General features: G+C 37.6%; 3 protein-coding genes across 3 annotated transcripts; all 3 read right to left on the reverse strand.

Moving 5' to 3' along the window:
* Positions 1–23261: 23261 nt before the first annotated feature.
* Positions 23262–25429, reverse strand: LOC141637712 (uncharacterized). The gene is made up of 3 exons (XM_074447159.1): positions 25188–25429; positions 23980–25104; positions 23262–23742 (listed from the first exon to the last, which is right to left on the reverse strand). Exons 1-3 carry the CDS (start codon positions 25427–25429, stop codon positions 23262–23264), a joined length of 1848 nt encoding a protein of 615 aa, XP_074303260.1.
* Positions 25430–58062: 32633 nt separating this feature from the next.
* LOC141637713 (uncharacterized) lies at positions 58063–62445 on the reverse strand. The gene is made up of 4 exons (XM_074447160.1): positions 60672–62445; positions 59027–60593; positions 58324–58666; positions 58063–58266 (listed from the first exon to the last, which is right to left on the reverse strand). Exons 1-4 carry the CDS (start codon positions 62443–62445, stop codon positions 58063–58065), a joined length of 3888 nt encoding a protein of 1295 aa, XP_074303261.1.
* Positions 62446–67727: 5282 nt separating this feature from the next.
* LOC141637714 (uncharacterized) lies at positions 67728–71139 on the reverse strand. The gene is made up of 6 exons (XM_074447161.1): positions 70592–71139; positions 69847–70012; positions 69339–69618; positions 68888–69137; positions 68311–68599; positions 67728–67757 (listed from the first exon to the last, which is right to left on the reverse strand). The coding sequence occupies exons 1-6, from the start codon at positions 71137–71139 to the stop codon at positions 67728–67730; spliced, it is 1563 nt and encodes a 520-aa protein (XP_074303262.1).
* Positions 71140–72089: the final 950 nt, after the last annotated feature.

Below are 72089 nucleotides of genomic sequence, written 5' to 3' on the forward strand. Positions count from 1 at the left end.
CAGCCAATCATTACCGATATATGTTGACCAGTTGACAGTAACAATATTACTTCCCAATTGTATTCTTTATAATGAGATTTAAACATGTGATCATCATGATCAACAGTCGTGATCGCATTATTGTCGGAGGACACATATTCCAACAGGATTATTGAACAAGTACAAATGATTCACACAACGAGTCACAATGACTATTGAACTAGAACAAATTATTCCACAACGACTCACAATTACTAATAAACAGGGACAAATGGTTAACACAACGAGTCACAAGGACAAATGGTTAACACAACGATTCAAGGACTAATTAACGAGGACAAATGATTCACACAATGTGTCAAAAGGACTAATTGACAAGGACAAATGATTCACACAACGAGTCACAAAGACTAATGAACTAGGACAAATGATTCACACGAGTCACAATCAGTAATGAACTAGAACAAATGAATCACATAACGAGTCATAGACTAATGAACAAAAAGAAATGGTTTATATAATGAGTCACAAGGATTAATGAACAAGGATAAATGATTCACATTACGAGTCACAAGGACTAATTAACAAGGACAAATGATTCATACAACGAGTCACAAGGACAAATTTACATGGACAAATGGTTCACACAATGAGTCAAAAGGACAAATGAACTAGGACAAATAGTTCACACAACGAATCACAATGACAAATGAACAAGGACAAATGGTTCAGAAAACGAGTCACAAGGACTAATTAGCAAGGACAAATGATTCACACAACGAGTCACAATGACTAATGAACAAGAAAAAATGGTTCACACAACGAGTCACAATGACTATTTTACAAGGACAAATGATTCACATAACGAGTCACAATGACTAATGAACTTGAACAAGTGATTCACACAACGAGTCACAATTACTAATGAACAAAGACAAATGTTTCCCACAACGAGTCACAAGGACTAATTAACAAGGACCAATGGTTCACACAACGAGTCACAATGACTAATTAAGAAGGACAAATGGTTAACACAACGAGTCACAAGTACTAATTAACAAGGACAAATGATTCACACAACGAGTCACAAGGACTAATGAACAAGGACAAATAATTAACACAACGACTCACAATGACTAATGAAAAAGGACAAATGGTTCACACAACGAGTCTCAAGGACTAATTAACAAGGACAAATGATTCACACAACGAGTCACAAGGACTAATGAACAAGGACAAATAATTCACACAACGACTCACAATGACTAATGAACAAGGACAAATGGTTCACACAACGAGCCACAAGGACTAATTTACAAGCACAAATGATTAACATAACGATTAACAATGACTAATGAACTAGAACAAGTGATTCACACAACGAGTCACAATTACTAATGAACAAGGACAAATGTTTCACACAACGAGTCACAAGGATTATTGAACAAGTACAAATGATTAACACAACGAGTCACAATGACTAATGAACTAGAACAAATTATTCCACAACGAGTCACAATGACTAATAAACAGGGACAAATGGTTAACACAACGAGTCACAAGGACAAATGGTTAACACAACGATTCAAAGACTAATTAACAAGGACAAATGATTCACACAATGTGTCAAAAGGACTAATTGACAAGGACAAATGATTCACACAACGAGTCACAAAGACTAATGAACTAGGACAAATAATTCACACAACGAATCACAATGACAAATGAACAAGGACAAATGGTTCACAAAACGAGTCACAAGGACTAATTAGCAAGGACAAATGATTCACACAACGAGTCACAATGACTAATGAACAAGAAAAAATGGTTCACACAACGAGTCACAAGGACTAATTTACAAGGACAAATGATTCACATAACGAGACACAATGACTAATGAACTTGAACAAGTGATTCACACAACGAGTCACAATTACTAATGAAAAAGACAAATGTTTCCCACAACGAGTCACAAGGACTAATTAACAAGGACCAAAGGTTCACACAACGAGTCACAATGACTAATTAAGAAGGACAAATGGTTAACACAACGAGTCACAAGGACTAATTAACAAGGACAAATGATTCACACAACGTGTCAAAGGGACTAATTAACAAGGACAAATGATTCACACAACGAGTCAAAGGGATTTAATAACAAGGACAAATGATTCACACAACGAGACACAAGGACTAATGAAATAGGACAAATGATTCACACAACGAGTCACAAGGACTAATGAACAAGGACAAATAATTCACACAACGACGCACAATGACTAATGAACAAGGACAAATGGTTCACACAACGAGTCAAAGGGACTTATTAATAAGGACAAATGAACTAGGACAAATAATTCACACAACGAATCACAATGACAAATGAACAAGGACAAATGATTCACACAACGAGTCACAATCAGTAATGAACTAGAACAAATGATTCACATAACGAGTCATAGACTAATGGACAAAAACAAATGGTTTATATAATGAGTCACAAGGATTAATGAACAAGGACAAATGATTCACATTACGAGTCACAAGGACTAATTAACAAGGACAAATGATTCACACAACGAGTCACAAGGACAAATTTACAAGGACAAATGGTTCACACAACGAGTCACAAGGACAAATGAACTAGGACAAATAATTCACACAACGAATCACAATGACAAATGAACAAGGACAAATGGTTTACAAAACGGGTCACAAGGACTAAATAGCAAGGACAAATGATTCACACAACGAGTCACAAGGACTAATGAACAAGGACAAATAATTCACACAACGACTCACAATGACTAATGAACAAGGACAAATGGTTCACACAACGTGCCACAAGGACTAATTTACAAGGACAAATGATTCACATAATGAGTTACAATGACTAATGAACTAGAACAAGTTATTCACACAACGAGTCACAATTACTAATGAACAAGGACAAATATTCACACAACGAGTCACAAGGATTATTGAACAAGTACAAATGATTCACACAACGAGTCACAATGACTATTGAACTAGAACAAATTATTCCACAACGAGTCACAATTACTAATAAACAGGGACAAATGGTTAATACAACGAGTCACAAGGACAAATGGTTAACACAACGATTCAAGGACTAATTAACGAGGACAAATGATTCACACAATGTGTCAAAAGGACTAATTGACATGGACAAATGATTCACACAACGAGTCACAAAGACTAATGAACTAGGAAAAATGATTCACACGAGTCACAATCAGTAATGAACTAGAACAAATGAATCACATAACGAGTCATAGACTAATGAACAAAAAGAAATGGTTTATATAATGAGTCACAAGGATTAATGAACAAGGATAAATGATTCACATTACGAGTCACAAGGACTAATTAACAAGGACAAATGATTCATACAACGAGTCACAAGGACAAATTTACAAGGACAAATGGTTCACAAAATGAGTCAAAAGGACAAATGAACTAGGACAAATAATTCACACAACGAATCACAATGACAAATGAACAAGGACAAATGGTTCACAAAACGAGTCACAATGACTAATTAGCAAGGACAAATGATTCACACAACGAGTCACATTGACTAATGAACAAGAAAAAATGGTTCACACAACGAGTCACAATGACTATTTTACAAGGACAAATGATTCACATAACGAGTCACAATGACTAATGAACTTGAACAAGTGATTCACACAACGAGTCACAATTACTAATGAACAAAGACAAATGTTTCCCACAACGAGTCACAAGGACTAATTAACAAGGACCAATGGTTCACACAACGAGTCACAATGACTAATTAAGAAGGAGAAATGGTTAACACAACGAGTCACAAGATCTAATTAACAAGATTCACACAACGAGTCACAAGGACTAATGAACAAGGACAAATAATTCACACAACGACTCACAATGACTAATGAACAAGGACAAATGGTTCACACAACGAGTCTCAAGGACTAATTAACAAGGACAAATGATTCACACAACGAGTCACAAGGACTAATGAACAAGGACAAATAATTCACACAACGACTCACAATGACTAATGAACAAGGACAAATGGTTCACACAACGAGCCACAAGGACTAATTTACAAGGACAACTGATTCACATAACGAGTAACAATGACTAATGAACTAGAACAAGTGATTCACACAACGAGTCACAATTACTAATGAACAAGGACAAATGTTTCACACAACGAGTCACAAGGATTGTTGAACAAGTACAAATGATTCACACAACGAGTCACAATGACTAATGAACTAGAACAAATTATTCCACAATGAGTCACAATGACTAATAAACAGGGACAAATGGTTAACACAACGAGTCACAAGGACAAATGGTTAACACAACGATTCAAAGACTAATTAACAAGGACAAATGATTCACACAATGTGTCAAAAGGACTAATTGACAAGGACAAATGATTCACACAACGAGTCACAAAGACTAATGAACTAGGACAAATGATTCACACAACGACTCACAATGACTAATGAACAAGGACAAATGGTTTACACAACGAGTCAATGGGACTTATTAACAAGGACAAATGAACTAGGACAAATAATTCACACAACGAATCACAATGACAAATGAACAAGGACAAATGGTTCACAAAACGAGTCACAAGGACTAATTAGCAAGGACAAATGATTCACACAACGAGTCACAAGGACTAATAAACAAGGACAAATAATTCACACAACGACTCACAATGACTAATGAAAAAGGATAAATAGTTCACACAACGAGCCACAAGGACTAATTTACAAGGACAAATGATTCACATAACGAGTAACAATGACTAATGAACTAGAACAAGTGATTCACACAACGAGTCACAATTACTAATGAACAAGGACGAATGTTTCACACAACGAGTCACAAGGATTATTGAACAAGTACAAATGATTCACACAACGAGTCACAATGACTAATGAACTAGAACATATTATTCCACAACGAGTCACAATGACTAATAAACAGGGACAAATGGTTAACACAACGAGTCACAAGGACAAATGGTTAACACAACGATTCAAGGAGTAATTAACAAGGACAAATGATTCACACAATGTGTCCAAAGGACTAATTGACAAGGACAAATGATTCACACAACGAGTCACAAAGACTAATGAACTAGGACAAATGATTCATACAACGAGTCACAATCAGTAATGAACTAGAACAAATGATTCACATAACGAGTCATAGACTAATGAACAAAAACAAATGGTTTATATAATGAGTCACAAGGATTAATGAACAAGGATAAATGATTCCCATTACGAGTCACAAGGACTAATTAACAAGGACAAATGATTCACACAACGAGTCACAAGGACAAATTTACAAGGACAAATGGTTCACACAACGAGTCACAAGGACAAATGAACTAGGACAAATAATTCACACAACGAATCACAATGACAAATGAACAAGGACAAATGGTTCACAAAACGAGTCACAAGAACTAATTAGCAAAGACAAATGATTCACACAACGAGTCACAAGGACTAATGAACAAGGACAAATAATTCACACAACGACTCGCAATGACTAATGAACAAGGACAAATGGTTCACACAACGAGCCACAAGGACTAATTTACAAGGACAAATGATTCACATAACGAGTAACAATGACTAATGAACTAGAACAAGTGATTCACACAACGAGTCACAATTACTAATGAACAAGGACAAATATTCACACAACGAGTCACAAGGATTATTGAACAAGTACAAATGATTCACACAACGAGTCACAATGACTATTGAACTAGAACAAATTATTCCACAACGAGTCACAATTACTAATAAACAGGGACAAATGGTTAACACAACGAGTCACAAGGACAAATGGTTAACACAACGATTCAAGGACTAATTAACGAGGACAAATGATTCACACAATGTGTCAAAAGGACTAATTGACAAGGACAAATGATTCACACAACGAGTCACAAACACTAATTGACGCGGATATGGACCCCATGGAGGATTCACGCAATCAACCTCGCAAGGAAGATCTAAAGATTAAGCTCGCAAACCTAATCAGAATAATGCTCACAAATGTAAACAATTTTATTGCTGGAAATTCGATGGTGTTTCTCTGATCATACACGGCCTAATATACTCCTAAACGAGGTCATAATTCGACCCAAACCCTAGCTTGGAAATTAAGCTATCGTTCCCTTTCCTAAACTAACTAGGAAAATTATTCCCCTATCCTAAACTAACTAGGAAAGTAATTAAAATACTAAAAACTAGAATACAATCAGATTTAGGGTATTCTAATTTGACTAGGATTAGGAAAATCTAGCTTTCCTAACTTTATTAGAAATAGTAATTAACTAACTTATTATTCCTACACGATTTAGGAAACCGTGTATCCTAATCATCCTAGGAGCCGTGATATGCAGCCCCCGAGCAGCCGTGTTATGCGGCTCCCATGCCTTCCCATTTTAGCATCAACACATTACTCGATCCAAGCTCAAATCCTTTTACTAGTTGAGTTACATTTCGACTAATAAGGATCTCATTTGCTTGTTCCGAACATGCTCCTGCATCAAATTCCTTTTCAAGAAGGAGGAGATGACGCGGATATGGACCCCATGGAGGAAGTTGTGCTCGACATAGAGCACCAATCAAAACCAGGCCCAAATAATACATTTTTTATGCATGAAAATTGGATGGGTTTGCGTAAAAGAGAGGTATTATGTGCGGTTGAAGCTCGAGACCCGCACACCCCTTGATGCCGTGTGGGAACAAAAGAAAAATCATATGGGAACAAGGGGAGAGGGCCGAATGTGGCGGCACCAAGGGAGAAGAACCCAATTTTATTTTTTTGCATTTTTCAACATAGTTTGAATAAGATTTGACAAAAGAGTCTAAGTTGTAAGTTCTATGCATCTAATCATCCTAGAACTTACAAACTAGCATTTAATGTTTACTTGGAGGCCAAGGCTTTTGTCCTATATAAGGACCTAGCCTCCCTCATTTGTAATCATCCAAGTTGAAGTAAAAACCTTTTAGAGAGAGAAACTTGTTTGTTTCAATCTTTTTCAAAGAGTCGATGATTTCGAGTCTTGCCTTGAACTAAGGACGTGCTCATGATTTGAGTTGAATTGCTTGACGCGTTTCGAGTAATTCCCCATTGTTATCACTATAGGTCTAGTGATACCAAATATCCCATTGTTTTCGATCTCTTCTCAAGGAATCGAAACAAATATCCTTTATCTTTTGCACAACAAAAACCCAAAAACAAAACAATTAAGTCTTCCGCTTCGTATACGCATCAAATGGTATCAGAGATTCGGCTCTTGATCACCCCAAAAAAATCAAGACGGTCCTAAGGAGGTCCCAATCAGTTGATAGTTGAATATCCAACGCGCTTGGTATTCAAAGATTAAACTCGGCGAGGTAGTTGATGTTTAATCGATTGGATCTTGAAGGCACGAATTGAACAAAAAAGGAAAAAAAAAAAACACAAAAATCACTGGTCACGGTACTGTTCACCTTCAAAAAAAAAACAAAGAAAGAGATTCGAATTTTCAAAAAAAAAAGGAAACATCAAAATGAATTTCGACGATCCCAATTTTCTCAAGAATCTTCAAAAGGCTTTGAGGAACCTACAAGAAAACGATCCCAAGTGGGTACCGAGACGAGAACGAGCCATTGAGGAATTCAAGTTCAGTGAACTACCCGAGTTCACGGGGGGCACGGATCCCGAGGTCTATCTTGAGTGGGAAAGACAAATGGATCGGATGTTTGAATTTAAGGATCTCGATGATGAACAATGTTGCAGATATGTTGTTTTAAAGTTAAGGAATGGGGCTTCATTGTGGTACGACAGTTTTAAGACCAGGAGAGTTCGAGCCGGCAAAACAAAGATAACATCATGGCACGTGCTTAAACTAAAATTACGGAAGAGATATGTCCCCGCAACGCATAGGCTCACGACCTATCGTAAGATCACCGATCTTACCCAAGGAAGGCTAAGTGTCCTAGATTACATCAACGAATTTGAAAATATAGCCTTAATGGGAGACTTGGTGGAAGATGAGGACATAAGGATGGCGCGATTCCTACGAGGTTTAAACCGGAACATCGCTCATGTTGTCGAGTTACAGAATTACTCAGATTTTGATACCTTGTGTAGTATGTGTCTCAAAGTGGAGGCACAAGGAAAGACGAAGGTGGCAACCACCTATGGTGAAAATAGCCGGACTTGGAAGAATGAGAAAACCTCGAGGACAAGCACAACGGGAAATACCACCGATCCCAAGACGACTCCTACCCCCAGTGCTGCTATCAAACCACCCGCCTCAAAGGAGAATAGCTACACGCAGATTCGGTGTTTCAAATGTCAAGGGTTTGGACACTTCAAAAATGCGTGCCCGAATCAACGAACTATCACACTAAGAGAGGTCGTGGAATGTCGTGATGAGCTGTTCGAAGAAGAGGAAAGAACCGAGGGCATTTTTAATCTAGAAGGAGAAGAAGAAGAGGCACACGCCGAGAACACCGAGGATTACGTCGCTCCTAGTTATGACTGTGCTTTGGTTCTCCGAACCCTGCAAGCCCAACCGTCGCCCATTGAAACGGAGCAACGTAGTCAAATATTCCACACCAAATGCCAAGTGAAAGACAAATGGTGTAGCCTAATCATTGACGGAGGCAGTTGCACCAACGTCGCCTCAAAGGAGATGGTGGAGAAATTAAAACTACCCACGACACCTCACCCAAAACCTTACGCCCTGCATTGGCTGGATGACGGGAATAAAGTGAAAATCACTAAGCAAGTAAAGGTGGCACTAACCATGGGATCTTACAACGACGACATCCTCTGCGATGTTGTACCAATGGATGCCTGTCATGTCCTATTAGGACGATCTTGGCAGTATGATCGGGATGTGGTGCATCGCGGTAGAAGCAACGAATACGAGTTGGTAAGTAAGGGAAAAAGAATTACCTTAAAACCAATGGCACCGGGAGAAGTGCGTTCCATGAGTGCCAAGCGTGGAAAAACCACTAGCATGGCCATGCTTGCTAGTGAGAAAGAAGTGGACGAGGCCATTGTCAATGGCAACCAGGTTTACCTAATGGTGGTCAATGAGACTTCTAGTAATGGAAGGGAGGATGGACGATTAACTTCGCTCTTGGAGGAGTTCAAGGATGTTTTCCCCGAGGAACTACCCGCTGGGTTACCACCTATTCGAGGAATCGAACACCAAATCGACCTCCTACCCGGAGCTCCTTTGCCAAACAAAGCCGCGTATCGGTGCAATCCGATGGAGACTAAGGAGTTACAACGGCAAATCGAAGAACTAATGAAACGAGGATATGTGCGCGAAAGCATGAGCCCATGTGCCGTCCCTACGCTACTTGTTCCAAAGAAGGATGGAACGTGGCGAATGTGCATCGATAGTCGAGCCGTGAACAACATCACTATCAAGTATCGGTTTCCAATTCCGAGGCTTGATGACATGCTCGATGAATTACATGGGGCCGAGATCTTCTCTAAAGTTGACTTGAGGAGTGGTTATCATCAAATTCGGATGAGAGAAGGGGACGAATGGAAAACGGCATTCAAAACTAAGCATGGATTATACGAGTGGACGGTTATGCCATTCGGCTTGACAAACGCTCCAAGCACCTTTATGCGACTCATGAACGAAATCCTCAAGCCTTTCCTAGGCAGATTCGTAGTCGTTTACTTGGACGACATCTTGATCTACAGTCGGAGCAAGGATGATCACTTCCAACATCTTCGTAAGGTGTTCCACGTACTTCGAGAGCAACAACTCTATGGCAAGAAGGAGAAGTGCTCGTTCTTAGTCGAGAGCGTTATCTTTCTTGGATACAAGGTTTCTAAGGAAGGGGTTGAAGGAAATGTAGATTCATATACACTTTAACATACTCATATATGTCTAAAATAATTTGTCATAAAATTAAAACGGATTTTATGCATGCAAACAATAATGTAAAGAAGAGAAATAATGTCCTTACATTCAATATTTCGGCTATATTGGGCACAAGAGAGATCACCTTTCTCTTCTTGTTCTTGAGCTATTCCAATGGAAGAACAAAGATCTAAGTGTAAGATCTCTCCCTATGCTTTATACCCAAGGCTTTCACTTAATCTAATTAATATTATGAATACTAGTATAATATTAATCTTATGAAAATTGAACCAAAATAGTTGGTATTTTAGCTCCTAAAACCGGGTAGGAGAGGAGAGATTATGGAGGATTTTTCTCTTTCTAAAACTCTTATTTTAGATGATTAAGAATAATCATTCACTAGTATTTCTCTAAGTGAATAATAGGTAAAATAAGAAGAAAAATCACTAGGATTTTTCTCTTCCCAAAACCGGTGGGAGTGGAGGAGAAGGAGAGCCAATGCATGCCCATATTTGTCTTCACAAGATGAATAGGGTTGCATGGCTATTGTAGCTTTTTCATCATTATGTTTTCCATTTTAAATATAAACATAATTTTAGCCTAATGCTCCTCCATTATTTCGGCATTTTGACATAATATGGATTCCATATTATTTTGTCAATTGTCAATATGTCACATGTCATGTGTGACATAAATTTGTTATGTATTTTTAACAAATTAAAAAACAACGTATTAATAAAAATACGTCACATACAAAAATGACTTAGTAATTTCATAATTACTTGTGCCAAAATATTTTACCATTTATAAATCACAACAGATTGTATTTATATCAATTCATTCAAATTTAATTGTTACATTAAACAATTTATTTCATCCGAGTAATTATACAATTTAATTACTCAGACCGTATCTCATTTAATCACATTTCAAATTGATACGTAAATTTTACTTCCAAAATCGTCCGTCAATTTTTCAAGTAATTTAATTAACTCGCAACATTATACGATTAATTAAATAATCAATTAAGAGTATGCCCTTTAGGTATGACCTAGGGGGTCAACTGATCACCACCGTCACACGACAGTAATGTCAAACTCTAGTCAGCCAATCATTACCGATATATGTTGACCAGTTGACAGTAACAATATTACTTCCCAATTGTATTCTTAAAATGAGATTTAATAATGATATTTAAATCACGTGATCGCACTATTGTTGAGGACACATTTCCCAACAATCTCCCACTTGTCCTCGACAAGTGTGCGTCACCAATTCTCTTGTCCTATTACTATCTCCCACTCAATGCAAGGTGTCTTTCAGGTCGTACTTGCAAGTGATCATATCGAGAGTGGTTTCCTCGATCTGGAGAATAACTGATTGACCGGATTTATCCACTCTGGATACCTTCCGAGCGTGGCCACGCATTTCCAGTTCATTACTCCTCGAGTGGCCCCGAGATATTGTTATAACCCCGACTAGGGGTGGACAATTCCTATCGCACTCATTCCTTCGACTAGCCACAGCCATCATAACCCAAAATATGCCCATTTGACCCCATTTACGAAGGTCGTAGTAACACAAATCAAAGTTAATCTGAAATCGTGCCATCTTAGGTGAATAGTCTTTAGTCAAAAGAATCGACTCATTAGAACACTATAGTAGCTCTCGCCACGACCAGGCTATATAAATTTGCCAGAACTCTATAAGCGGTCATTAGGCCCGACAAAATGTTCCTAACAGTCTGCCTATGTGATCGACTAGTCATCTCACATGACTGTATGGCACTTGAACTTGCCATCAATCGCCTCACACTCTAGTCACTTCGAGACGTCACCTCATATAAGTAACTATGGGCAAAACAATGTTAATCCATGTTCACTTTAACGGGGTTCAATTGTCTCTACAACCCGTTTGGATGTAACAAAGTATAAATTAAGGATAAAAGACAAATGCGATTATGAACATGAACAAAAATAACACTTTTATTTCATTTCAAAATCTAACAAAAATTTGGTACACGTTTAAGTCCCATGGACGCAACATGCCCATCATGCTTAGCTTGCGATAAAGGCTTGGTGAGCGGATCGGCTATGTTGTCATCCGTCCCAACCTTACAAATCGCAATTTCCTTTCTTTCAATGAAATCTCTTATTACATGATACTTTCTAAGTACATGTCTAGATCTATTACTAGACTTTGGCTCCTTAGCTTGGAAGATCGTCCCACTATTATCACAATAGAGAGTGATGGGATCATCGGCGGTAGGTACTACTTTTAGACCTTCCGTGAATTGCTTGATCCACATAGCTTCCTTGGCGACTTCGATCTTTGCTATGTACTCAACCTCCGTTGTTGAATCCCATGATTCTGACTTCCTTGAAGCTTCTCCACTTACGGCACCACCATTGAGCATGAAAACAAAACCAGCTTGTGATTTCATGTCATCTCTATCCGTTTGAAAACTTGAGTCCGTGTATCCCGTAACACGCAACTCAGTGTCTCCTCCAAACACAAGGATAGAGTCCTTAGTTCTTCTCAAGTACTTAAGGATGTTCTTGACAAAGCAATCCGGTGACTCTCACCTGGATTTGCTTGATATCTACTCGTCATGCTCAAGGCATACGAGACATCGGGACGTGTGCATATCATGGCATACATGATTGATCCAACAGCGGAAGCGTAAGGGATCAACTTCATGCGTTCAACATCATGGGGTTCGGAGGGACATTGAGTCCGCTCAATATCGCCGGTTACCATAGGTACCAAACCCCTTTTGGATTTGTCCATGTTGAATCGTCGAAGAATCTTATCAACATAAGACTCTTGACTTAGTGCCAATATCCTCTTGGGTCTATCTCTATAGATCCAGATACCTAATATGCGTTGTGCCTCTCCTAAATCCTTCATTTGGAAGTGGTTACCTAACCACTTCTTAACGAAAGACAACATTGGAATATCATTTCCAATGAGTAGTATGTCATCGACATATAAGATTAGGAACACAACATTGCTCCCACTGAATTTCATGTATAAACATGGTTCCTCAACATTTCGAGTGAAACCATTTTCTTTTATAACATGATTGAATCGATGATTCCAACTTCTAGATGCTTGCTTAAGACCATAAATGGATCTCTTAAGCTTGCACACTTTGTTAGGATTTTTAGAATCAACAAAACCTTCGGGTTGTATCATGTACACCTCCTCTTCTAAATGCCCATTTAGAAAAGCGGTTTTGACATCCATTTGCCAAATTTCATAATCATGAAATGCGGCGATCGCTAACAAAATCCGTATGGATCTTAGCATGGCTACGGGGGCGAAGGTCTCATCATAATGGAGACCTTGGACTTGGGTAAATCCTTTTGCCACTAGCCTAGCTTTGTAGACATCGTCATGTCCTTCTATGCCATTTTTGACCTTGAATATCCATTTGCATTGGAGGGGTCTTGCCCCTTTAGGCAAATCTACCAAGTCCCAAACTTGGTTTTCAAGCATAGAATCCATTTCGGATTTCATGGCTTCAAGCCATAAGGTGGAATTAGGACTAGAGATTGCGGCCTTGTAGGTGGCGGGCTCGTCACTTTCCATAAGTAACACATCGAGTGTTCCATCTTCTTCGATAAGTCCCACATATCGATCGGGATGGCGAATTACTCGGCCCGTCCTTCTTAGTGGAGGAGGTACAACCGCGTTAGACGACGAAGGAACATCTTCTTGCGTCTCTATCTCGGTTTGTGGCTCTTGAACTTCATCAAGTTCAAAATTTCTCCCACTCTGTCTTTTAGAAATAAATTCTCTTTCTAAGAAGACTGACCTCGCAAGACACAAACACTTTATGATCTTGAGGTTTGTAGAAGTAATACCCTCGAGAGGTCGAGGGATAGCCTACAAAGATGCATTTTTCGGATCTTGGGGCTAGCTTGTTGTCGTTCTTAGTTTTGACGTAAGCATCACATCCCCAAATCTTCATATAGGATATATTTGGGATCTTACCCGTCCACATCTCACATGGAGTCTTTTCGGTGGACTTTGTGGGACTATTATTCAAAGATCGAATTGCGGTTTGTATCGCAAATCCCCAAAACGAGTTCGGTAACTCGGTTTGACTCATCATGGATCGAACCATATCTAGTAAGGTTCGATTTCTCCTTTCGGCAACACCATTAAGTTGTGGTGTTCCGGGTGGAGAAAGTTGTGATATAATGCCACAACCTTTCAAGTGTGAATCAAATTCAAGACTAAGGTATTCACCACCACGATCGGATCGAAGTGCCTTAATCCTTTTGTTCAATTGGTTCTCTACTTCGTTTTGGAATTCCTTGAATTTCTCAAATGCTTCACTCTTGTGTTTCATTAAATAGATATACCCATATCTACTTAAGTCATCGGTGAAGGTTATAAAGTAGTCATAATTACCACGAGCGGTGATGCTCATTGGTCCGCATACATCGGTGTGTATGAGTCCTAATAGCTCACTAGCTCGTGTCCCTTTACCACTAAAAGGATTACGAGTCATTTTGCCAAGTAGGCAATATTCGCATGTACCAAATGATTGATAATCAAATGGTGCAATCACATTAGTAGAAATTAATCTTTTGATGCGATTCTCGTTTATGTGACCTAATCGACAATGCCAAATGAACGCTTCACTTGGGTCACTTGTTTTGAGTTTCTTTGATTGTATGTTATAAATATCACTTGTTGGATTTGAGGTCTCTAAAATGTAAATGCCATTAATGGAAGAAGCTTGGCCAATAACCAAATCATTCCTAGAAATAGAGCAACGATTGTTCTTAATGACAAAACAAAAACCGTCCATGTCTAGCATGGCGATTGAAATAATGTTTTTAGAGAGCGTAGGAACATAAAAACAATTATGCAAATACAACTCAAAACCGTTTGGCAAAGCTAGAACATAAGTTCCTTTGGATTCGGCCGCTACCCGAGCTCCATTTCCAAGTCGAAGATCCACATCTCCTTTGCTAAGCTTCTCCACATCTCTTAAACCCTGTAAATGATTACAAAGGTGAGAACCACAACCGGTATCTAGTACCCATGTCGTAGTGGAAGTATAATTTATATCAATAACATAAATTTCTTTAGGAATTGTACCTTTTGGAGTAATGAGTCCTTCCCTTATATTTCGCAAATACATAGGGCAATTCCTAAGCCAATGTCCCATGCCATAGCAATAATGGCACTCATCATTAACTTGCTTGAAGTTTTTGACTTTCTTTGCTTTCTTCTTGAACCTCTTGCCCTTTGAAGCAAGAACTTGATTGCTAGAGCTCCCACTAGCTTTGGCATCTTTATCTTCAAGAGACAAAGACCCTATAGATCGTATGAGGTAGTCTTCCTGAGACGGACTCACACGAGGTCTAGTAGTAGTGGGTGGTTTAGAAGAAGTGATGAAATTTAGGTTTCCATCCGAACCTATCCCGAAATGAAGTTCTCTAGTTGTATCGAAATTATTGTTGGAGCATACGTCGTCAAGAACATGGTGATATGACTCAATAGTAATTGGTGCGGTAGCATTTGTTGGATTCATTGTAATGCACTACAAATATGGAGGAAAGGAAATATTAACATTTGTCTTTTTAAATCATACTTGCAAATTTAACAAGATATGAACATTTATATAGTGACCTCTACCCAACTATAATAAATGATTCCAAGACCCAAATTCATATCGACTTAGGCACGGTGGGGCCGATACATCCTTTATCAATATAACTCGGTGGATTAACGTTTAATCGATTCTACTTTTAGAACTCTTGGTCGATAATATTACATTAACTATTATCTATAGCCCAAAACACATCGACAAGGGCACGGTGGGGCGATACATCCCTTATCAAATACTTTTGTTGAGTTCAATCCAAATTTCGAATAAATGTGTCCATGATCCAAACCCACATTAACTTGGGCACGGTGGGGCCGATACATCCCTCATCAACATGAATTCGGTGGATTAACATTCATCACCCATTTCCCCTACGTAACAAGGTTTGTACCCGGTGGGGCCGAGCGCACTCCCTCGCGAAATAGGTTTTCATGGTTTCTACTATTTGGTAAGGCTATGTCTCAATTGATAGTTTTAGCGAGAGGTCATGTCAAATTATTATCTATCACGTTTTAAGTGAACTAAAGCGGTGAACTACGATAATTATATTTGACACGGTCGATTAACTCGATAAAATAAGACAATGCATGTTTAGTTATGGCGATTTAGCGATGCATGTGACATAAAATAAAATGCAAGCATAAAGATAAATAAATCCTAGTATGGCCTTTCCTAAAATAGAAAAACTATTAATCTATTACATATTCGGAAACCAACTCCATTGGTCCCTTGAACTTCGGTTGTGGCACACATCTCGAGGTAACACCGTCTTTATGTATCACCATTCTTGAAGTAATCCGTCTTTTGGAACTCCGGAATGAATAAAATTACATAATAAATTACATAATTTCCTATTATACATTTGTAACTAAAATAAAATAAATCTATTAAATTACAAAACGGTGATACGAGATCACAATAAAAATTACAACCGAATCGATATTCCCATACATTTCGGGAAATACCAATTAAAATCTAAGGCCATACTAAGTAAAATTACATAATTCAAAATTACATAAATTAAAATTATGACAATCATAAAGAAAAATGCAGCATTATAATATGTATGAACATGCTCAATTTTTATGCTAAATCGCCTTTAATTAGCCAATATCATATATTACTCGGTTTTTACGGATTTGCGTGATTTCAACATTTTATAATCACAAAAATACATAAACTCATATTTATGCATAAGTTAATTACCCTAACCTCTTAGGACTCAAAATATAGTCTTCACTAATAATTTTGACCATAATTAACTTTTATTTACAAAATTGTTCATAAATGGACCAAAATTACAAAAATAAGCTATTAAACTTCAAATAAATCCAAAAATTTCAAATAAATTCAAAATTTGAAATTTAAATTCATGAACATTCTGGAAAAATCCATGACACTCATAATGTTCAAAATCATAGGTTAAAAAATTTCGAAATTTTTTTTCCGGAAAAATAATGTTGCGGTTTATCGATTTATAATAAAATAATCATAAAAACATGGAAAAATTATTTTCACTAACTTTTCAATTTTAGATCTGAAAAATATAATAAAATGCAACATTATACGTTTTTCCTAAGTCATAGATTATGTTTTATTAATTTTACACTAATAATGTCACTATTTATGCTAATTTTTCTTCAAAAATTCATAAATCATGCTAAAAGACTTCTTTATAGCCAATTATTTTACACACATTTTGTAAAATTGCATGTGACAACATATTAATTTTCTATGACCAGATTCGAAATTTAACTCATATTAACCTATTTTCTCTTAAATCCGCATTTAATAATGAAAAATTCATTTTTCGAGCATAACAAGTGCAAAAATTATGAAAAATTACAGGTTATCTTAAAATAATATATGTGATAACATATCCAAAGATCAACTTAAAATTCGAAGTATAGCTAATTTTCGACCAAAAATGACATTTTTATTCATAAAATCACATTTAAATGCCATTATTGTAAATTATGAACAATAAAAATCCGAAAAATTAACCAAAATATCCTAAAACATTTTAGGACCAGAAATATTAACATGCATGTAATAATTTCGTGATATATCATAATAACACAAATTTTACAAGTTTTATTTTGTTATTCATATAACTCGGAAAAACTTTTAACCAATTTGCATGCAAACAACCGTGGCTCTGATACCAATTGAAGGAAATGTAGATTCATATACACTTTAACATACTCATATATGTCTAAAATAATTTGTCATAAAATTAAAACGGATTTTATGCATGCAAACAATAATGTAAAGAAGAGAAATAATGTCCTTACATTCAATATTTCGGCTATATTGGGCACAAGAGAGATCACCTTTCTCTTCTTGTTCTTGAGCTATTCCAATGGAAGAACAAAGATCTAAGTGTAAGATCTCTCCCTATGCTTTATACCCAAGGCTTTCACTTAATCTAATTAATATTATGAATACTAGTATAATATTAATCTTATGAAAATTGAACCAAAATAGTTGGTATTTTAGCTCCTAAAACCGGGTAGGAGAGGAGAGATTATGGAGGATTTTTCTCTTTCTAAAACTCTTATTTTAGATGATTAAGAATAATCATTCACTAGTATTTCTCTAAGTGAATAATAGGTAAAATAAGAAGAAAAATCACTAGGATTTTTCTCTTCCCAAAACCGGTGGGAGTGGAGGAGAAGGAGAGCCAATGCATGCCCATATTTGTCTTCACAAGATGAATAGGGTTGCATGGCTATTGTAGCTTTTTCATCATTATGTTTTCCATTTTAAATATAAACATAATTTTAGCCTAATGCTCCTCCATTATTTCGGCATTTTGACATAATATGGATTCCATATTATTTTGTCAATTGTCAATATGTCACATGTCATGTGTGACATAAATTTGTTATGTATTTTTAACAAATTAAAAAACAACGTATTAATAAAAATACGTCACATACAAAAATGACTTAGTAATTTCATAATTACTTGTGCCAAAATATTTTACCATTTATAAATCACAACAGATTGTATTTATATCAATTCATTCAAATTTAATTGTTACATTAAACAATTTATTTCATCCGAGTAATTATACAATTTAATTACTCAGACCGTATCTCATTTAATCACATTTCAAATTGATACGTAAATTTTACTTCCAAAATCGTCCGTCAATTTTCAAGTAATTTAATTAACTCGCAACATTATACGATTAATTAAATAATCAATTAAGAGTATGCCCTTTAGGTATGACCTAGGGGGTCAACTGATCACCACCGTCACACGACAGTAATGTCAAACTCTAGTCAGCCAATCATTACCGATATATGTTGACCAGTTGACAGTAACAATATTACTTCCCAATTGTATTCTTAAAATGAGATTTAATAATGATATTTAAATCACGTGATCGCACTATTGTTGAGGACACATTTCCCAACAGGGGTTTCCGTCGATCAATCCAAGATTGAAGCAATCAAGTCATGGCCTATTCCCAAAACTGTCACGGAAGTCCGATCCTTCCACGGACTTGCCTCATTCTATCGGAGATTCATTCGGGATTTTAGCACCATCGCTAGCCCTATCACTGAATGTACAAAGAAAGGAACTTTCGTATGGACTCCAGCGGCTCAAAAGGCGTTCGAAACGATTATCCAAAAACTTTGTGAGGCACCATTGTTGGCACTCCCGGATTTCACCCGCCCGTTCGAAGTCGAATGTGACGCAAGCGGGGTTGGAATTGGAGCTGTACTAGTGCAAGGAAAGCGACCCATCGCTTACTTCTCTGAGAAACTGAACGGGGCCAGGCTCAATTACTCGACTTACGACAAGGAATTCTATGCGATCGTAAGGGCCCTACAACATTGGAGTCACTATCTCCGACCAAGTCATTTCATCCTGCATTCGGACCACGAATCGTTAAAACATATCAATGGGCAACAAAAGTTGAACTCAAGGCATGCCAAGTGGGTGGAGTTTTTACAATCCTTCTATTTCTCCTCAAAATACAAAACTGGCAAAAGTAATGTGGTGGCCGATGCTCTCTCACGCCGATACTCATTATTGACGGTACTCGATGTCCGATTACTGGGATTCGAGGCATTAAAGGAATCCTACGAGAACGACCCCGACTTTGGGGAAGTCTTCAAGATTTGCAAGAACGGGACTCATGATGAATTCATTACTCAAGATGGTTTCCTTTTCAAAGGTAATAGACTTTGTGTCCCAAAACTCCCGATCCGAGAACTCCTTATTCGAGAAGCCCACGGAGGTGGACTTGGGGGACATTTTGGAGTAAACAAAACTATGGATATCCTCAAGGAACATTTCTATTGGCCACAATTACAAGGAGACGTGCAAGCGATAGTACGAAAATGCAGCACATGTCACATGGCCAAAAGCAAATTCCAACCTGGGGAGTATGTACCTTTGCCTACCCCGTGCCGACCTTGGGAAGATATATCCATGGATTTTATTGTGGCGTTACCGCGAACACAGAGAGGTAAGGATGCGATCATGGTAGTAGTCGACCGATTCTCGAAGATGGCCCATTTTATCGCATGTCACAAGACCGACGACGCCAGCAATGTGGCGGACTTGTATTTTCGGGAAGTCTTACGACTCCACGGGATCCCAAGAACAATCGTCTCCGATCGAGATTCCAAGTTCCTAAGCTACTTCTGGAAAACGTTGTGGAGAAGGGTGGGAACCAAGCTTTTGTTCAGCACTTCTCATCAAACTCAGACGGACGGACAAACGGAGGTCACAAATCGCACTCTGGGAACAATGCTGCGAAGTCTGGTGAGCAAAACTCAGAAAGATTGGGATTTGAAACTCGCTCACGCTGAGTTCGCATACAACCGCTCCCCAACTTATGCAACAAAGCACTCCCCATTCGAGGTCGTGTATGGTATAAACCCATATTTGCCACTAGACCTCATTCCACTACCCAAGGATGAAATCATGCACAAGGATGCGAAGTCCAAATTGAAATCAATGATCAAGCTGCATGATCAAGTCAGGGCAAGAATTGAGAAAATTAATGAAGTATACAAGCGCAAAGCAAACAAAACCCGCCAGCCAAGATCCTTCAGCGAAGGAGACCTCGTGTGGTTACACCTAAGGAAGGAGCGTTTTCCAAACAAACGCAAAAACAAACTCATGCCGCGGGCAGAAGGTCCCTACAAGGTAATATCAAAGGTAGGCGACAACGCATACAAAATCGAGTTGCCCGGAGAATATGGAGCGCACGCCACTTTCAACGTCGGGGATCTATCTCCATACATCGACGACGATGGAATCAAGGAATTGAGGGCAATTCTGATGTAAAACAGTATGGAAAAACGAGAATGAACAGATCGTTGAACTGTTCGTTTGAGTTTGTTAATTCTGTGATTGTGTATGTCGTGACAAGTAGTAAATTTGCAGCGGAAATTGATTTGTTTGGACTGAATATTTCGTGATTAAGGATGTAACCGGATAGTATGGTGAATTCCTAGTCCTAACCTCGCAAGGTGTCAAACGCAGATTCACGCAATCAACCTCGCAAGGAAGATCTAAAGATTAAGCTCGCAAACCTAATCAGAATAATGCTCACAAATGTAAACAATTTTATTGCTGGAAATTCGATGGTGTTTCTCTGATCATACACGGCCTAATATACTCCTAAACGAGGTCATAATTCGACCCAAACCCTAGCTTGGAAATTAAGCTATCGTTCCCTTTCCTAAACTAACTAGGAAAATTATTCCCCTTTCCTAAACTAACTAGGAAAGTAATTAAAATACTAAAAACTAGAATACAATCAGATTTAGGGTATTCTAATTTGACTAGGATTAGGAAAATCTAGCTTTCCTAACTTTATTAGAAATAGTAATTAACTAACTTATTATTCCTACACGATTTAGGAAACCGTGTATCCTAATCATCCTAGGAGCCGTGATATGCAGCCCCAGAGCCGTGTTATGCAGCTCCCATGCCTTCCCATTTTAGCATCAACACATTACTCGACCCAAGCTCAAATCCTTTTACTAGTTGAGTTACATTTCGACTAATAAGGATCTCATTTGCTTGTTCCGAACATGCTCCTGCATCATTCTCTCCTTCTTTTTGAGAATTTGTCCTCAAATCCTCGTCTTCTAGATACGGTGATAGGTCGCCTACATTGAATGTCGCGCTCACCCCACCATATTCACTCGGCAACTCCAGTTTGTATGCGTTAGAACCATAACATTCGAGGATCTTGAATGGACCATCCGCTCTTTCATGCATCAACTTATTCTTCCTTTTGGACGGAAATCGTTCCTTTCTCAAATGTAACCACACAAGATCACCTTCCTTGAAAACAGGCTGCTTTCGATGTTTATTAGCCTTCTCTTTGTATTTAGCATTTGCCTTCTCAATTTGAGCTCGAACTTGTTCACATACTCGGAGAAATGCAGCTTGTCTTTCTTTGGCTTCAAAACTTAACACATCTTTCTTTGGAATGGGCACTAAATCGATTGGCAGGTATGGATTCACGCCATAGACAATCTCGAATGGAGCTCATCCTGTCGTCATTGATGGTGTACGATTATAAGCGAATTCAAAGATGCGCCAATTTGATATCCCAATCCTTTGTCTTTGTTACTAACCAATCCTCGCAATAGACTCCCTAGAGTACGGTTGGTTACCTCGGTCCGACCATCCGTTTGTGGATGGTGTGATGTCTTGAAAAGAAGCTTAGTCCCCATCAAACGCCATAACGTTTTCCAGAAGTAACTAAGAAACTTCACATCTCGATCTGAAACAATAGTAAGAGGTATTCCATGTAATCGAACGATCTCTCTATAGTACAAATCAGCCACTTTAGTTGCATCATCAGTCTTGTGACACGGAATAAAATGCGCCATCTTCGAGAATCGATCAACTACCACCATAATCGAGTCCTTACCCCTCCGAGTTCTCGGCAAACCAAGGATAAAATCCATGCTTACCTCATTCCATGGCTGTACAGATGTGCAGGGGCAGAGGTGTATACAAGCCCTTGGTGAACGTGCTTTTAGCCTTTTGACATACCACGCATTTCGCCACAATCTCTTGCACGTCCTTATTCATTCTCGGCCAGTAGAAGTGTTCACTTAGGATGTCACTCGTCTTATTAACTCCAAAGTGTCCAAAGAATAGCCCCGCCATGAGCTTCTCGTACCAACAACTCTCTAATCGACCCATTCGGAATGCATAGCCGATTACCCTTGAAGAGATAGCCATCCCGAACAAGATACAAACCCGTCGGATCAATGATTTCCTTTGAAAATTCCAGATCAGACTTGTACAGTTCCTTGATATGTTCGAAACCAAGAATCCTTGCATCCAACTCAATCAACAATGAATGCCTTCATGATAATGCATCAGCCACGATATTAGAACTTCCCGTCTTATATTTTGAAGAAAACGTGAATGATTGCAAGAATTCTACCCATTTGGCATGTCTTTGATTTAACTTTTGCTGTCCATGGATGTGTTTAAGAGCCTCGTGATCAGAATGTAAAATAAACGGCTTCGGACGCAGATAATGACTCCAATGATCCAATGCTCTCACGATTGCATAAAACTCCTTGTCATAGGTTGAATAGTTCAACCTTGCACCGTTAAATTTCTCATTTGAAATACGCAATAGGCCTCTTTTCTTGTATTAACACGGCACCAATCCCAACACCACTTGCATCACACTCGACTTCAAACAATTTATTAAAATCGGTTAGTGCTAAAACAGTCCGAGCATAGCTTGCGTTTCACTTCTTCAAACGCCTTTTGGGCGCTGTTAGTCCACACGAACTCTCCCTTCTTGGTTAGCTCTGTAATTGGAGCCACAATCGAGCTAAAACCCTGGATGAACCGTCTATAAAATGATGCTAAACCATGAAAGCTTCGCACCTCTGTAGTTGATTTCGGAACTGGCCAGGCTTGAATGGCATCGACCTTGGATGGGTCCATACTTACTCCGTCTTTTCCCACAATATAACCAAGAAAGACAACACTTGAGACCATAAAAGTACATTTTTCCAACTTACCATAAAGCTTCTGATCTCGCAAAACTTCAAACACAGCTCGCAAATGTCGTTTGTGCGACTCTTCATCTTTGCTATAAATCAGGATGTCTTCAAGATAGACCACCACAAATTTGTTAAGGAACGGCCTTAACATTTCATTCATCAACCTCATAAACGAACTAGGAGCATTGCATAATCCAAACGGCATCACAAGCCATTCATATAACCCTTGCTTCGTTTTAAACGCGGTCTTCCACTCATCCTCTTCTCGAATCCTCATTTGATGGTAGCCACTCCTCAAATCCAGTTTAGAAAAGACACTCGAACCAGAAAGTTCGTCAAGCATATCATCAAGTCTTGGCATAGGGAAGCGATATTTGATTGTAATGTTATTTACCGCTCTACTATCAATGCACATTCTCCAAGTCCCTTCCTTCTTTGGCACTAATAACGCAGGCACCGCACATGGACTTAAGCTCTCTTGAACATATCCCCTATCTATCAATTCTTGGACTTGTCTCTGTAATTCCTTTGCTTCCTCTGGATTACAGCGATAGGCCGGTTTATTAGGCAATGCCGCTCCTGGAATCAGATCTATTTGGTGTTCAATACCACGTAAAGGAGGTAACCCATCCGGTAATTCATCCGGAAACACATCCCGGAACTCTTCTAACAACTCCTGTACCCCACGGTCATCACACACACCAACGGACCCCAATTCACGAACCAGCAGCACATAAGTTCGTTCTCCACGAGCTAAAGCCTCTTCAACCTCCCGAGCCTCCATAAACATACTCCCCTTCTTTGTTTTAGACTCTCTAATCTTATTAGGTGACATAGGTTTCAGATTATATCTCACATTACCCTTCATCACGCTATACACATTGGCTCTCCCGTCATGTTCAACCTTTCTATCGAATTGCCAAGGCCTACCCAACAGAATGTGGCATGCATTCATAGGAATTATATCGCACCACACCTCATCATTATAGGGTCCTAGACTCAACGAAACTAAGGCCTGTTTCTTAACTTGGATCCCATTCTCCCCATTCAGCCAATGTAATTTATATGGTTTAACTCGGTCTTTAGTTTGCAATTTCAGTTCATCAACAAGGTCCCTTGCTACTACATTAGCACACGATCCACTATCAATAATAAGATTGCAAATTTTACGGTGTACCTTGCACCGAGTATGGAAGATTTGCTCCCATTGTTCATTCTCACCAACCCGTTTCCATATGTAAATTACGCAGACTAAACACTCCTCTTCACTCAACGGATCCAAATCGTAGACTATCCCTTCACCATCAGTTTCAACATTCTCTTGAACTGTTTCATCTTCTGGCGTGACAAATACTGGAATTATATCACATAATTCTTGAGCTGTTAGGGCTCGTTTCTGAGGACACTCGTTTGCTATATGACCATAGCCTTGACACTTGAAACAACGCCTCAAAGAACTCCCTTTTGGCTCGGCAACACCCTTTCCTTTGTCCTTGGGTTCTTCTTTCGGGGTTTCTTTAGCCTTGCTAGGAGCCGGCCTGGAATATGAGTTGGTTCTGAATTTTGTCCCTTGGAATAAGTATAAGGTTTTCGTGCCTTATCATGCTTCTCAAATTTCAACGCCAATCTGCAAACATCGCTAAATCCATCGTAATTCTGGATTTCTACCTTCGTTGAAATAGCGGGTGTTAGGCCCTTGATGAATCTCGCCACCCTTAGCTCTTCTTTCTCCTCAAGATCGCACACAATTGACATCTTCTCAAATTCCTTGATATATTCAGTCACCGACATGCTTCCTTGCTCTAAAGATTGGAGCTTTAAGTAGTTATCTTGCTCATAATCCCTTGGCAGGAATCGCCTCATCAAGTGCTTCTTTAATTTGATCCAAGATTCGATCTTGTCTTTGCCTTCCTTTCTTCTTTGTTTTTTCAGATTTTCGTACCATAAAGATGCATACTTTGTAAGTTTCAAGATTGCAACTTTAAATTGCTTCTTGTCATCGTATTCTTTATACTCGAAAACCCCGTCACTTGTCTTACCCAATCCAGAAATTTTTCCGGATCCATCTCGCCATCAAAGTCAGGAATATCGAGTTTTAAACCCCGATCATCATCGTTCTTATTTTTTGACTTCATCTTTGGTCTCGTCCTCTTCTTGATTCGGATGGGGTGTCCGATTCTTTTTCTTCTCTTTAGCCTTCAACATGCTTGCTATATTTTTTAACACATAAGCCATCTGAGCCATCTCCAACTTCAGCTCGTTATGACCATCTTCCCATGTTTTCGGACCTTCTTCACCGTCTTTAACCATGATTAGCAACGTCCCAAGACAGATCTATTAAGGAATAAATCGAACTTAGCGGTAACCAATTTGATGTAAAACAAGATGGAAAAACGAGAATGAACAGATCGTTGAACTGTTCGTTTGAGTTTGTTAATTCTGTGATTGTGTATGTCGTGACAAGTAGTAAATTTGCAGCGGAAATTGATTTGTTTGGACTGAATATTTCGTGATTAAGGATGTAACCGGATAGTATGGTGAATTCCTAGTCCTAACCTCGCAAGGTGTCAAACGCAGATTCACGCAATCAACCTCGCAAGGAAGATCTAAAGATTAAGCTCGCAAACCTAATCGGAATAATGCTCACAAATGTAAACAGTTTTATTGCTGGAAATTCGATGGTGTTTCTCCGATCATACACGGCCTAATATACTCCTAAACGAGGTCATAATTCGACCCAAACCCTAGCTTGGAAATTAAGCTATCGTTCCCTTTCCTAAACTAACTAGGAAAATTATTCCCCTTTCCTAAACTAACTAGGAAAGTAATTAAAATACTAAAAACTAGAATACAATCAGATTTAGGGTATTCTAATTTGACTAGGATTAGGAAAATCTAGCTTTCCTAACTTTATTAGAAATAGTAATTAACTAACTTATTATTCCTACACGATTTAGGAAACCGTGTATCCTAATCATCCTAGGAGCCGTGATATGCAGCCCCAGAGCCGTGTTATGCAGCTCCCATGCCTTCCCATTTTAGCATCAACACATTACTCGATCCAAGCTCAAATCCTTTTACTAGTTGAGTTACATTTCGACTAATAAGGATCTCATTTGCTTGTTCCGAACATGCTCCTGCATCAAATTCCTTTTCAAGAAGGAGGAGATGACGCGGATATGGACCCCATGGAGGAAGTTGTGCTCGACATAGAGCACCAATCAAAACCAGGCCCAAATAATACATTTTTTATGCATGAAAATTGGATGGGTTTGCGTAAAAGAGAGGTATTATGTGCGGTTGAAGCTCGAGACCCGCACACCCCTTGATGCCGTGTGGGAACAAAAGAAAAATCATATGGGAACAAGGGGAGAGGGCCGAATGTGGCGGCACCAAGGGAGAAGAACCCAATTTTATTTTTTTGCATTTTTCAACATAGTTTGAATAACATTTGACAAAAGAGTCTAAGTTGTAAGTTCTATGCATCTAATCATCCTAGAACTTACAAACTAGCATTTAATGTTTACTTGGAGGCCAAAGCTTTTGTCCTATATAAGGACCTAGCCTCCCTCATTTGTAATCATCCAAGTTGAAGTAAAAACCTTTTAGAGAGAGAAACTTGTTTGTTTCAATCTTTTTCAAAGAGTCGATGATTTCGAGTCTTGCCTTGAACTAAGGACGTGCTCCGCAGTTTAAGTTGCATTGCTAGACGCGTTTCGAATAATTCCCCATTGTTATCACTATAGGTCTAGTGATACCAAATATCCCATTGTTTTCGATCTCTTCTCAAGGAATCGAAACAAATATCCTTTATGATGCAGGAGCAATGTGTAAAACGAAGTATTGGAAATGATTCTGCCGAAATGAAGATTATTGAACACTCGACAGGACTGTTCAGAATGCTCAAGTATGATTCAGGCAAGTTCACGTGTTTACTTGGCATCAAAGGTAGTGATGTCGAGACTTCTTACCAAAAGGAGTCATATCCTAGTTTAATTATATTAGGTAATAAGTATTTTGTGTTCAAATAGGATTATCTTAGTTTCCCAAATCGTGTGGAATTAGTTTAGCTTATTTAATTTCGAATAAGATTAGGAAAGGTTAGCTTATATCCTAATTCTAGTCAAGTTAGGAAAACTTGTTATTTCCTAATCTTAGTTTAATTAGAATACCTTAAATCTGGTTGTATTTTAATTATTATTAGTTTAATAACTTTCCTAGTTAGTTTAGGAAAGGAGTATAAGCTAAGGAATTAGATCTCGAGTCATATTTGTGACATCGAGTAGGATTAGGGAAGATAGCTTATTAGTCAAGCTAGGTAGGAGTATAAATAGGACTTCGTTGTAACCCTATTTTTCAGATTATGAGTTTTAATAAAAATCGTTCCCTGTGTAAGAACAATCGAGTTTTAAAGCTTGCGAGCTTTGGCTTTCAGATCTTCTTTGCGAGGTTGATCATTTGAGTGTTTCGAGTTCATACCTTGCGAGGCGGAGAGCGAGATTCACCATACTATCCCGGTTACTTTGTTACTTTTCACGTTTTCAACAATTTCAATTAATATTCCGCTGTGTTAATCCTAAAATACTTAGACGAACAGACAAACAAACTTTCAGATTGTCAAGTTTTCATCCTAAACAGACGGTTGATCATTATTTTACAACAATTTCAATGATGCAGGAGCAATGTGTAAAACGAAGTATTGGAAATGATTCTGCCGAAATGAAGATTATTGAACACTCGACAGGACTGTTCAGAATGCTCGAGTATGATTCAGGCAAGTTCACGTGTTTACTTGGCATCCAAGGTAGTGATGTCTTGACTTCTTACCAAAAGGAGTCATATCCTAGTTTAATTATATTAGGTAATAAGTATTTTGTGTTCAAATAGGATTATCTTAGTTTCCCAAATCGTGTGGAATTAGTTTAGCTTATTTAATTTCGAATAAGATTAGGAAAGGTTAGCTTATATCCTAATTCTAGTCAAGTTAGGAAAACTTGTTATTTCCTAATCTTAGTTTAATTAGAATACCTTAAATCTGGTTGTATTTTAATTATTATTAGTTTAATAACTTTCCTAGTTAGTTTAGGAAAGGAGTATAAGCTAAGGAATTAGATCTCGAGTCAGATTTGTGACATCGAGTAGGATTAGGGAAGATAGCTTATTAGTCAAGCTAGGTAGGAGTATAAATAGGACTTCGTTGTAACCCTATTTTTCAGATTATGAGTTTTAATAAAAATCATTCCCTGTGTGAGAACAATCGAGTTTTAAAGCTTGCGAGCTTTGGCTTTCAGATCTTCTTTGCGAGGTTGATCATTTGAGTGTTTCGAGTTCATACCTTGCGAGGCGGAGAGCGAGATTCACCATACTATCCCGGTTACTTTGTTACTTTTCACGTTTTCAACAATTTCAATTAATATTCCGCTGTGTTAATCCTAAAATACTTAGACGAACAGACAAACAAACTGTCAGATTGTCAAGTTTTCATCCTAAACAGACGGTCGATCTGTTCAATCTAATTCGTCCAAGTTATTTTACATCAAATTGGTATCAGAGCTTCGGCTCTTGATTTCCTTAAACCAAGACGGTCCTTGGGGTGGTCTTTTATCTACATCAACATGTGTCGGAAAAAACTCAGGCAAGCATTGAAGATGTTGGAGGAATATGAGGAAAAATTGTTATGGGAGGACATAACAAGGAGAATTGATCAGATTTCATCCAAATACGAGAAGTGGGAGCGTGATCGTATTCAATCTTGTGGAGTAAAGAAAGACGAGACAAAGATTGACTCTCTTAAGTTGCTAGCTGATCCGATTAATGACGGAAAGGCTGAATCTTTTGATGAGATTCAAAAGGATGGGGAGACGTTACGAACGATGCAGGTGATCGTCGATTCGGAGATGCCTTATCTTGTCGAAACAGCATAGTTCAAAGGACTGTTCGAATAAGGATGTAGAGAACAAGGTGGAAGAGGGCTTTGTTGATGACCTACTTATGCGTGATCAAGAAGTGCTACTGAATCTGTCCAAGATGGAAACAAACAAAGCTAATCTGGTATTCGGTAAGGTAATGTTGCATGTTGGTAATTGTTCGGATTTTCTGTTTAACAAAAAGTATCAATCACCACTCGAAGTATCAATAGATAAGAAACTCTACGGTGGGGGTTGCCAATACCGTTTGTTGTCGAATTCGGTTCATGTGGGAGCTGCTCACAGTGGTTTTACTAGCACCTATTTTGAATTTTCTGGTTTTGTGCAAGGAGGGAGGTGGGGTGGAAGGCACAAGCAAAGATTGTTTAAAAGCTACAAAAGAAGTAGACGCAAAAACCGATGGTTCAAGGGGACTAGGTTTAAGAACAAAAGAAAGAGTCATATAAGCTGCATAAGAATCACTACTATAATGATTAAGATGGGATGGTTCATTTTGATCCGGAGGCCGATGGTCCAAGAATCGGGTCGATTCTTTTTGAAGAAAGGGAGAATGATGCAGGAGCAATGTGTAAAACGAAGTATTGGAAATGATTCTGCCGAAATGAAGATTATTGAACACTCGACAGACTGCTCGTAATGCTCAAGTATGATTCAGGCAAGTTCACGTGTTTACATGGCATCCAAGGTAGTGATGTCGAGACTTCTTACCAAAAGGAGTCATATCCTAGTTTAATTATATTAGGTAATAAGTATTTTGTGTTCAAATAGGATTATCTTAGTTTCCCAAATCGTGTGGAATTAGTTTAGCTTATTTAATTTCGAATAAGATTAGGAAAGGTTAGCTTATATCCTAATTCTAGTCAAGTTAGGAAAACTTGTTATTTCCTAATCTTAGTTTAATTAGAATACCTTAAATCTGGTTGTATTTTAATTATTATTAGTTTAATAACTTTCCTAGTTAGTTTAGGAAATGAGTATAAGCTAAGGAATTAGATCTCGAGTCAGATTTGTGACATCGAGTAGGATTAGGGAAGATAGCTTATTAGTCAAGCTAGGTAGGAGTATAAATAGGACTTCGTTGTAACCCTATTTTTCAGATTATGAGTTTTAATAAAAATCGTTCCCTGTGTAAGAACAATCGAGTTTTAAAGCTTGCGAGCTTTGGCTTTCAGATCTTCTTTGCGAGGTTGATCATTTGAGTGTTTCGAGTTCATACCTTGCGAGGCGGAGAGCGAGATTCACCATACTATCCCGGTTACTTTGTTACTTTTCACGTTTTCAACAATTTCAATTAATATTCTGCTGTGTTAATCTTAAAATACTTAGACGAACAGACAAACAAACTGTCAGATTGTCAAGTTTTCATCCTAAACAGACGGTCGATCTGTTCAATCTAATTCGTCCAAGTTATTTTACATCACTTTATCTTTTGCACAACAAAAACCCAAAAACAAAACAATTAAGTCTTCCGCTTCGTATACGCATCACTAATGAACTAGGACAAATGATTCACACAACGAGTCACAATCAGTAATGAACTACAACAAATGATTCACATAACGAGTCATAGACTAATGAACAAAAACAAATGGTTTATATAATGAGTCACAAGGATTAATGAACAAGGATAAATGATTCACATTACGAGTCACAAGGACTAATTAACAAGGACAAATGATTCATACAACGCGTCACAAGGACAAATTTACAAGGACAAATGGTTCACACAACGAGTCAAAAGGACAAATGAACTAGGACAAATAATTCACACAACGAATCACAATGACAAATGAACAAGGACAAATGGTTCACAAAACGAGTCAGAAGGACTAATTAGCAAGGACAAATGATTCACCCAACGAGTCAAATTGACTAATGAACAAGAAAAAATGGTTCACACAACGAGTCACAAGGACTAATTTACAAGGACAAATGATTCACATAACGAGTCACAATGACTAATGAACTTGAACAAGTGATTCACACAACGAGTCACAATTACTAATGAACAAAGACAAATGTTTCCCACAACGAGTCACAAGGACTAATTAACAAGGACAAATGATTCACACAACGAGTCACAAGGACTACTGAACAAGGACAAATAATTCACACAACGACTCACAATGACTAATGAAAAAGGACAAATGGTTCAAACAACGAGCCACAAGGACTAATTTACAAGGACAAATGATTCACATAACGAGTAACAATGACTAATGAACTAGAACAAGTGATTCACACAACGAGTCACAATTACTAATGAACAAGGACAAATGTTTCACAAAACGAGTCACAAGGATTATTGAACAAGTATAAATGATTCACACAACGAGTCACAATGACTAATGAACTAGAACAAATTATTCCACAACGAGTCACAATGACTAATAAACAGGGACAAATGGTTAACACAACGAGTCACAAGGACAAATGGTTAACACAACGATTCAAGGACTAATTAACAAGGACAAATGATTCACACAATGTGTCAAAAGGACTAATTGACAAGGACAAATGATTCACACAACGAGTCACAAAGATAATGAACTAGGACAAATGATTCACACAACGAGTCACAATAAGTAATGAACTAGAACAAATGATTCACATAACGAGTCATAGACTAATGAACAAAAACAAATGGTTTATATAATGAGTCACAAGGATTAATGAACAAGGATAAATGATTCACATTATGAGACACAAGGACTAATTAACAAGGACAAATGATTCACACAACGAGTCACAAGGAAAAAACTACAAGGACAAATGGTTCACACAACGAGTCACAAGGACAAATGAACTAGAACAAATAATTCACACAACGAATCACAATGACAAATGAACAAGGACAAATGGTTCACAAAATGAGTCACAAGGACTAATTAGCAAGGACAAATGATTCACACAACGAGTCACAATGACTAATGAACAAGAAAAAATGGTTCACACAACGAGTCACAAGGACTAATTTACAAGGACAAATGATTCACATAACGAGTCACAATGACTAATGAACTTGAACAAGTGATTCACACAGCGAGTCACAATTACTAATGAACAAAGACAAATGTTTCCCACAACGAGTCACAAGGACTAATTAACAAGGACAAATGATTCACACAACGAGTCACAAGGACTACTGAACAAGGACAAATAATTCACACAACGACTCACAATGACTAATGAAAAAGGACAAATGGTTCAAACAACGAGCCACAAGGACTAATTTACAAGGACAAATTATTCACATAACGAGAAGGACTAAAGAACAAGGACTAATAGTTCACACAACGAGTCACAAGGACTAATGAACAAGGACAAATAGTTTACACAACGAGTCACAAGGACTAATGAACAAGGACAAATGGTTCACACAACGAGTCACAAGGACTAATGAACAAGGAAAAATAGTTAACACAACAAGTCACCATAACAAGGACAAATGGTTTACACAACGAGTCACAAGGACTAATAAACAAGGGCAAATGGTTTAAACAACAAGTCACAAGGACTAAAGAACAAGGACAAATAGTTTACACAACGAGTCACAAGGACTAATGAACAAGGACAAATAGTTTACACAACGAGTCACAAGGATTAATGAACAAGGACAAATGGTTCACACAACGAGTCACAAGGACTAATGAACAAGGAAAAATAGTTTACACAACGAGTAACAAGGACTAATGAACAAGGACAAATGGTTCATACAACGAGTCACAAGGACTAACGAACAAGGAAAAATAGTTCACACACAAGTCACAATAACAAGGACAAATGGTTTACACAACGAGTCACAAGGACTAATAAACAAGGGCAAATGGTTTAAACAACAAGTCACAAGGACTAAAGAACAAGGACAAATAGTTCACACAACGAGTCACAAGGACTAATGAACAAGGACAAATAGTTTACACAACGAGTCACAAGGACTAATGAACAAGGACAAACGGTTCAAAACAGCGAATCACAAGGACTAATGAACAAGGAAAATTGGTACACACAACAAGTCACAATTACAAGGACAAATGGTTTACACAACGAGTCACAAGGACTAAAAAACAAGGACAAAGTGTTTAAACAACGAGTCACAAGGAATAAAGAACAAGGACAAATGGTTCACACAACGAGTCACAAGGGTTAAAACCTTCGTAAATGCGGTCAAATGGGCATATTTTGGGTTATGATGGCTGTGGCTAGTCGAAGGGAATAAGTGCGATAGGAATTTTCCACCCCCTTGTCAGGGTTAAAACAATATCTCAGGGCCACTCGAGGAGTAATGAACTGGAAATGCGTGGCCACGCTCGGAAGGTATCTATGATAGATAAATCTGGTCAATCAGTTATTCTCCAGATCGAGGAAACCACTCTCGATATGATCACTTGCAAGTACGACCCGAAAGACACCTTGCATTGAGTGGGAGATAGTAATAGGACAAGAGAATTGGTGACGCACACTTGTCGAGGACAAGTGGGAGATTGTTGGGAAATGTGTCCTCAACAATAGTGCGATCACATGATTTAAATATCATTATTAAATCTCATACCAAGAATACGGAAGGGATGATACATTACATATATAGTCAACTGGTCCACACATATCGGTAATGATTGGCTGGCTAGAGTTTGACATTACTGTCGTGCGACGGTGGTGATCAGTTGATCCCTTGAGGTCACACCTAAAGGACAATTCCCTTAATTGAAAAGTTAATTAATTGTATACCGATACAGATTAATTAATTCCTTAAAATTAAACAAATTATTATAAGAGAGAGAATAATGACATCTTATTATAATGTGATTAAATGAGATTTCATTTAGTAATTTAAGAAGTTATATTACTAAAATTAATCGGTGTTTGCGAAACACGCGAGATGAGAATGATAAGTTAGTTATAATTACAAGATATTGTGAATTATACTAACTAGTAATTAAATGACCATTTTATGAGAAAGTAAATTTATATTACTAGTCAATTTGTTAAATATGATTTATTTAATTTGTAAATGATATTTAATTTGTTAAATATGCATTTTAAATTAAAACATGACATAAGACATGTCACAGGTCACATGACATACAATTGTACAATTGACAAAAATAAAATGGACTCCATATTACATGGAAAACCGGTTTTATATGTAGTAAGTGGGTTTTGATGTTTTTGTTATTTAAATAATAAAATAGGCATCATGATAACACCTACTACTAGCTAGCTTTTCTTGTGAAGAACAAAAGCAAATTGGGAAGATAAATTTGACTACATAATAGCCCTCCCAACCGGTTTTGTACATTAAAAAATTAGAGAGAATTTTCCCTAATAAATTCATTCTTACTTTTTATGAAAAACCTCCCTTCTCTCTCTTGTTCTTCACAAAAATTCATTTTGTGAATCTAATTTGTTTAAATCAAACACTAATAATACTAAAAGTAGTATATGAGTATTAGTAATAGATTTTAAGGTCATGTAGGTTCATCCAATATTGGAAAGCTCAAGAACTAACAAGAAGGAGATCTTGTTGGTGCCCATTTGACCGAAATTTATTTGGTGAGAAATTGATTTTCTTATCTCTTTTGTTTTAGTTTGCATGCATAAGATTTGTAATTAATTTTATGACTAAATTAATTTGAAACATATATGAATATGTTAAAAATGAGATATAGATTTCCAACAAGTGGTATCCAGAGCACAAGGTTGTTTGCATGCAAATCGGTTATAGTTTTTCCGAGTTATATGATTAACATACAAAACTTGTAAATTTGTGTTATTATGATATATCACGAAAATAATTTATGCATGTTAAATTTTCTGATCCTAAAATGTATTTAGGATATTTTGGTTAATTTACGGATTTTTATTGTTCATTTTAAATAATATTGGCATTAAAATGTGATTTTAATGATAAAAATGTCATTTTTGGACGAAAATTAGCTAAACTTCGAATTTTCCAGTGATTTTTGGATATGTTTTCACATATATTATTTTTAGATGATATGGAAATTTTCATAATTTTATGAGTTCTTATGCTCGAAATATGGATTTTTCATGTTAAAAATCGAATTTAGATGAAAAATAGGTTAATATGAGAAATATTTCTAATCTGGTCATAGAAATTTAGTATGTTGTCACATGCAATTTTACAAGATGTGTGTAAATTAATAGGCTATAATTAAGTCTTAATGCATGATTTATGGATTTTTGATGAAAAATAGCATAAATAGTGACTTAATTAGTGAATAATTTCTAAAACATACTTCATGACTAAGGAAAAACGTCACATGTTGCATTTTATTATCTTTTTCAGATCAAAAATTGAAAATTTGATGAATATAATTTTTCTCATGTTTTTATGATTTTTATTGATAAATCCGATAAACCGCAACATAGTTTTTCCGATAATATTACGAAATTTTAACCTAAGTTTTTGAATATTATGAGTGTCATGGTATTTTTCCAGAATGTTCACAAGTTTTAAATTTTGAATTTTGAATTTATTTGAAATTTTGTGATTTATTTGAAGTTTATAGCTTTTTATTGTTATTTTAAGTAGAGGCGGCAATCATTGACACGACCCGAAAACACGACACGAACCCGACACGAAGTTAGCGGGTTAGGGTCAAGACGTTGTGACCCATTTAAGTAATTGGGTTGACACGACACGGCATGAAACTTAAATGGGTCGGGTTAGGGTTGATGTCTTTTGACACGAATCCGACACGAATAACCCATTTATTTAAAATTGTCAAAATATATTTGGCTTGAGGCAATGATTCAACAAAGCAACTAAAAATTAGCATTTTCATTTATCATTTTTGGGATAATAGGATTATAAAACGTACATTGTTGTATTAGTTTATTGGGTTAAACGGGTTAAGTAGGTTAAAAATGACCTGCTTAAAGATAAATGGGTTAAACAGGTCAGGTTGGGTTATAGAAAAATTAAATGGGTCGGGTTAGGGTTGAGACAAATGACCCGTTTATGTAATTGGGTCGGGTTAGGGTTGGGGTAGTGGTGACCCGTTTAATATTGACACAAACATGAACACGACACGACCCGACCTGTTTGCCAGGTCTAATTTTAAGTCCTTTTATGAACAATAATAATAAATATGAGTTAATTATGGTCAAATGGTTAGTGGAGACTAATTTTTGAGTCCTAAGAAGTTAGGGTAATTAACTTGTTCATAAATATGAATTTATGTAATTTTAGTGATTATAAAACGTTGAATCACGCAAATCTGTAAAAACCGTGTAATATACGATATTGGCTCTTTAAAGGCGATTTAGCATAAAATTGGGCATGTTCATACATATTATAATGCTGCATTTTATTTATGATTGTCATAATTTTATTTTATGTAATTTTGAATTATGTAATTTTTACTTAGTATGGCCTTAGTTTTAATTGATATTACCCGAAATGTATGGGAATATCGATTCGGTTGTAATTTATTGTGATCTCGTATCACCGTTTTGTAATTTGATAGATTTATTTTATTTTAATTACAAATGTATAATAGGAAATTATGTAATTTGTTATGTAATTTTATTATTTCGGAGTTCCTTGAAGACGGTGTCACTCAAGGAAAACGATACATAAAGACGGTGTTACCTCGAGATGCGTGCCAAGAACCGAAGTTCAAGGGACCAATGGAGTTGGTTTCCGAATATGTAATAGTTAAATAGTTTTTCTATTTTAGGAAGGCCATACTAGGATTTATTTTTATGCTTTGCATTTTATTTATATGTCGCATGCATCGCTAAATCGCCATAACTAAAACATGCATCATCTTTTTATCGAGTTTATCGACCGTGTCAATTACAATTATCGTAGTTCACCGCTTTAGTTCACTTAAAAGGTGATAGATAATAAATTGACATGACCTCTCGCTAAAATAAACAATTGAGACTTAGCCTTACCAAATAGTAGAAACCATGAAAACCTATTTCGCGAGGGAGTGCACTCGGCTACCCCGGGGTACAAACCTTGTTACGTAGGGGAAGTGGGTGATAAATGTCTATCCACCGAATTCATGTTGATGAGGGTTTCATCGGCTACCCCGTGCCCAAGTTAATGTGAATTTGGATCATGGACACATTTATTCGAAATTTGGGTTGAACTCAACAAAAGTAATTGATGAGGGTTTCATCGGCTACCCCGTGCCCTTGTCGGATGTGTTTTGGGCTAAAGATAAATGTTAATGTAATTTTATCGACCGAGAGTTCTAAAAGTAGAATTGATTAAAGAGTTAATCCACCGAGTTATATTGATAAGGGTTTCATCGGCTACCCCGTGCCCAAGTTAATATGAATTTGGATCTCGGAATCATTTATCATAGTTGGGTAGAGGTCACTATGTAAATGCTATACTTGTTTACAAGTATTATTATAACGATGAATGTGTTGTTTTTTCCACTATTCCGTTATCATATTGTTCTATTTCTTTACCACAATTCATATACGATATCATTTCGTTTTTGATTCAAATCTCCATTAAAACATCATAACTAAAGACAAATATGAATTTGCTTCTAAAACCTCAAATGAAACATTGCTAAGGATATCTTGTAAAGAGTACAGATTAAAGTTATTCATTATCAAACAGGTTTTTGATTCTTGACTAACATATCTACTTACAATGGATTGTTTTTCCATATACTTAAATGATTTAAGTACCTTGAAGCGATAAATTGTTTTGGTAATTAGTTTTGTCAAGAATTCGTAATTGACCAAAATAACGCAACCACTTCAATGAAAGTTTTAAGACTAAAACGAACAAATGAAGAGTGATCTTCATGAATTCAATTTTGCTTCTCAAAGCAAAGACTCATTGAAATGAGTGGGAGCATTCTCTTAAACCGTTAAGATGAGGACGAGGTTCAAGAAGTAAAGATTATAATGGAATTGATACAAGGTAATGTTAAAGGTAAAGTTGTTGAGAATGACGATACTAAACCTATCAATCCCGACCGATAAAGTTTCCATTGTCTTAAATGTTGGACACGAGAAAGGAAACTACCCCAAATTATTGAAGGATCAACAAGTTAGTTGTGGGACATATAATTGGACCTTCTTCTTTAAATGTTTATTTGATTAACATAAAATTTTGCTAGTACTACTTCGTCAATATTAGAAACCGGTGATGGTTTTCATCATTATGTTTGATACATAGGATGATTAGAATATGACGACTAGCAACAATGAAGTCGAGAGATAGAGTCATTGTGTACTAAATCTAGTTTTCGGGTTTGGAGTTGTACTTAATTGTGACTATTAAGTACATAAACTCTAAATAAGAATACAAACTTGTTAAGGTACAAAAGAGGTTTCACTTTTGTGACCCTATACACCACGATTTGATGTATGGCTAGCCCATTATCAAGGTGATAATATTCTAAACCAAACTAGAATGATATATCATGAAGATGATGCAAGACTCAAATTGGTAACTCAAGATTAAACCTTAGATTCTGGAATGATTAACGCAAAGAGTTGTCGAGTACTCTTGAAACCATTAGATCTTATGGTTTATGCGTATCTTGTATTCAAAGCAAGATATCTCGTGCATTTTGGTTGAAAAGGAGATCGAGGTTGTAAATTATCGATCCAAAATAGGTTGATCATTTTCTTTTACCAACGATTTAAGTTGACGCTAATGTGTTCACTTAATAAGGTAAATAGAAAAATCTTTGAAGAAGTTTAAAGAGTTCAATGAATCACGATTTAGTCGTGATGGGATTATCAAAGTGAAGACTTTGATATAAGCCAAAGGAAATGTGATATAGTATCACAAGTTAATCTCTCTTAGCACGCATTATGGAATAATGTGTGATTGGATAAGAATTCAAACGCTATTCGATATGGTTTGAACTTCAATCAAGTTACTTTGAGTTACTTGATCCTTTTGGGGATTTTATCATTTTTGTCTAAATTATTTTTCCACTAAATCTAAAATGAATCATATGAGATATGAAATTGTATGTTACCATGTTTGTAAGTTTTCACAAGAAACAAATGCTCATTTTTCCCTTTTCTATTATCACGAGTGCGACGGGTTTGCGGCTCGTGAAGCTGTCTTTCTAAAATACAAGTTTATTTCTAGAAGACAGAGTGGGATAAATTATTCAAGAGCCACAAAAGAATGTTATGTCGCAAGACACTGGTCTTTCTTGGCTACAATAGACGTTTTGTGTAAGACATTGTTTCTTTAAAACCTAGGAGGTTAAATTCGTCACTTGTTGAAAATGATGAATTCCTTTTACTTTTAAGAAAGTAAAGAACTTACAAAGAAATTGTTTGATTCAAGTTGATTACTTACGAAAGTAATGAACATATGACTTACATGAGAGTGTTTAAGTCACAACTCAATACAAGGCTTAGAGCCATGAAAATCCGAAACAAAAGGGCTTGATTAGTGACAAAGGGTTTTGCACTAATAAAGAGAGATTTCAAAGCAAGATTGGTTGCAAAGGGTTTTGCACTAATTGAAATGCTTAAGTCTATTTGGATCTTCTTAGGGATTGTGTTTCATTATGAGGATATGCGCACAGCAAGTGAATCTAAAACCCACTTCTTCAAAAGAAGGAATGTATTCAATACATGTCATAAGTTTTATAGATTTTTACAATCCTAAGATAATGTGAAACTTAAGAGAGGATCTTAAGTAGGACATCAATGAGTTGGAATCAACATTTTGATCATGTGATAAAAAATTTCTCGATAAGTCGAGAAGTTGTGTTTATACATGGAGTTTAGTGGGAGTTACGGAAATTTTATTTAGTCTGATATGTGGATGACATATTGATCATTGAGAATGATTTAAGACTTTTGGAGTAATATAATACATCTTGAATATCTGGTTTTATGAAGATAAATCCACATGATATTAGCGTCAAATAAGAAGTCTTATGTTCATAAGATTCATGACTAAGTTCAATAAAATTGAACATATTTGATTGATTTCATTTGCTTCCGCTGCCGGATCAATTAAATGAGTAATGATGTATAACACTTCATATACTTTGAGTATGATGAGTTGTTTTTCAAAATCGAATTTAAGTAATCTTTACCAAGTAAGCCATAAAGATTACCCTTAAGTGCTTGCAGAAGCATTAAGGAAGTAAAGCAAAGTGTTTATGATGCAATATTGTGTAAGGGTGTTACACAAGTGACAATTGACAATTGAGATTGCACATGGTTTCTGACAAAACCATAATCAAAACACATTAGGATGGTTAAGATACCATTGTGGCTATGTTAATTAAGAAGTAGATTTTCTAGAATCGTTCTAGGCAATAAAGAACAATGAGAGATATTTATAACGGAAATTGAGTACACTTGCAATCATGAGATGTGCAAGAAGGATGAGTCCCGCACACTGTGAAAACAGTGGGAGCTATTCTTAGGCTAGAGGGCCTATGTCTTGATTGGATCTCGACACGTACTCAGAAAGTTTTGTAATGCAAATGTATACATTACAAAGGAAAACGAGTATGTAGTAAGGTTGAGTAAGGTAGAAGAAGTTGATAAAACCTACTAACCAAAGCCTTCTCAAAGGCTAAACATGATGAGTCATGTCATTTCAATTGAATTGAAATGAACTACATACAAGATCAAATTAGATTATAGAACATGAAATAGTAATCAGGAATTGACTATTCATATGTGATAATCGCATTTGTCGTTCGAGTTTTACTTTAAAACTCTTTTGTTATACTTTGTTACATCCAAACGGGTTGTAGAGACAACATTGAACCCCGTTAAAGTGAACCCGGATTAACATAGTATTCGCCCATAGTTACTTATATGAGGTGACGTCTCGAAGTGACTAGAGTGTGATGCGATTGATGGCAAGTTCAAGTGCCATAGAGTCATGTGTGATGACTAGTCGATCACATAGGCAGACTGTTAGGAACACTTTGTCGGGCCTTGTGACCGCTTATAGAGTTCTGGGAAATTTATATAGCCTGGTCGTGGCGAGAGCTACTATAGTATTCTAATGAGTCGATTCTTTTGACTAAAGACTGTTCGCCTAAGATGGCACAGTTTCAGATTAACTTTGATTTGTGTTACTACGACCTTCGTAAATGCGGTCAAATGGGCATATTTTGGGTTATGATGGTTGTGGCTAGTCGAAGGGAATAAGTGCGATAGGAATTTTCCACCCCCTTGTCAGGGTTAAAACAATATCTCAGGGCCACTCGAGGAGTAATGAACTGGAAATGCGTGGCCACGCTCGGAAGGTATCTATGATAGATAAATCCGGTCAATCAGTTATTCTCCTGATCGAGGAAACCACTCTCGATATGATCACTTGCAAGTACGACCCGAAAGACACCTTGCATTGAGTGGGAGATAGTAATAGGACAAGAGAATTGGTGACGCACACTTGTCGAGGACAAGTGGGAGATTGTTGGGAAATGTGTCCTCAACAATAGTGCGATCACATGATTTAAATATCATTATTAAATCTCATACCAAGAATACGGAAGGGATGATACATTACATATATAGTCAACTGGTCCACACATATCGGTAATGATTGGTTGGCTAGAGTTTGACATTCTGTCGTCGTGCGACGGTGGTGATCGATTGATCCCTTGAGGTCACACCTAAAGGACAATTCCCTTAATTGAAAAGGTTAATTAATTGTATACCGATTAATTAATTCCTTAAAATTAAACAAATTATTATAAGAGAGAGAATAATGACATCTTATTATAATGTGATTAAATGAGATTTCATTTAGTAATTTAAGAAGTTATATTACTAAAATTAATCGGTGTTTGCGAAACACGCGAGATGAGAATGATAAGTTAGTTATAATTACAAGATATTGTGAATTATACTAACTAGTAATTAAATGACCATTTTATGAGAAAGTAAATTTATATTACTAGTCAATTTGTTAAATATGATTTATTTAATTTGTAAATGATATTTAATTTGTTAAATATGCATTTTAAATTAAAACATGACATAAGACATGTCACAGGTCACATGACATACAATTGTACAATTGACAAAAATAAAATGGACTCCATATTACATGGAAAACCGGTTTTATATGTAGTAAGTGGGTTTTGATGTTTTTGTTATTTAAATAATAAAATAGGCATCATGATAACACCTACTACTAGCTAGCTTTTCTTGTGAAGAACAAAAGCAAATTGGGAAGATAAATTTGACTACATAATAGCCCTCCCAACCGGTTTTGTACATTAAAAAATTAGAGAGAATTTTCCCTAATAAATTCATTCTTACTTTTTATGAAAAACCTCCCTTCTCTCTCTTGTTCTTCACAAAAATTCATTTTGTGAATCTAATTTGTTTAAATCAAACACTAATAATACTAAAAGTAGTATATGAGTATTAGTAATAGATTTTAAGGTCATGTATGTTCATCCAATATTGGAAAGCTCAAGAACTAACAAGAAGGAGATCTTGTTGGTGCCCATTTGACCGAAATTTATTTGGTGAGAAATTGATTTTCTTATCTCTTTTGTTTTAGTTTGCATGCATAAGATTTGTAATTAATTTTATGACTAAATTAATTTGAAACATATATGAATATGTTAAAAATGAGATATAGATTTCCAACACAAGTAATCGGACATCGAGCACGTTCAATAATGAGTACCGTCTTGAGAGAGCACCGGCCACCACATTACTCTGGCCACGTTTATACTTTGATGAAAAGTGAAAGGATTGTAGGAGCTCCACCCACTTGGCATGCCGTGGGTTTAACTTTTGTTGTCCATTGATGTGCTTCAGTGATTCGTGGTCCGAGTGCAGGATAAAATGACTCGGCCAAAGGTAGTGACTCCAATGTTGAAGAGCTCTCACGATAGCATAAAATTCTTTGTCGTACGTCGAGTAATTAAGCCTGGCTCCATTTAATTTCTCGGAGAAATAAGCGATGGGTCGTTTTCCTTGTATTAGTACAGTGCCAATTCCAACACCGCTTGCGTCACATTCCATCTCGAATGGTTGAGTGAAATCTGGGAGTGCCAATAAAGGTGCCTCGTAAAGTTTTTGAATAATCGTCTCGAACGCCTTTTGAGCAGTCGAGGTCCATACGAAGATTCCCCTTTTCGTACACTTGGTGATAGGACTAGTAATGGTACTAAAGTCCCGAATGAACCTCCGATATAATGATGTGAGTCCATGAAATGATCGGGCCTCCGTGGTGGTCTTAGGAGTAGGCCATGCCTTGATTTCTTCAATTTTGATTTGTTCCACCGAAACCTTGTCTTTAGATACCATATAGTCGAGAAAGATGACACTCTTGACCCACAACGACCACTTCTCCTTCTTTCCATAGAGTTTCTGCCCTCGAAATATGTCGAACACCTCTCGCAGGTGTATGAAATGTTCTTCCTCAGTTCGACTGTACCCCAAAATGTCATCCAAATAGATGACAACAAATCTGCTTAAGAAACGTTTGAGTACCTTGTTCATGCGTAGCATAAAAGTACTCTGAGCATTGGTTAATCCAAATGGCATGTCGATCCACTCGTATAACCCATGTCTAGTCTTGAACACGGTTTTTCACTTATCCCTTTCTCTTATTCGCATTCGGTGATAACCACTCCTCAAGTCGATCTTAGAAAAGATCTCGGACCCATGTAACTCATCAAGCATGTCGTTAAGCCTTGGGGTAGGAAAACAATATTTGATAGTTATGTTGGTCATGGCTTGACTATCAATGCACATTCGCCACATCCCATCCTTTTTTGGGACAAGTAGAATAGGGACGAACATGGAATCAGGTCTTCACGAACATAGCCTCGATCCATTAGCTCCTCCATTAGTCGTTGCAAATCTTTTGTTTCCATTGGGTTGCATCGATAGGCCGCTTTGTTCGGTAACGAAGCTTCGGGAATGAGATCAATTTGGCGTTCGATCCCTCTAATAGATGGTAAACCAACGGGTAGTTTCTTGGAGAAAACATCCTTGATTTCCTCATCCGAGATTGGCACAAGATTAAGGTTGTCTTGAGTTGCATCGTCATAACTTGTACGATCACTTTTTTCCATGTGAGTTTCGTCATAAACTTCTTCCAATTCTTTATCAAAAACAATTGGTAGATTTGGATCAAATAAAGAAGTACCTCCCGCATGAGGTTCATCCAAGTTGGAAAATATATCATCTTCGATCACATCTTTAATTTGATCATCATCACTCAATGGCTCCATAATCTCGCCCTTTTCTCTTTCTTCGAGATTGAACACATCACCCAATCGTTCCTCCTCATCAAACAACTCATCCCGACAAGCAACAGCGTCTCTTCAGGTATTCAATCGTTCATCTGGACACACGCTTTGATAGTGCCCAAACCCCGGACACTTTAAACATCGTACTTTGGAGAGACTTGTTTCCTTAGAATCGGGCGCTCTTGCCGCGGAACTAGGGGTGGCAGCCGACTTGGGTTCGCCAACACTATTCGTCGTACTCCCTTGTTTGAGATTGGCGATCTTACGATAAGTCGTAAGCGTATAAGTTGCTGGAACATATTTCTTACGCAACTTGCGTTTAAGAGAATCCCAAGATGATAATTTCCTTTTTCCAGCGCGAGCACGCCTTGCTTTCAAACTCTCCTACCATAGTGAAGCCCCTCCACTAAGTCTTCGAATAGCGTACTTGCAGCGTTTCGTGTCATCCAAAACTTTGAAATCAAACATTCGTTCGATTTTCCGTTCCCATTCGAGGTAGTCCTCGGGGTCCGTGCCTCCCGTGAACTCGGGTAGTTCACTCAATTTGAACTCTTCAATGGTTTGTTCTCGTCTAGGCATCCACTTGGGATCGTTTTCTTGTAAGTTCCTTAAAGCCTTTTGAAGATTCTTGAGAAAATTGGGATCGTCGAAATTCATTTCGATGTGTTTTTTTTTTTTGAAATTTCGAAACTCTCTCCCTTTTTTTTTTTTTTGAAGGTGAACAGTACCGTGAACACTGATTTTTGTGTTTTTTTTTTTTTTGTTCAATTCGTGCCTTCAAGATCCAATCGATTAAACCTCAACTACCTCGCCGAGTTTAATCTTTGAATACCAAGCGCGTTGGATATTCAACTACCAATTGATTGGGACCTCCTTAGGACCGTCTTGATTTTTTTGGGGTGATCAAGAGCCGAAGCTCTGATACCATTTGAAGCGTATACGAAGCGGAAGACTTAATTGTGAAATCAAGTGAGACGGAAGATCCGAATGCACTAGGTGCAACCCGACCAGTTCGTGTCACTTGGCGTGATATTGGCGAAGTGGAAGTCTTTTTGTTTTGTTTTTGTGTTTATGTTGTGCAAGAATAAAAGGATATTTGCTTCGATTTCTTGTGAAGAGATCGAACCAATGGGATATTTGCTATCACTAGACCTATAGCGATAACAATGGGGAATTACTCGAAAACGCGTCAAGTAATTCAACTTAAACTGCGGAGCACGTCCTTAGTTCAAGGCAAGACTCGAAAGCATCGACTCTTTGAAAAAGATTGAAACACAAGTTTCTCTCTCTAAAAGGTTTTCTTAATTCTTTGATGATCTACAAATGAGGAGGCTAGGTCCTTTATATAGGACAAAAGCCTTGGCCTCCAAGCAAGCATTTAATGCTAGTTTGTAAGTTCTAGGATGAATGAATACATAGAACTTACAACCTAGACCTTTTTGTTAACTTTTATTCAAACTAGGTTGAAAATGCAAAAATATAAAATGAGATTCCTCTCCCCTTGGTGCCGCCACCTTCCTCCCTTTTCTCTTGTTCTCACACGGCATTCCTCTTGTTCTCACACGGTTGCAGCGTTCCCACGGGTCTTGAGTCTCGATTGCACATACTCCCATTCTTTTATTTGAGCCCATCCAATTTTTGTGTGTGAATAATGCATTATTTGGGCTTGGTTTTGCTTGGTCCTCTAAATTAAGCACAACCTCTTCCATGTGGTCGTTATTCGCATCAGGTCGTTTATTAATCGTCCCACCATACGCATCACAAGGACTAATGAACAAGGAAAATAGTTCACACAACAAGTCACAATAACAAGGACAAATGGTTTACACAACGAGTCACAAGAACTAATAAACAAGGGCAAATGGTTTAAACAACAAGTCACAAGGACTAAAGAACAAGGACAAATAGTTCACACAACGAGTCACAAGGACTAATGAAAAAGGACAAATAGTTTACACAACGAGTCACAAGGACTAATGAACAAGGACAAATGGTTCACTCAACGAATCACAAGGACTAATGAACAAGGAAAAATGGTACACACAACAAGTCACAATTACAAGGACAAATGGTTTACACAACGAGTCACAAGGACTAAAAAACAAGGACAAAGTGTTTAAACAACGAGTCACAAGGAATAAAGATCAAGGACGAATGGTTCATACAACGAGTCACAAGGACTAATGAATAAGTTAAAATAGTTTACACAACGAGTAACAAGGACTAATGAACAAGGACAAATGGTTCATACAACGAGTCACAAGGACTAATGAACAAGGAAAAATAGTTCACACACAAGTCACAATAACAAGGACAAATGGTTTACACAACGAGTCACAAGGACTAATAAACAAGGGCAAATGGTTTAAACAACAAGTCACAAGGACTAAAGAACAAGGACAAATAGTTCACATAATGAGTCACAAGGACTAATGAACAAGGACAAATAGTTTACACAACGAGTCACAAGGACTAATGAACAAGGACAAATGGTTCACTCGACGAATCACAAGGACTAATGAACAAGAAAAAATGGTACACACAACAAGTCACAATTACAAGGACAAATGGTTTACACAACGAGTCACAAGGACAAAGTGTTTAAACAACGAGTCACAAGGACTAAAAAACAAGGACAAAGTGTTTAAACAACGAGTCACAAGGACTAAAGAACAAGGACAAATGGTTCACACAACGAGTCACAAGGACTAATGAATAAGGACAAATAGTTTACACAACGATTCACAAGGACTAATGAACAAGAACAAATGGTTCATACAACGAGTCACAAGGACTAATGAACAAGGAAAAATAGTTCACACACAAGTCACAATAACAAGGACAAATGGTTTACACAACGAGTCACAAGGACTAAAAAACAAAGGCAAATGGTTTAAACAACAAGTCCCAAGGACTAAACAATAAGGACAAATAGTTCACACAACGAGTCACAAGGACTAATGCACAAGGACAAGTAGTTTACACAACGAGTTACAAGGACTAATGTACAAGGACAAATGGTTCACACAACGAGTCACAAGGATTAAAGAACAAGGACAAATGATTTACACAATAAGTCCTTGTTACAAATGGTTTAAACAACGAGTCACAAGGACTAATGAACAAGGACAAATGGTTCACACAACAAGTCACAATAACAAGGACAAATGGTTTACACAACCAGTCACAAGGACTAAAAACCAAGGACAAAGTGTTTAAACAACGCGTCATAAGGACTAAAGAAGAAGGACAAATGGTTCACCCAACGAGTCACAAGGACTAATTAACAAGGAAAAATAGTTCACACAACAAGTCACAATAACAAGGACAAATGGTTTACACAACGAGTCACAAGAACTAATAAACAAGGGCAAATGGTTTAAACAACAAGTCACAAGGACTAAAGAACAAGGACAAATAGTTCATACAACGAGTCACAAGGACTAATGAACAAGGACAAATAGTTTACACAACGAGTCACAAGGACTAATGAACAAGGACAAATGGTTCACTCAACGAATCACAAGGACTAATGAACAAGGAAAAATGGTACACACAACAAGTCACAATTACAAGGACAAATGGTTTACACAACGAGTCACAGGGACTAAAAAATTAGGACAAAGTGTTTAAACAACGAGTCACAAGGAATAAAGAACAATGACGAATGGTTCATACAACGAGTCAAAAGGACTAATGAATAAGTTAAAATAGTTTACACAACGAGTAACAAGGACTAATGAACAAGGACAAATGGTTCATACAACGAGTCACAAGGACTAATGAACAAGGAAAAATAGTTCACACACAAGTCACAATAACAAGGACAAATGGTTTACACAACAATAACAAGGACAAATGGTTTACACAACGAGTCACAAGGACTAATAAACAAGGGCAAATGGTTTAAACAACAAGTCTGCAGTGTAATGTCCAAGGGTTTAGACAAAAACAACAAACAAACCAGCAGAAATAAGACAAGTTCTCAGGAATGCAATAAACTTGTGCTATTTAATAAAATTATGAATTGACCTCCTAAAATCATGAAACTTGGCAGTAAATTACTTTGATATGAGGACTAACTCTGAGTAAATTTCTAGGATTTGTAGGAGACTCAAAGTAGCATAAATACTCCACTGAACCGATCGATAGACACAAATGGACAAAGTGAATGAGATAGTTTGGGATTTGGTGAAAGGAGGGAACTTTGGATATAATTATCAACTGTAAAACCCACAGAATTCTCACAGGGAATTAAGCTAACAATTTGGGGTGTTAGAGTTAAGAGATTCCACAGATTAACACAGAAAGACTCAATCGAAACAAACAAAGAAAGCTAAACTAACCACACGGTCTCAAAGACAGAAAGTTTATACTCTACTAACAGTACTTAATCAATAACCACAGTCTAAGCACAGGTTATTATCAAGCCCGACTCTAATCTACAGACTAAGCACAAGATTAAGAGGTTTAAATTTGAGAGAATTCTCAGGTTTCATTCATAAATCAGCTGTGTTACAACAGTCTGAGTTGAGGTCCTTATATAGGCCTTTTTAGGTTACAACTTGAAAGGAAACTACATCCAAGGGTCAGGATCCCTCCTCACATGCTGGTAAGAGTCCAAGTACAATATTACAACGGTTTAAAAGCTCTTAATTGTAAACTGGAATGAAAACAAAAGAGAAATGCGGTGTGAGTGATGGGTTGTGGTCCTTTCTTTGCATTGCTGGCTTTTCTGTTGAATGTAGGCACTTGAGGACGAAATGATTGAGTCCTTGGTATCAAAATTGGCTCTAGGTTGTATCTGGTATTTGGGAAGACAAGCCAAAAGTTCTTTGAGTGCTTTTTCCTCACGGTTTAGCCAGAAATGGAAAGGTTGCTTTTGTTGTTTGTCATTTTTTGCAGATTCTGTCACTTGGATTTCTAGGACTTGCATTGTGATTTTCCCTTGGACCCCTAGGACTTTTCTGAGCCTAATTCAGTGACCAACCAGCTGGCCATGGTGGCAGCTGGTGGTTGGGCTTGTACTCACACTTATTGGCCACTAAACTTAGCCCAGCTTGACTGGTTTCTGAGATGGGTGTGGTGTTGCTTTGGACTGTCTGTTGAGGTGAGGTACCCTGGTCAGTGGCTCCTGCTGCAAAGTCACAAGGACTAAAGAACAAGGACAAATAGTTCACATAATGAGTCACAAGGACTAATGAACAAGGACAAATGGTTCACTCAACGAATCACAAGGACTAATGAACAAGGAAAAATGGTACACACAACAAGTTACAATTACAAGGACAAATGGTTTACACAACGAGTCACAAGGACTAAAAAATTAGGACAAAGTGTTTAAACAACGAGTCACAAGGAATAAAGAACAATGACGAATGGTTCATACAACGAGTCAAAAGGACTAATGAATAAGTTAAAATAGTTTACACAACGAGTAACAAGGACTAATGAACAAGGACAAATGGTTCATACAACGAGTCACAAGGACTAATGAACAAGGAAAAATAGTTCACACACAAGTCACAATAACAAGGACAAATGGTTTACACAACAATAACAAGGACAAATGGTTTACACAACGAGTCACAAGGACTAATAAACAAGGGCAAATGGTTTAAACAACAAGTCACAAGGACTAAAGAACAAGGACAAATAGTTCACATAATGAGTCACAAGGACTAATGAACAAGGACAAATAGTTTACACAACGAGTCACAAGGACTAATGAACAAGGACAAATGGTTCACTCAACGAATCACAAGGACTAATGAACAAGGAAAAATGGTACACACAACAAGTCACAATTACAAGGACAAATGGTTTACACAACGAGACACAAGGACTAAAAAACAAGGACAAAGTGTTTAAACAACGAGTCACAAGGACTAAAAAACAAGGACAAAGTGTTTAAACAACGAGTCACAAGGACTAAAGAACAAGGACAAATGGTTCACACAACGAGTCACAAGGACTAATGAATAAGGACAAATAGTTTACACTACGATTCACAAGGACTAATGAACAAGGACAAATGGTTCATACATCGAGTCACAAGGACTAATGAACAAGGAAAAATAGTTCACACACAAGTCACAATAACAAGGACAAATGGTTTACACAACGAGTCACAAGGACTAAAAAACAAGGGCAAATGGTTTAAACAACAAGTCCCAAGGACTAAACAATAAGGACAAATAGTTCACACAACGAGTCACAAGGACTAATGAACAAGGACAAATAGTTTACACAACGAGTTACAAGGACTAATGTACAAGGACAAATGGTTCACACAACGAGTCACAAGGACTAAAGAACAAGGACAAATGATTTACACAATAAGTCCTTGTTACAAATGGTTTAAACAACGAGTCACAAGGACTAGTGAACAAGGACAAATGGTTCACACAACAAGTCACAATAACAAGGACAAATGGTTTACACAACCAGTCACAAGGACTAAAAACCAAGGACAAAGTGTTTAAACAACGAGTCATAAGGACTAAAGAACAAGGACAAATGGTTCACACAACGAGTCACAAGGACTAATGAACAAGGAAAAATAGTTCACACAACAAGTCACAATAACAAGGACAAATGGTTTACACAACGAGTCACAAGAACTAATAAACAAGGGCAAATGGTTTAAACAACAAGTCACAAGGACTAAAGAACATGGACAAATAGTTCACACAACGAGTCACAAGGACTAATGAACATGGACAAATAGTTTACACAACGAGTCACAAGGACTAATGAACAAGGACAAATGGTTCACTCAACGAATCACAAGGACTAATGAACAAGGAAAAATGGTACACACAACAAGTCACAATTACAAGGACAAATGGTTTACACAACGAGTCACAAGGACTAAAAAACAAGGACAAAGTGTTTAAACAACGAGTCACAAGAAATAAAGAACAAGGACAAATGGTTCATACAACGAGTCACAAGGACTAATGAATACGTTAAAATAGTTTACACAACGAGTAACAAGGACTAATGAACAAGGACAAATGGTTCATACAACGAGTCACAAGGACTAATGAACAAGGAAAAATAGTTCACACACAAGTCACAATAACAAGGACTAATGAATACGTTAAAATAGTTTACACAACGAGTAACAAGGACTAATGAACAAGGACAAATGGTTCATACAACGAGTCACAAGGACTAATGAACAAGGAAAAATAGTTCACACACAAGTCACAATAACAAGGACAAATTGTTTACACAACGAGTCACAAGGACTAATAAACAAGGACAAATGGTTTAAACAACAAGTCACAAGGACTAAAGAACAAGGACAAATAGTTCACATAATGAGTCACAAGGACTAATGAACAACGACAAATAATTTACACAACGAGTCACAAGGACTTATGAACAAGGACAAATGGTTCACTCAACGAATCACAAGGACTAATGATCAAGGAAAAATGGTACACACAACAAGTCACAATTACAAGGACAAATGGTTTACACAACGAGTCACAAGGACTAAAAAACAAGGACAAAGTGTTTAAACAACGAGTCACAAGGAATAAAGATCAAGGATGAATGGTTCATACAACGAGTCACAAGGACTAATGAATAAGTTAAAATAGTTTACACAACGAGTAACAAGGACTAATGAACAAGGACAAATGGTTCATACAACGAGTCACAAGGACTAATGAACAAGGAAAAATAGTTCACACACAAGTCACAATAACAAGGACAAATGGTTTACACAACGAGTCACAAGGACTAATAAACAAGGGCAAATGGTTTAAACAACAAGTCACAAGGACTAAAGAACAAGGACAAATAGTTCACATAATGAGTCACAAGGACTAATGAACAAGGACAAATAGTTTACACAACGAGTCACAAGGACTAATGAACAAGGACAAATGGTTCACTCAACGAATCACAAGGACTAATGAACAAGGAAAAATGGTACACACAACAAGTCACAATTACAAGGACAAATGGTTTACACAACGAGTCACAAGGACTAAAAAACAAGGACAAAGTGTTTAAACAACGAGTCACAAGGACTAAAAAACAAGGACAAAGTGTTTAAACAACGAGTCACAAGGACTAAAGAACAAGGACAAATGGTTCACACAACGAGTCACAAGGACTAATGAATAAGGACAAATAGTTTACACAACGATTCACAAGGACTAATGAACAAGAACAAATGGTTCATACAACGAGTCACAAGGACTAATGAACAAGGAAAAATAGTTCACACACAAGTCACAATAACAAGGACAAATGGTTTACACAACGAGTCACAAGGACTAAAAAACAAAGGCAAATGGTTTAAACAACAAGTCCCAAGGACTAAACAATAAGGACAAATAGTTCACACAACGAGTCACAAGGACTAATGCACAAGGACAACTAGTTTACACAACGAGTTACAAGGACTAATGTACAAGGACAAATGGTTCACACAACGAGTCACAAGGATTAAAGAACAAGGACAAATGATTTACACAATAAGTCCTTGTTACAAATGGTTTAAACAACGAGTCACAAGGACTAATGAACAAGGACAAATGGTTCACACAACAAGTCACAATAACAAGGACAAATGGTTTACACAACCAGTCACAAGGACTAAAAACCAAGGACAAAGTGTTTAAACAACGCGTCATAAGGACTAAAGAAGAAGGACAAATGGCTCACCCAACGAGTCACAAGGACTAATTAACAAGGAAAAATAGTTCACACAACAAGTCACAATAACAAGGACAAATGGTTTACACAATGAGTCACAAGAACTAATAAACAAGGGCAAATGGTTTAAACAACAAGTCACAAGGACTAAAGAACAAGGACAAATAGTTCATACAACGAGTCACAAGGACTAATGAACAAGGACAAATAGTTTACACAACGAGTCACAAGGACTAATGAACAAGGACAAATGGTTCACTCAACGAATCACAAGGACTAATGAACAAGGAAAAATGGTACACACAACAAGTCACAATTACAAGGACAAATGGTTTACACAACGAGTCACAAGGACTAAAAAATTAGGACAAAGTGTTTAAACAACGAGTCACAAGGAATAAAGAACAATGACGAATGGTTCATACAACGAGTCAAAAGGACTAATGAATAAGTTAAAATAGTTTACACAACGAGTAACAAGGACTAATGAACAAGGACAAATGGTTCATACAACGAGTCACAAGGACTAATGAACAAGGAAAAATAGTTCACACACAAGTCACAATAACAAGGACAAATGGTTTACACAACAATAACAAGGACAAATGGTTTACACAACGAGTCACAAGGACTAATAAACAAGGGCAAATGGTTTAAACAACAAGTCACAAGGACTAAAGAACAAGGACAAATAGTTCACATAATGAGTCACAAGGACTAATGAACAAGGACAAATAGTTTACACAACGAGTCACAAGGACTAATGAACAAGGACAAATGGTTCACTCAACGAATCACAAGGACTAATGAACAAGGAAAAATGGTACACACAACAAGTCACAATTACAAGGACAAATGGTTTACACAACGAGTCACAAGGACTAAAAAACAAGGACAAAGTGTTTAAACAACGAGTCACAAGGACTAAAAAACAAGGACAAAGTGTTTAAGCAACGAGTCACAAGGACTAAAGAACAAGGACAAATGGTTCACACAACGAGTCACAAGGACTAATGAATAAGGACAAATAGTTTACACAACGATTCACAAGGACTAATGAACAAGAACAAATGGTTCATACAACGAGTCACAAGGACTAATGAACAAGGAAAAATGGTTCACACACAAGTCACAATAACAAGGACAAATGGTTTACACAACGAGTCACAAGGACTAAAAAACAAAGGCAAATGGTTTAAACAACAAGTCCCAAGGACTAAACAATAAGGACAAATAGTTCACACAACGAGTCACAAGGACTAATGCACAAGGACAAGTAGTTTACACAACGAGTTACAAGGACTAATGTACAAGGACAAATGGTTCACACAACGAGTCACAAGGATTAAAGAACAAGGACAAATGATTTACACAATAAGTCCTTGTTACAAATGGTTTAAACAACGAGTCACAAGGACTAATGAACAAGGACAAATGGTTCACACAACAAGTCACAATAACAAGGACAAATGGTTTACACAACCAGTCGGGAAGGACTAAAAACCAAGGACAAAGTGTTTAAACAACGCGTCATAAGGACTAAAGAAGAAGGACAAATGGTTCACCCAACGAGTCACAAGGACTAATTAACAAGGAAAAATAGTTCACACAACAAGTCACAATAACAAGGACAAATGGTTTACACAACGAGTAACAAGAACTAATAAACAAGGGCAAATGGTTTAAACAACAAGTCACAAGGACTAAAGAACAAGGACAAATAGTTCATACAACGAGTCACAAGGACTAATGAACAAGGACAAATAGTTTACACAACGAGTCACAAGGACTAATGAACAAGGCAAATGGTTCACTCAACGAATCACAAGGACTAATGAACAAGGAAAAATGGTACACACAACAAGTCACAATTACAAGGACAAATGGTTTACACAACGAGTCACAAGGACTAAAAAATTAGGACAAAGTGTTTAAACAACGAGTCACAAGGAATAAAGAACAAGGACGAATGGTTCATACAACGAGTCAAAAGGACTAATGAATAAGTTAAAATAGTTTACACAACGAGTAACAAGGACTAATGAACAAGGACAAATGGTTCATACAACGAGTCACAAGGACTAATGAACAAGGAAAAATAGTTCACACACAAGTCACAATAACAAGGACAAATGGTTTACACAACAATAACAAGGACAAATGGGTTACACAACGAGTCACAAGGACTAATAAACAAGGGCAAATGGTTTAAACAACAAGTCACAAGGACTAAAGAACAAGGACAAATAGTTCACATAATGAGTCACAAGGAGTAATGAACAAGGACAAATAGTTTACACAACGAGTCACAAGGACTAATGAACAAGGACAAATGGTTCACTCAACGAATCACAAGGACTAATGAACAAGGAAAAATGGTACACACAACAAGTCACAATTACAAGGACAAATGGTTTACACAACGAGACACAAGGACTAAAAAACAAGGACAAAGTGTTTAAACAACGAGTCACAAGGACTAAAGAACAATGACGAATGGTTCATACAACGAGTCAAAAGGACTAATGAATAAGTTAAAATAGTTTACACAACGAGTAACAAGGACTAATGAACAAGGACAAATGGTTCATACAACGAGTCACAAGGACTAATGAACAAGGAAAAATAGTTCACACACAAGTCACAATTATAAGGACAAATGGTTTACACAACGAGTCACAAGGACTAAAAAACAAGGACAAAGTGTTTAAACAACGAGTCGCAAGGACTAAAGAACAAGGACAAATGGTGCGCACAACGAGTCACAAGGACTAATGAACAAGGACAAATAGTTTACACAACGAGTCGCAAGGACTAATGAACAAGGACAAATGGTTTACACAACGAGTAACAAGGACTAATGAACAAGGACAAATAGTTCACACACAAGCCACAATAACAAAGACAAATGGTTTACACAACGAGTCACAAGGACTAATAAACAAGGGCAAATGGTTTAAACAACAAGTCACAAGGACTAAAGAACAAGGATAAATAGTTCACACAACGAGTCACAAGGACTAATGAACAAGGACAAATAGTTTACACAACGAGTCACAAGGACTAATGGACAAGGACAAATGGTTCACACAACGAGTCACAAGGACTAATAAACAAGGAATAATAGTTTACACAATGAGTAACAAGGACTAATGAACAATAACAAATGGTTCATACAACGAGTCACAAGGACTAATGAACAAGGAAAAATAGTTCACACACAAGTCACAATATCAAGGACAAATGGTTTACACAACGAGTCACAAGGACTAATAAACAAGGGCAAATTGTTTAAACAACAAGTCACAAGGACTAAAGAACAAGGGCAAATAGTTCACACAACGAGTCACAAGGACTAATGAACAAGGACAAATAGTTTACACAACGAGTCACAAGGACTAATGAACAAGGACAAATGGTTCACACAATGAGTCACAAGGACTAATGAACAAGGACAAATAGTTTACATCACGAGTCACAAAGACTAATGAACAAGGACAAATGGTTCACTCAACGAATCACAAGGACTAATGAACAAGGAAAAATGGTACACACAACAAGTAACAATTATAAGGACAAATGGTTTACACAACGAGTCACAAGGACTAAAAAACAAGGACAAAGTGTTTAAACAACGAGTCACAAGGACTAAAGAACAAGGACAAATGGTGCACACAACGAGTCACAAGGCCTAATGAACAAGGACAAATAGTTTACACAACGAGTCACAAGGACTAATGAACAAGGACAAATGGTTTACACAACGAGTAACAAGGACTAATGAACAAGGACAAATAGTTCACACACAAGTCACAATAACAAAGACAAATGGTTTACACAACGAGTCACAAGGACTAATAAATAAGGGCAAATGGTTTAAACAACAAGTCACAAGGACTAAAGAACAAGGACAAATAGTTCACACAACGAGTCACAAGGACTAATGAACAAGGACAAATAGTTTACACAACGAGTCTGATACGAAAATTACTCAAAAGAATAAGATTCGTTAGAGTTGCAGCGGAATTATTAAAACTGGACAGTGCTGAAGACTGTCTGATTGTCGGATTTATGTGATTTGAACGGTTTATTGAACTGTTTGAATCAGAACGTGGACTTAGTAATTTTTATGTGTTTTTTTTGTAATATAAACGAACAAGAAAATAAAATGATATTTGCTTGAGCTAGACCTATAGCTCAACCAATGGTGAATTATAATCAAAACCTATTGATTATAACTCGTGTTAATGTTCGAAAACGCGTCAAACAATAACGAAATTCGGAACGAAACTCGTTGAACCCGTGCTTACATTAATGTAAACGAAACTTTGCAAGTTTATTGATAATTCTTGGATGTGAAATAAGGATACAATAACTCCCTATTTATACTAAGCTAGACCGACTCCTAGAAGGAATTAAGGAAACAATCGACTTTCCTAATCTTACTCGACTTAAGCTATGGCTAATTTGCCTTATTATAATCCTAATACTTTTAGGGAAAATAATTAAGACCAGATTTTAAGAAAATTGGAAACTTTCCTAAAACCGGATAGACTACTAATTAGGAAACTTAAATAAGGAAAGATATGGCAACCGACTTTGTGCTTGCCTATGCACGTTTCCTTGTTTCCTCAAACTCGATCTTTGTTGCTTGGCGTCCAAGGTAAGACTATACTTGGCGCCCAAGTAAACACACGACTCCTTTGGCTGACTCGGACTTGGTACCAAATAGCTGATGGACCTGAACAGTCCTCGGGACTGTTTCATTTAGCTGCTCCAGGTCTAAGTTAACTTCCTCATCAATCAATATCGTATCATCCCCTCCCCCTTTGAAAGGAATTGTCCTCAATTCAGAAATCCCATCATCATCAAGGTATGGAGATAGATCCCCGACATTAAATGTAGCATGTACTTCATAGTCTCCTGGAATTTCGATTTTGTATGCATTATCATTCACTTTCTCGATCACTTTGTAAGGTCCCTCGGCCCTTGGCATTAATTTGTTTTTCCTCTTGCTAGGGAACCTTTCTTTCCTCAAATGTAACCATACCAAATCTCCTGGATTGAAAAGCCTTGGCTTCCTATGTTTGTTTGATTTCTTCTTGTAAGCCTCATTAACGGTTTTGATCCGTTCTCTTACCTGTTCATGTAGCTTGATCATAGACTTCAACTTTGAATCCGCATCCTTATGCACCAATTCATCTTTAGGTAACGGTATTAAGTCTAACGGTAAGTAAGGATTCAAACCATAAACAACCTCAAATGGAGAGTGAGTTGTTGCAAACGTAGGAGAACGATTGTAAGCGAACTCGGCATGTGCTAATTTTAAATCCCAATCCTTTTGAGTCTTGCTTACCAATCCTCGCAAAATAGTTCCAAGAATACGATTAGTAACTTCAGTTTGCCCATCTGTTTGTGGATGGTGTGAAGTACTAAACAAGAGCTTTGTTCCAACCTTCCTCCATAATGTGTTCCAAAAGTAACTCAAAAATTTCGAATCACGATCAGAAACTATTGTCTTTGGTATTCCATGTAGACGAACGATCTCCTTGTAATACAAATCAGCCACATTACTTGCGTCATCCGTCTTGTTACAAGCCACAAAATGCGCCATCTTGGAGAAACGATCAACTACTACCATGATAGCATCCTTACCTCGTTGAGTGCGAGGCAAAGCAACAATGAAATCCATCGACACATCTTCCCATGGTCTAATCGGAACCGGCAATGGAGTGTATTCTCCGGGCTTGAACTTGCTTTTCATAAGATGACAAGTCACACACTTGCTCACAATGTTGTATACATCTCCTTGCATCTTTGGCCAATGAAAATGTTCCTTCAATACATCCAACGTCTTTTGCACACCAAAATGACCAGCTAACCCACCTCCATGTGCTTCACGCACCAATAATTCACGAACCGAATGCTTAGGTACACAAAGAAGATTACCTTTGAAGAGGAATCCGTCTTGAATCACGAATTCTTTGAATGAACCATCTTGACATTCCTTGTAAATCTTTCCAAAATCAATATCTTCAAGATAGTAATCTTTCAAGGTCTCAAAACCTAGCAAACGAACTTCAAGTGTAGATAATAATGAATAACGGCGTGAAAGAGCATCTGCCACAACGTTACTCTTACCATCCTTATACTTCGATGAAAAATAAAATGATTGTAGGAATTCAACCCACTTAGCATGCCTCGGATTCAACTTTTGTTGCCCATGTATATGTTTTAATGATTCATGATCCGAGTGTAAAATAAAGTGACTAGGACGAAGATAATGACTCCAATGATTAAGAGCCCTAACAATAGCATAAAATTCCTTGTCATAGGTTGAATAATTAAGTCGAGCTCCTCCTAACTTCTCCGAGAAATAAGCAATGGGTCGCTTATTTTGAATAAGAACAGCTCCAATCCCTACACCACTAGCATCGCATTCGACTTCGAAAGGTTGTGAGAAGTCGGGTAATGCTAACACGGGAGCTTCACATAGCTTCCTTTTAATTGTTTCAAACGCCCCTTGGGCAGCCTCGCTCCAATGGAATGTGCCTTTCTTCATACACTCCGTAATAGGACTAGTAACGGTACTAAAATCACGAATAAAACGTCGATAGAAGGAAGCAAGTCCATGAAAAGATCTAACCTCAGTTACTGTTTTAGGACTTGGCCAAGAACGAATAGCCTCTATCTTTGTTTGATCAACCGATACTCCATCTTTCGAGACAACATAACCCAAGAACACCACGTTATCTACCAAGAATGTACACTTCTCGGCCTTACCATATAGCTGCTGTTTTCGAAGTGTTTCAAACACTGCCCGTAAGTGTTCAAAATGCTCCTGGATACTCTTACTATAAATTAGAATATCGTCCAAGTAGACGACAACAAAATGTCCCAAGAATGGTTTCAAAACTTCATTCATTAATCTCATAAAGGTACTTGGGGCATTAGTGAGACCGAATGGCATTACCAACCATTCATATAAACCATGCTTCGTTTTGAACGCGGTCTTCCATTCATCACCTTCACGCATTCGAATCTGATGATAACCACTTCTCAAATCGATTTTTGAAAATATGACCGAACCATGAAGCTCATCTAACATATCATCAAGTCTTGGAATAGGAAAGCGATATTTGATGGTGATATTATTTACCGCTCTACTATCGATGCACATCCTCCACGTTCCATCCTTTTTTGGTACAAGCAATGCGGGAACGGCACAAGGACTCATACTTTCACGAACATAGCCACGCTCCATGAGTTCTTCAATTTGACGTTGTAACTCCTTGGTCTCCTCGGGATTACTACGATAAGCGGCCTTATTAGGAAGGGGAGCACCTGGTACGAGATCAATTTGATGCTCAATTCCACGAATAGGAGGCAAACCCGGTGGTACATCTTCGGGGAAGACATCCTTAAACTCGTGCAATAGTTCTTTAAGTATTCCGTCTTCATGACTCGTTGTGATGGTCTTTGTAGGACTCTCACTTGAGACCAATGCATATACTGTTTCACCATTATCAATAGCTTGCTCCACCTCTCGTTCACTAGCAAACATAGATAAACTTGGTTTCTTACCCTTCTTTGCGTGCATAGCCCGAATTGCTTCCGGGGACATAGGACGCAACACTATCTTCTTGCCATTCACCAATAAAGAATATTCATTACTTCTTCCATTGTGATTAACATTACGTTCAAATTGCCAAGGACGTCCTAAGAGAATATGACAAGCATCCATAGGAATAACGTCACAAAGCACCTCGTCCTTGTAAGAACCCATTGTAAAACCAACACGTACCTGTCTTGTAACCTTCACCTTGCTACCATCATCAAGCCAATGTAAATTATAAGGTTTAGGATGTACCATAGTAACGAGTGCCAATTTTTCTACCATCTCCGTTGAAGCCACATTCGTGCAACTTCCTCCGTCAATAATCACACTACACCACTTGTCTTTCACTTGACACTTTGTATGAAAAATCTGGTCTCGTTGCTCCGTTGTAATAGGCTCTGTATTAGCTTGCAAAGTACGTCGTAGAACAAGATTAGTATCATACATAGGTGGTTCATAAGGCTCAAAATCCACCTCTCCCTCCTCGGTTTCATTCAGTAGAAACAACCCATCTTCGTTGTCTTCTTCAAATAACTCATCACGAACATCCACGGCCTCTCGCAATGTGATATTTCGTTTGTTAGGACAAGCATTCTGAAAGTGTCCAAAACCTTGACACTTAAAACAACGAACAGTAGCTACACTCTTTTCTTTAGGCGTCTGAACAGTCTTAGGAACTGTTTGAGCGACTGGTGTTGCTGGAACAGTAGGTTTCGAACTAGAACTCGAACTAGCTCCCATATTCTTAGACAAATCAGGTTTACTCCAAGGATTAACTTTCGATGAGTTACTCACATAAGCACGTTTAGTCTTATTTTGCCCTTCCGCCTTGATACAAAGATCACATAACATATCGAAAGAAGAATAAGGGTGCATCTCGACCGCATGAGCAATATTAAGGTTTAACCCTCGAAAGAAACGAGCCATCTTTTGTTCCTCAATCTCCTCTACTTCACTCATAAGGGTTATTCTTTCAAATTCAGCAATATAATCGGCAATACTCAAGCTCCCTTGCATTAATTCAGCCAATTTACGATATAAATCAATCTTATGAGTTTTGGGAACAAACCTCTTTCGTAGCTTACGTTTTAAAGACTCCCATGAAGCTAGCTTTTCCTTCCCTTCACGTGCCCTAGCAGCCTTCAAACTTTCATACCATAAAGATGCATTCTTGCGTAGCTTCAAGATTGCATATTTGCAACGCTTCTCATCATCAATGTCCTTGAAGTCGAACATCCTCTCCATCTGTCTTTCCCATTCAAAATATTCCTCGGGATCCGTGCCACCAACAAACTCTGGAAGTTCATTGATTTTGAACTCATCCATGTACTTGACCGGTTCTCTCCGTGGTTGCATACGTTGTCCTGGGGTAAAGTTGATGTTCTTTAAAGCCTCTTGGAGATTTTGAAGAAAATTTGGATCATTAAAATCCATGATCACCGTCTTGGATCAACAAATCGCTCGATACCAAATGATACGAAAATTACTCAAAAGAATAAGATTCGTTAGAGTTGCAGCGGAATTATTAAAACCGGACAAGTGATCTTCAAGACTGCCTCGATTGTCGGATTTATGTGATTTGAACGGTTTATTGAACTGTTTGAATCAGAACGTGGACTTAGTAATTTTTATGTGTTTTTTTTGTAATATAAACGAACAAGAAAATAAAATGATATTTGCTTGAGCTAGACCTATAGCTCAACCAATGGTGAATTATAATCAAAACCTATTGATTATAACTCGTGTTAATGTTCGAAAACGCGTCAAACAATAACGAAATTCGGAACGAAACTCGTTGAACCTGTGCTTACACAATGTAAACGAAACTTTGCAAGTTTATTGATAATTCTTGGATGTGAAATAAGGATACAATAACTCCCTATTTATACTAAGCTAGACCGACTCCTAGAAGGAATTAAGGAAACAATCGACTTTCCTAATCTTACTCGACTTAAGCTATGGCTAATTTGCCTTATTATAATCCTAATACTTTTAGGGAAAATAATTAAAGGAAATAACAACAAGGAAATAATTAACTAAACCAGATTTTAAGAAAATTGGAAACTTTTCTAAAACCGGATAGACTACTAATTAGGAAAACTTAAATAAGGAAAGATATGGCAACCGACTTTGTGCTTGCCTATGCACGTTTCCTTGCTTCCTCAAACTCGGTCTTTGTTGCTTGGCGTCCAAGGTAAGACTATACTTGGCGCCCAAGTAAACACACGACTCCTTTGGCTGACTCGGACTTGGTACCAAATAGCTGATGGACCTGAACAGTCCTCGGGAATGTTTCATTTAGCTGCACCAGGTCTAAGTTAACTTCCTCATCAATCAATATCGTATCAGAGTCACAAGGACTAATGAACAAGGAAAAATAGTTCACACACAAGTCACAATAACAAAGACGAATGGTTTACACAACGAGTCACAAGGACTAATAAACAAGGGCAAATGCTTTAAACAACAAGTCACCAGGACTAAAGAACAAGGACAAATAGTTTACACAATGAGTCACAAGGACTAATGAACAAGGACAAATAGTTTACACAACGAGCCACACGGACTAATGAACAAGGACAAATGCTTCACACAACGAGTCACTAGGACTAATAAACAAGGAATAATAGTTTACACAACGAGTAACAAGGACTAATGAACAAGGACAAATGGTTCATACAACGAGTCACAAGGACTAATGAACAAGGAAAAATAGTTCACACACAAGTCACAATAACAAGGACAAATGGTTTACACAACGAGTCACAAGGACTAATAAACAAGGGCAAATGGTTTAAACAACAAGTCACAAGGACTAAAGAACAAGGACAAATAGTTCACACAACGAGTCACAAGGACTAATGAACAAGGACAAATAGTTTACACAACGAGTCACAAGGACTAATAAACAACGACAAATGGTTCACACAACAAGTCACAAGGACTAATGAACAAGGAAAAATAGTTTACAGAACGAGTAACAAGGACTAATGAACAAGGACAAATGGTTCATACAACGAGTCACAAGGGCTAATGAACAAGGAAAAATAGTTCACACACAAGTAACAATAACAAAGACAAATGGTTTACACAACGAGTCACAAGGACTAATTAACAAGGGCAAATGGTTTAAACAACAAGTCACAAGGACTAAAGAACAAGGACAAATAGTTCACACAACAAGTCACAAGGACTAATGAACAAGGACAAATAGTTTACACAACGAGTCACAAGGACTAATGAACAAGGACAAATGGTTCACACAACGAGTCACAAGGACTAATGAACAAGGAATAATAGTTTACACAACGAGTAACAAGGACTAATGAACAAGGACAAATGGTTCATACAACGAGTCACAAGGACTAATGAACAAGGAAAAATAGTTCACACACAAGTCACAATAACAAGGACAAATGGTTTACACAACGAGTCACAAGGACTAATAAACAAGGGCAAATGGTTTAAACAACAAGTCCCAACGACTAAAGAATAAGGACAAATAGTTCACACAACGAGTCACAAGGACTAACGAACAAGGACAAATAGTTTACACAACGAGTCACAAGGACTAATGAACAAGGACAAATGGTTTACTCAACGAATCACAAGGACTAATGAACAAGGAAAAACGGTACACATAACAAGTCACAATTATAAGGACAAATGGTTTACACAACGAGTCACAAGGACTAAAAAACAAAAACAAAGTGTTTAAACAACGAGTCGCAAGGACAAAAGAACAAGGACAAATGGTGCACACAACGAGTCACAAGGACTAATGAACAAGGACAAATAGTTTACACAACGAGTCGCAAGGACTAATGAACAAGGACAAATGGTTTACACAACGAGTAACAAGGACTAATGAACAAGGACAAATAGTTCACACACAAGTCACAATAGCAAAGACAAATGGTTTACACAACGAGTCACAAGGACTAATAAACAAGGGCAAATGGTTTAAACAACAAGTCACAAGGACTAAAGAACAAGGACAAATTGTTCACACAACGAGTCACAAGGACTAATGAACAAGAACAAATATAGTTTACACAACGAGTCACAAGGACTATTGAACAAGGACAAATGGTTCACACAACGAGTCACAAGGACTAATAAACAAGGAATAATAGTTTACACAACGAGTAACAAGGACTAATGAACAAGGACAAATGGTTCATACAACGAGTCACAAGGACTAATGAACAAGGAAAAATAGTTCACACACAAGTCACAATAACAAGGACAAATGGTTTACACAAAGAGTCACAAGGACTAATAAACAAGGGCAAATGGTTTAAACAACTAGTCACAAGGACTAAAGAACAAGGGCAAATAGTTCACACAACGAGTCACAAGGACTAATGAACAAGGACAAATAGTTAACACAACGAGTCACAAGGACTAATGAACAAGGACAAATGGTTCACACAATGAGTCACAAGGACTAATGAACAAGGACAAATAGTTTACATCACGAGTCACAAAGACTAATGAACAAGGACAAATGGTTTACTCAACGAATCACAAGGACTAATGAACAAGGAAAAATGGTACACACAACAAGTAACAATTATAAGGACAAATGGTTTACACAACGAGTCACAAGGACTAAAAAACAAGGACAAAGTGTTTAAACAACGAGTCACAAGGACTAAAGAACAAGGACAAATGGTGCACACAACGAGTCACAAGGACTAATGAACAAGGACAAATAGTTTACACAACGAGTCACAAGGACTAATGAACAAGGACAAATGGTTTACACAACGAGTAACGAGGACTAATGAACAAGGACAAATAGTTCAACCACAAGTCACAATAACAAAGACAAATGGTTTACACAACGAGTCACAAGGACTAATAAACAAGGGCAAATGTTTTAAACAACAAGTCACAAGGACTAAAGAACAAGGACAAATAGTTCACACAACGAGTCACAAGGACTAATGAACAAGGACAAATAGTTTACACAACGAGTCACAAGGACTAATGAACAAGGAAAAATAGTTCGCACACAAGTCACAATAACAAAGACGAATGGTTTACACAACGAGTCACAAGGACTAATAAACAAGGGCAAATGCTTTAAACAACAAGTCACAAGGACTAAAGAACAAGGACAAATAGTTTACACAACGAGTCACAAGGACTAATGAACAAGGACAAATAGTTTACACAACGAGCCACAAGGACTAATGAACAAGGACAAATGGTTCACACAACGAGTCACTAGGACTAATAAACAAGGAATAATAGTTTACACAACGAGTAACAAGGACTAATGAACAAGGACAAATGTTTCATACAACGAGTCACAAGGACTAATGAACAAGGAAAAATAGTTCACACACAAGTCACAATAACAAGGACAAATGGTTTACACAACGAGTCACAAGGACTAATAAATAAGGGCAAATGGTTTAAACAACAAGTCACAAGGACTAAAGAACAAGGACAAATAGTTCACACAACGAGTCACAAGGACTAATGAACAAGGACAAATAGTTTACACAACGAGTCACAAGGACTAATAAACAACGACAAATGGTTCACACAACGAGTCACATGGACTAATGAACAAGGAAAAATAGTTTACAGAACGAGTAACAAGGACTAATGAACAAGGACAAATGGTTTAGACAATGAGTCACAAGGACTAATAAACTAGGGCAAATGGTTTAAACAACAAGTCACAAGGACTAAAGAACAAGGACAAATAGTTCACACAACGAGTCACAAGGACTAATGAACAAGGACAAATAGTTTACACAACGAGTCACAAGGACTAATGAACAAGGACAAATAGTTTACACAACGAGTCACAAGGACTAATGAACAAGGAAAAATGGTTCACACAACGAGTCACAAAGACTAATAAACAAGGAATAATAGTTTACACAACGAGTCACAAGGACTAAAGAACAAGGACAAATAGTTCACACAACGAGTCACAAGGACTAATGAACAAGGACAAATAGTTTACACAACGAGTCACAAGGACTAATGAACAAGGACAAATGGTTTACACGAGTCACAAGGACTAATGAACAAGGACAAATGGTTCACTCAACGAATCACAAGGACTAATGAACAAGGAAAAATGGTACACACAACAGGTCACAATTACAAGGACAAATGGTTCACACAACGAGTCACAAGGACTAAAAAACAATTACAAAGTGTTTAAACAACGAGTCACAAGGACTAATGAACAAGGACAAATGGTTTACACAACGAGTCACAAGGACTAATGAACAAGGACAAATGGTTCACTCAACGAGTCACAAGGACTAATGAACAAGGAAAAATGGTTCATACAACAAGTCACAAATACAAGGACAAATGTATTACTGAACTAAAACTATCAGATTTGGGAGTGATTTTGACACGAAATGCTCAAATGACAAACAAAGAAAACTCAGCTTGTTTAGGACTCAAGGTATGACTTAATTCGAACACAAAGCAATGAATTAAGCCTAGGACTCGTCCAAGCACTTAGCAAAGGACTTATCCAACCTCCTAGCACTAAGCAAGGGAGTTTTATCAAGCACAAAGCAAAGATAAAGAAGAAAGAAAGCAGGTTGCTTCTTAGGGTTTTTTCATTCAAAATAATCTGATTTTGTCTAAGGGTTGTGTTTGCTTTTATAGGACAAGCAAGACAATCCCTTCCCTTCATCTAAGATAGCATCCTAAGGCCACAAAAAGAGCTGCTAATAGCCACAAAACACGGCAGCCCATGCCTTACAAGAATTCAGAAAAGAAAAGGACATAAAGCATAAAAGATAGAAAGTAAACTAATAGTACAACAATCCCTTGTTTACTAGCTCAAGTCTTGTTTATGCACACTTGGACTCACTTGGAAGACTTTGGCAATGCTGCAAATACTCTCCTAAGGGCCCTTGAGCTATGTTTGATCAAAAGAGGAATGTTGATAGCGACATAATGCACAATAAACTAAGCATGCTCCAGCCATGGTCCTTGTTGCGCACGGTTTTTAAAGCTTGGCAAACTCTTGATAGGAAAAGCTTTGGGATACAAGTTCCTACACAAAAATGTCCTAAACTCACCAAGGAATAGTCCCATGCTGGAAAAAGGCATGACTTCTTAGACGAAATTCATGTTAGACCTCAATCTTGTGCAAGGTCCAAAACCGGGTTCAAAAGAGGAATGCTCGGCTGAATTCTCTTCAATCTCCCCTTCTTGAAAAGGATTTGCCCTCAAATCCTGGCCATTATCATCTTCAATCTATTCATAATAAGGACTTAAATCCCCAACATTGAATGTGCCATGGACCTCATAATCTCCGGGCAAGTTAATCTTGTAGGCATTGGACCCAATCTTTTCAAGGACTTCGAATGGACCATCCGCTCTTGGCATGAGCTTGTTCTTCCTTTTGGCTGGAAATCTTTCTTTTCTTAGGTTAATCCAAACAAGATCCCCTACTTCAAAGTTTGTGGCTTGCTTAGGACCCTTGGCCCTTGCTTTGTATGCTTCATTTGTTTTCTCAATTTGCTTCTTAACTTGAGCATGGATTTGTAGTATTTGCTCAACTCTTTTCTTAGCATCGAAATCAATCTTTTTCCTTTGGATGGGTGCCAAATCAGTGGGCATGAGGGGATTGGCGCCATAAATAACTTCAAATGGAGACTTGCCCGTGCTTGTAGAAGGAGCCCTATTGAAGGCAAACTCGGCTTGAGCTAGTTTGAGATCCCAATCCTTCAATGACTTAGAAACCGTGCACCTTAGGATCCTCCCTAGAGTCTTGTTAGTCACCTCCGTTTGCCCATCAGTTTGGGGGTGATGAGAGGTGCTAAATAAGAGCCTAGTCTTGAGTAGCTTCCACAAGGACCTCCAAAAATGGCTCATGAACTTTGAGTCCCTATCCGAGACAATAGACTTGGGAACTCCATGGAGCTTAACCACCTCTTTGAAGTATAAATCAGCCACACTAGATGCATCCTCCGTTTTCTTACAAGCAATGAAGTGAGCCATCTTGCTAAACCTATCCACAATAACCATGATGGAGTCCTTGCCTCTTTGAGTTCTTGGCAAAGCAACTATGAAATCCATGCTAATGTCCTCCCATGGCTGGTTTGGGACGGGTAAAGGAGTATAGGGGCCTGTTTTGAAGTAGGACTTGGATTGTTGACATGGAGCACACCTCTTGATAACATCTTGGACATCCCCAAGCATCTTAGGCCAATAGAAATGCTCTTGGAGTATGTCATAGGTCTTTTGAATGCCAAAGTGCCCGGCAAGACCATTGGAGTGTGCCTCTCTCACCAACAAGCTTCTATAGGGACTCTTTGGCACACACAAACGGTTTCCACGAAACAAGAACCCCTCTTGGACCAAGTAATGACCCCCTTTAGCTCGTCCATTTTGCAATGACCCCCACTCCTCCTTGAAATCTGGATCCTCTTGGTAAAACTCTTTCATGTGCTCAAATCCAAGCACTCTTTGTTCCATGTAACTTAACATAATGAACCTTCTTGATAGAGCATCCGCAACCACGTTATCCTTCCCTTCTATGTACTTTCTTGCAAAGTTGAATGATTGTAAGAACTCAACCCATTTGGCATGTCTATGGTTGAGCTTATGCTGCCCATTGATGTACTTAAGAGCCTCATGATCCGAATGAAGAACAAAGGGTCTTGGCTTGAGGTAATGGCTCCAATGAGTTAAGGCTCTTACAATGGCATAGAACTCTTTGTCATAAGTTGAGTAATTTAGCTTGGCACCACTCAATTTCTCGCTAAAGTAAGCAATTGGCTTGTGCTCTTGAACAAGGACAGCCCCAATGCCAATGCCACTAGCATCACACTCAACTTCAAACAACTTATCAAAATTCAGCAAAGCAAGAATAGGAGACTCACATAGCTTTTCCTTGATGGTGTTGAAGGAAGTTTCAGCTTTATCTCCCCATTTGAACTCCCCCTTCTTCATACATTCAGTTATAGGAGCCATGAGAGTGCTAAAATCCTTGATAAACCTCCTATAGAATGATGCTAACCCATGAAAGCTCCTCACATCCGTGATATTCCTAGGAATAGGCCATGACTTGATTGCTTTAACCTTCTCTTGATCAACTAATATGCCACGGTCAGAAATGATGAAACCCAAGAATTGGACTTCACTTTGCATAAAAGAACACTTCTCAAGCTTCCCATACAACTTGTGTTCCCTAAGAGTGTCAAACAATATTTGCAAATGATTGAGGTGCTCTTCTTTGTTAGGACTATACACCAAGATGTCATCAAAGTATACAACAACAAAGCTGCCCAAGTGAGGCCTAAGCACTTCATTCATAAGCCTCATGAAAGTGCTTGGTGCATTGGAAAGACCAAATGGCATGACAAGCCATTCATACAACCCATGCTTTGTCTTGAATGCGGTTTTCCACTCATCTCCTTCTTTGATTCTTACTTGATGATAACCTTGCCTTAAATCAATCTTTGAAAACAGTTTGGCTCCACTTAGCTCATCTAGGATGTCATCAAGCCTTGGTATAGGAAACCTATACTTGATTGTTATGTTGTTGATGGCTCTACTATCGGTGCACATCCTCCATGACCCATCTTTCTTGGGCACAAGCAAGGCTGGAACGGCACAAGGGCTAAGGCTCTCCCTCACAAAGCCCTTGCTCATAAGCTCTCCAATTTGTTGTTGCAATTCTTGGCTAGCTTTAGGATCACTTCTATAGGCTGCCTTGTTGGGTAGAGTATCTCCCGGAATGAAATCAATTTGGTGTTCAATTCCTCTAAGAGGAGGTAAGCCACTAGGGAGCTCATTTGGAAACACATCACCATAGGTTTTGAGTAGGCGTTGGACCTCACTAGGCAGCCCCTTCTCTTGCTCTCCCACCACTCCCTTGGCTATAAGCACATACACATCCCTATCCTCCTTCAACTCTTGTAACATTTCTGCCCCATTGATTAGCAACACTTCCTTAGATGGTTCAAGCATGGAGGGTGTTGGAATATGCTTGAGAACAGGTGGTAAAGGTGCTAGGATGACCTTTCTTGAGCCAAATTTGAAGGTGTAGGTGTTGTCTTTACCATGATGAACCGAGTCCCTATCAAACTCCCACGGTCTCCCAAGTAGCAAGTGACAAGCATCCATTGGAAGAACATCACAAAGAGCTTCATCTACATAGTTTTTGCCAATGGAAAAAGGAACCAAGCATTGCTTATCAACCCTCACTTCAGCCCCTTTGTTGAGCCACCTTAGCTTATAAGGACTAGGATGGTCTTGTGTAGGCAATGATAGCTTGTCAATGAGAGTACTAGAGGCAACATTGGTACAACTCCCTCCATCAATGATAAGATTACAAACCCTTCCTTTAATGGTGCACCTAGACCTGAAAATTTGTTGTCTTTGGTCCATTTCCAAGGGTTGGGGTTGGGTATGCATCACTCTCCAAGTAACCAAGCTAAGACCCGCATCCGGCATAACCACATCATCCTCTTCATGGTCCGTTCCCTCCCTTTCCTCATCACACACAAGGATCTCATCATCACCCCAATGAACCACTTCAAAGCTACTAAGGGCTCTCTTGGTTGGGCATTCTTTGGCAAAGTGACCATAACCTTGGCATTGGTAACATTTTTTGAGAGGCATGGTCTTTTTTTGTGAGGTTTCGGCTGCTTTTCCCTTGTCAAGTATGGTGGTTTTGTTTTGAGAGGGTGGTTCATTAATTTTGAAACTGGTTGGGGTTTAAAGGTGGCTGTTTTGGTGGTTGGTTTGGTGGTTGTAGCCTTTCCTTTACCCATTTTCTCAACCCTTAAAGCCAAATTAACGGCTTCATCAAAGGACCATACTTGTTGCATTCTAACCCTATGAGCAATCTTGGTATCTAAACCTTCAACAAATCTAGCAATTTTCTGTTCGGGCTTCTCATTGAGTTCACATTGCAAAGTAAGTTGTTCAAAGTCTCTAAGATATGACTCAAGTGGTTGTTGGTCTTGTTTAAGTTGTGTGAGCTTAATGAAAATGTCTTGAGTGTACTCTTTAGGTATAAACTTCTCATTAAGCTTCTTTTTCAGTTTTAACCAAGACTTAATAGGTTCCTT

The sequence above is a fragment of the Silene latifolia genome, unplaced genomic scaffold (assembly GCF_048544455.1).
Source record: "Silene latifolia isolate original U9 population unplaced genomic scaffold, ASM4854445v1 scaffold_139, whole genome shotgun sequence".
NCBI classification, from domain to species: domain Eukaryota; kingdom Viridiplantae; phylum Streptophyta; class Magnoliopsida; order Caryophyllales; family Caryophyllaceae; genus Silene; species Silene latifolia.

Coding starts and splice junctions, on each gene's coding strand:
- LOC141637713 (XM_074447160.1), bottom strand. CDS start 62,445: ATGGATTTTAATGATCCAAATTTTCTTCAAAATCTCCAAGAGGCTTTA. Junction 58,667..59,026: donor AAGGATGCTATCATGGTAGT/AGTTGATCGTTT, acceptor GTTTGCAACAAC/TCACTCTCCATTTGAGGTTG. Junction 58,267..58,323: donor ATAATGCATACAAAATCGAA/ATTCCAGGAGAC, acceptor CTATCTCCATAC/CTTGATGATGATGGGATTTC.
- LOC141637714 (XM_074447161.1), bottom strand. CDS start 71,139: ATGGATGCTTGTCACTTGCTACTTGGGAGACCGTGGGAGTTTGATAGG. Junction 70,013..70,591: donor CTTGTGCCCAAGAAAGATGG/GTCATGGAGGAT, acceptor ATCATTCTATAG/GAGGTTTATCAAGGATTTTA. Junction 68,600..68,887: donor GTCTCGGATAGGGACTCAAA/GTTCATGAGCCA, acceptor ACCCATCCAAAG/GAAAAAGATTGATTTCGATG.
- LOC141637712 (XM_074447159.1), bottom strand. CDS start 25,429: ATGAGGCGATTCCTGCCAAGGGATTATGAGCAAGATAACTACTTAAAG. Junction 25,105..25,187: donor AGCGATGTTTGCAGATTGGC/GTTGAAATTTGA, acceptor CTCATATTCCAG/GCCGGCTCCTAGCAAGGCTA. Junction 23,743..23,979: donor AAGGAAGGGACTTGGAGAAT/GTGCATTGATAG, acceptor CAATGCTCCTAG/TTCGTTTATGAGGTTGATGA.